This window comes from Carcharodon carcharias, chromosome 1 (genome assembly GCF_017639515.1).
Source record: "Carcharodon carcharias isolate sCarCar2 chromosome 1, sCarCar2.pri, whole genome shotgun sequence".
Taxonomy (NCBI): Eukaryota; Metazoa; Chordata; class Chondrichthyes; order Lamniformes; family Lamnidae; genus Carcharodon; species Carcharodon carcharias.
The window spans coordinates 124,058,697-124,123,364 of record NC_054467.1 but is presented as its reverse complement, the minus strand read 5'-3'; the positions used below and the strand labels follow the sequence as shown (position 1 = coordinate 124,123,364).

At 43.1% G+C, this 64,668-nt stretch overlaps 1 long non-coding RNA gene across 2 annotated transcripts; it reads right to left on the bottom strand.

Moving 5' to 3' along the window:
- Positions 1 to 28,471: 28,471 nt before the first annotated feature.
- Positions 28,472 to 41,676, bottom strand: LOC121278041. Of its 2 annotated transcripts, XR_005943048.1 has the most exons (4): positions 41,613 to 41,676; positions 34,036 to 34,087; positions 32,456 to 32,559; positions 28,472 to 28,538 (listed from the first exon to the last, which is right to left on the bottom strand). It is a non-coding gene; the product is annotated as an uncharacterized LOC121278041 (long non-coding RNA). The 2 variants fall into 2 exon arrangements; XR_005943044.1 differs by lacking the exons at positions 28,472 to 28,538; positions 32,456 to 32,559 and adding an exon at positions 32,585 to 32,600.
- Between the last annotated feature and the right edge of the window lie 22,992 nt (positions 41,677 to 64,668).

The following is a 64,668-nucleotide window of genomic DNA, read 5'->3' as shown; positions in this document are numbered from 1 at the left end:
GCAGCAGGGTATGCAGGAGGATCTGGCGGAGATACATGAGGCTATGTGTAGCATGGTATGCGTGCTTGAGGAGTCCACTGATGCATTGAGCCTCATAGCTGATGCCATGCTTCCTCCATGGGGAGAGTGGCAACTCTCGTGGAGAGGCTCCTCCAGGAGAACAATCAGGGCTTCCTAGGGTTGCTCTCAGACCTGCAGGCCCTCACAGTGCCATTGGCCTCAGCTGGTTATTGCCCGTATGGGAGACGGTTTGGGCACCAAGTATCCCAGCTCGGTGCCCATCCATCTACGGTGAGCAGGGAGGTGTGAAGCAACCTCACGTCAGCGCAGCAGCTGCCTGTCATCTCTGCGGGCTCCTCGTAGGGTGCTCCGGATGAGGGCAGCAGCTCCTCCGCCCTCTGCCAGTGACTGTGGCATCCAATGAGGCTGCAGTGACTCGGGAGGTGCCAACTATGGAACTGGCTGCTCCCTCCCACTCCACGGGCCAGAGGATGACCGCCAGCAGGACAGCAGAGTGAGCAGGCTGTCTCAGATGCCAGTGCCAGCGAGGGGGGAGCACTTAGGCGTAGCACCCATAAGCGTAAATTTAAGGCATGTTAGGCACACCATGGGTTTCTCACAGATGCTTTTATGTTGGCTCATTGTAGTTTATTGAAGACTTGGTGTGATGTCCAACACCTTTTTTTTGATTTATGAAGTTACATTTGTCCTCTCAATAAGTTTTGACATGTTGCCATGCCTCAGGGTGATTCCTTACTTCTGCAAGTGGATGGGAACCCATGATGTTATGAGTGAGTTGTTTGACTTTGAGCTTTATTGACAAGGGTCTCAGTTAATGTTGGTATCCAGGCAGATTTAAGTATCGAGTATGGAGCCTGTAGCCCAGGCGTGTATTGAAGGTCCATCTGTGGTGTGCTAGCTGAAGATTCTTTGTATTAAAGCCTCCTGGGTGTCCCTGTCTCCCTGGAGTCTGCCTGGGTCAGTGTCTATCCCCTCAGCATTTCCCTGTGCGTGCTCATCCTCGGACTCACTACAGGACTCGTACAGCCGAAGCAACTGTGTCTACATAGTTGATTTATCCCCTTCCTAGAATCCTTCTTCCTCACTGGGATATATTTTATTTAATTTATTTATTAATTACTCTAGTATCCTTACTCTTTACACTTGAATAAACTCCTGCTCTTTACACGTTATTGTAATTAGTTTACTTACACCAGTGTCGATCTTATACTTAAGAAGCTATTTTTAAGAAAAAGAGAGAAAAAAAGACTAGAGACCTAAACACAAACTAAAGACCTTACTCTTACTTTTAAAACTAGAAATACTCAGAAATCCTACTCACCCATCAGCTGCTTTCCCTTCACTCGTGTTACATTGTGGTTCGTGACATCACTCCGCCGCTGGTCTCACTGCCTTTTATCCTCTCCCACTAATCTCTCGCTCAAAATATACTATTCTGAGCCTTAGGAATAGAATAAACCTTAATCACATACCAGATACTTACCAATTAACCAACTTCTTCTCCCCTAGCAGAGCAAGAATCAATTCCTGGAGGCTGAAAAAGTTCAGACAAAAGCAACCAAACACCCCTTTCCCTTCCTCCACTTAACTCCCTGAAGCACTCAACTTGCAGATGCTGCTGATTCCATGCCTCTGCTGCCCTTTCCTTTTAGCTGCTGGAGCTCATGGGCCTCAGGGTGCTGCTGAAGCAGCAGCAGTGCATCTTTCACAGAGCACATACAGCTGCCAAGGGGCCGGTGGTGGAGGAACTCAATGTTGAGGGTCCTGAATGGGGTGTCAATCAAGTGGCCGATGTAGTCCTGGATGGCATCCAACTTCCTGAGTGCTATTGGAGCTACCTTTATCCAGGCAAGTGGACAGTATTCCCTCAAACTCCTCACAAGTGCCTTGTACATGCTGGACATGCTTTGGGGAGTCACAATGTCACATGTCAGCCACAATATTAGCAGCATGTGACCTGCTCCTGCATCAGAAGTGCTCACAATCCATCAAAATATCTTCATGCAGAAGACAGGGTACAGCAGGTGGAGAGGGAGAAGATGGGAAGGGACATGCCCGAGATCTGACCCCTCACATTATTTAAGCAGCAGGCTGCCAAGCTGGCATGGGAGGACCTGTGCCAACGGCGAGGTCAGCCTCCCCCAAGCGTTCAGTTAGGAAGCTTAATCTCTGCAAATCGGAACCCCAGGGTGAGTCTCTGTGCAATGCAGAAGGAGTCGAGGTTGTCACTCATTCTCTATTCTCTCCACTCCAGGTGCCAGCAGGACGAGGGTGAGGTCAGCATCCACACCTGAACTCAGCCCCAGCCCGCAGGAGGCCTTGGCAGGAGACAAGGATGACTTCTCACCTATAGAGCCATCACAATAGTCACCTGCACCCTCCACCAGGCCAGAGACACATACCTCTGCACCCTCCACCAGCCCAGAAACACACACCTCTACACCCTCCACCAACCCAGAGACACACACCTCTACATCCTCCACCAGCCCAGAGACACACACCTCTACACCCTCCACCAGCCCAGAAACACACACCTCTACACCCTCCACCAGCCCAGAGAAACACACCTCTACACCCTCCACCAGTCCAGAAACACACACCTCTACACCCTCCACCAGCCCAGAGACTCACACCTCTGCACCCTCCACCAGCCCAGAGACACATACCTCAACACCCTCCATCAGCCCAGAAACACACACCTCTGCACCCTCCACCAGCCCAGAGATACACACCTCAGTGGCTCATAGACCTAGTTTAGGCTCGGGCTCGCACTCTGGTGGCCACCTTACAAATATGTGTCCACAACAGGAGGAAGCAGTGAGAGCCAAGGTCCCCGGCACTCAAATATCAGTGAGATGCAGGGAAACATCAGGCAGAGTTGTCAGAGGCTCTCAAGAAAGCGGCACGATAGGTGAAGGATTCCATCTGTATCCTCTCTGATGTAATGGCTCTGACATGTGAGCGCATTGAAGTCTCCATGAGGCAGAGCATGGACACTGGTTCGGCTGAACACCCAGTCTCTGCCAGATAAAAACAAAATACTGAGGATGCTGGAAATCTGAAATAAAAACAGAAAATGGTGGAAAAACTCAGCAGATCTGGCATCATCTGTGAAGAGAGAAACAGAGTTAACATTTCGAGACCATGTGACTCTTCTTCAGAAGAGTCATATGGACTCGAAACTCCCACTACTGGTACTCTCAGTTTGCAGCCCAAAATCCCAGCACAGATCCTTCCCCTGAATATACCCCAACCCCCCCACTCCCAAGTCTCCCAGGTTTCCCACACCACCTCCCCCAAGTCTCTCTAGTTTCCCACCCGCTTTTTGTCTTCCAGCAACCCACCCCCACCCCCAGTCATTGCGCACCATACCTCCCTGTGGTCCTTTGGTGATCCAGACCAGGGCTTTTCAGGCCTGGGCGTGAATCAGACTGGCGTGAATTCCTGCTGGCGGGGTAGAGGATTAGCCGGTGGGAGGAACATTTTGGTCTGATGCTGATTTGAATACCATTAATGATATGCTAATCTGCTTCCTGACAACTTTCAGTGGGAATGGCTGCTCACCACTATGCCGCCATGACAGTGGGGACCGCAAGCTGCAGCTGTCATTTCTCGCCATTGGGAAATTGATTTTTTTCCTCCCCTCAAATTCTCCATCCCCGCCTGCCACAAACCCCACCGCTGGAGGGAAGGGAAAATTCTGGCAGACGTTTCAGGTCAGCGACCCTCTGTCAGAACGAGGAGTGCTTAGAGGTGTTAGTTTTTGAACAAGGCAGGGAGAGGTGAGAGGGGAGGAAAGAAGAAAAGGGAAGATCTATGATGGGGTGGAAAACGGAGCAGATAGATAACACGAGGGGCAATAATGCAAATCCAAAATAGATGGTAATGGGACAAATAAAGAAACAAACGATGCGTCTAGAGGAGATGTAAATGGGAAAAGCACAATCATCAGCAACAGCTACCATCCCCCTCCAAAAAGGGACACAGGTTATGATCTGAATGTTAATTCCAGAAGACTCTGAAGAGCCTGATCAAAAGGTGAGTTGCTGTTCCTCCAGCTTATGTTGAGCTTCATTGGAACAGCATAGGAGGTCTTCGAATACTCTTTTCCTCAGTCGGTCAAAGGCGGAGTTGGCACGTTGACTCCAATGTCTGCCTTCGTCAAGAGGAGGCTTCCAAAATATAAAAAATGATCCACATTTTCCAGGATTTCCCTGTTGATTGATCAACAGGGCAGAGGTGTTTCCAGATGCTCAGTGAAAGGCCAGTTTCTCATGTGTTTTGGAGAAGGAGTCACCAATAACCTGGAGCTGAGTTTCTGAGTCAGCGCACAAGCATCATCTGCATTCTGAAGCTCTATAAGTGAAGTTGGAGTGGTTATGGATTAAAGGTGGCATAAATTGAACAGTTTCCAATCTCTTCTGTAGATTATCTCCATGCCTTTTGGTAATTTGCTGGAGCTGAAGCGCAGAATTGCAGTGAGGAGAATGGAATATAGGGTTGGTGCAATGACACAGACTTGTTTGTCCCAGTTTTCACTGAGATGGGGTTTGCGGTGGTTCCATTGGTGAAGATCTCGACTGACATGTCATCAAGGGATCGGTGGAGGATGCTAATAAATTTATGAAGGCAGATAAATTTAAGGAGAATACTCCAAAAGTCTTTGCATTTGACAGGGTCAAAGGTTTTTGTGAGGTTGAAAAGGCCATGTACAGCAATTGGTACTGCTCCTTTCATTTGTCTTGGATTTGTATGTGCAGTGAAGATTGTGTCTGTGGTGCCTCTCAGTGGACAAAAGCTGCACTGCAACTCTGAGAGGTAGTTGAGAAGGATCCTTGCAATGATCTTCCCTATGGCGGACAGCAGGGAGACTCCTCTATAGTTACCATAATCAGACCTGACTCCCTTCTTAAATATTGTCACGATTACAGTGTCCCTGAGATACTCCGGCATGCAATCCTCTTCCCAGATGAGGGATATGAGGTTGTGCAGCCATTCCAGGAGTGTATCTCCATCTTGTTTTAGAATTTCAACAGGGCTTCCATCTGCAGAAAAGGCCTTGCTGTCAAATGGCTTTTTCAGCCTTGCTCTTGACTGGGATAGCACTGAGACTGAGCTAGATGGTATTAAGGAATGGAGTTGAGGACGTTTGAGTCAAAGACAGAGTCTCGGCTGAGTTCTTCAAAATGGTATCTCCAGCAAGCACTGACTGCTCTGTCCTTGATGCTTGACTCTCAGTGGGTTGGGCCCTTGAGTATTTGGGCCATAGATCATCATGACAGCGCTGAAGGAACCATGCATGTTGTTGGTGCCCATGAGTTGTTTGATCTCCTGTGCTCTTTCTACGCACCATTTGTTCTTTACAACTTGGGTTTTATGGATCTCAAACCCAAGACTAAGGTTATGGTTTACCGGGCAACAGTGATCCCTGAGCTCCTATATCTTTGGAGATTTGGATAACCTACACCAGGTACCACAAAGTGCTGGAGAATTACTACCAGCAGTGTCTTTACAAGATCCTCCAAATCCGGTAGCAAGAAACATGGCCCAACAGCATCCTCTCCCAAGCCAATCTTCTCATGTTATGACCACAGCTGACATTAATTGCTGCGCAAACCAAATCCCAGAAGGAAACTTGGCTTATGGGCCATACCCTTTTTCTTGTATTCTGAAAATGAGAAGGGGACGTACTGATCTCAGCAGTAAGAAGTCCAGTAACACTTTTGGGAGTTTAAAATTTAAAAGTAAAAGTATCTTTAACAAGTATTACAGAAAAGTTAAGCACACAAGATTACAGATACCTAGTTAAACTTAGCCTTACAAAACATTTCCCCAAAAAGACTCTCCACTTCTCGGACCCACAAGTAAACACCTTCCAGGCAACACTCCCTTATAGACGTTTAACTATAAGAAATCCAGTAATAGTACCCAAGGCAAGCTGCTGTAGCTTCAATAAAGGCATACCACATGACCTGTAACTCTCCTCCACTCTGCTGTGAAAATACAAACTTCAGAATAAAACTGCTTTTTGCAGCCCAAGAACTTTCTGGCTTGACTGGATGATTGATTCAAACTACACCCTCTCTCTGCCACAGCTCCAGCTATAGCTCCAGCTGCTACATCTCACACCCCTAGCTCAATAGCCCAACTGCTCAAACAGCTACAGCCCAACTAAGATCTCCACAGTAACTCTAAAATACATGTTTTCCCTTTTATCTCATTGTTTTCACACCTCTTTGAAGCTCAAATCCTTCCAAATGTAAGATCTTTCATGGTTCTACATTGTCTTTGCTTTCAGGTCAATAAAATATAATATTCCCCCCCAACTTCTATTTACCTGTGGAACTCCTGCAAGATTCAAGGATGTTTCTTTCATCTCTGATATTCCCCTTTGATATTCATATAAACTCTCCACTTATCTAAAAATGCAAATGTTAGATCTAACCTATTCACTTGTCCCTCAAACCAGCACTTCTATCCTCTTCATGTTTTAAAACCCCAGACAACCTGTTTCCTATTCATCTCTGCCCAGCATAATTAAATCATGCATAAACACACACACACACACAAATACAACCTTTTCACAGAACAACACAATATTCCCCAAAAATATATTTTTTTTAAAACATCCAGTATCTCACACCCAGCATTGAGGTGCTAATCACTCAAAACCAGCTCCGCTGGATGGGACATGTCATTCATATGCCTGACACCAGACTCCCAAAACAATTGCTGTATTCAGAGCTTGGTCACAGCAGGGGATTCCCAGAAGGACAGAAGAAACACTTTAGGAATATCCTCAAAGCATACCCGCCAACTCATGGGTGACCCCTGCTTGTGACCTACCAAAATGGAGAAGGTTTATTTGAGAAGGCAACAAACACATTGAGAGAATCCATTGGGAACAAACAGAGGCGAAGTCGAGGTGTCGGACAGAGTGCACAAATCTCCAAACAACCCATATACCAGACCCTTAAAATACCACCTGCCCCGCATGTTGCAGAGCCTGAAAATCACACTTTGGACTTATCAGCCATCTCAGAACCCATCAAACTGGAGCAGAAGTAAGTCATCCTAGATCCTGAGGGACTGCCTAAAAAGAAGAAGATAGGAGGCCAAGGACAAAGATCAGAGTTCTGATGAAATGCCATCTCAACCAGAAACGTTAACTCCGTTTCTCTCCACAGATGCTGCTGGATCTGCTGAGCATTTCCAACCCATTTTGTTTTTATTTAAGGTCAGAGTGGGAGCAAGGTGAAGAAATAAAATGACAGGTGGCCAGAAACTCAGGATCATGCGTGTGGACTGAAAAGAGAGTTTCAGCAAAATAATCAACCAATTTGCATTTGGTCTCCACAATGTTGAGGAGATCTCGTCATGGGCAGTGAATGCAGCATATTAAATTAAAAGAAGTACGCGTAAATTGCTGTTTAACCTGGTTTGGGGCTTTGGATGGTAAGAAGGAAGGAGTTAAAAGGGCAGATGTTGCATCTCTTGTGCTGACTTGGAAAGTGCAGTGGGAAGGGCAAGGTGTGGGCGATTGAAGGGTGGACCAGGGTGTCACGCAGGGAACAGTCCCCTCAGAATGCTGGATGGGGAAGAAGTGTTTGGTGGTGGTGTCACATTGAAAGTGGCAGCTGTTGAACGCAGAGGCTGGCGGGGTGATTGAGAACGAGTGGAACCTAACTGTGGTTCTGGAAAGAAGGGGAAATAAAATGGACATGGTAAGGAGGCCTGTCACCCACAGTAGGGGAAGGCAGGGGTTGGTGGTGGAATCTTCAGTTGAGGAGAAAGAGTAACACAGTTGTAGTGCTGATATGGCTGATATGGCTGGTTGCATCATCAGAACAGTTGCAAAATTAACAGGTTAGAATAAAGGGCTTGGAAGGAGTACAGTTCAGAACCACAGGAGGGATACCAGGGCTTAAAGAGTTAGATTAAGAGGACAGGTTGCATAAACCTGGCTTGAGATATGATCTAACTGAAGTGTTTAAAATTACTTTGGGATTCAATAGAATAAAAAGAGACAACTTATTTCCACTGGTGTGGGAAATCTAGAACAAGAGGGCACAATCTTACAAACGGAGTTAAGTTATTAGGATTGAAATTGGGGAGAATTTTTTCACTTTAGAGGGTAGTGAGAATTTGGAAATTGTTTCCCAAGAAGTTCAGAATGCTGGATTGGGTAGTTGAAATTCTCAAGACTGGATTTTTGTTGGGTTTTTGTATCGGGGATATGGAACGAAGACAGGAAATTGAGGTTGAAGTACAGAACTTCTAATTGAAGGCTGGAGTAGGTTTGTGGAGTTCAATGATCTACTCTGGTTCATATGCCCCATGTTTCCTGAACATTCTGTGTCTAACTAGCTTTATTCATTTACATCTACTGAGATAACCATGGTTTCTTATTCTTATCACATTACCTGTTGTTCTTTTAGGCAATTAATTATCTGCTAACATTTACATTTATGTAAATGTGTCTTAATAAAGGTTTTCCTACTTGTTTGAAAAACCCATTTCTAAACTACTTTTTTGAATATTTCTCTGTTTGGACTATTTGGACTCAAGAAGCAACAAGGTGTCTCTCTGGAGTCAAGGGAATCAGTGTGAAATCAGTCAGAAGAGGATGGGCTTCCTTGTATTAAAACATTCTTATGTTATTGTGGATCTGCAGCTGACAGCAGAAAATTCTAGAAAATTATTTGACATTAGCATAATGTTCCGCTATAAGGTGAGAATGGAGTCAATGCAGATCTAATTATCCAAACCAAGTCAAACCTTCCTTAACATTTGAATGACCTCCACACAGTACACAATAAGATGGGATGAAACTTTAATCTCCTAATGTTGCACAGCAGGATGAAATTCAACTTTCATTTACCCAAACCTGCGTTGATCCAATTCAGCAAGTTAAACCTATTGGTAAAGGATGAGCTCTGTCCTTCACTACTATGGGGGGTGAGGGAATATTTGTACCATACACAAAACTTTATGACTTTCTTAATCATTACCTCACTAAATCAAAAGGGTTTATGCAAGTGAAATATTGATTTTTTAAACCCCTTGCCTGCCAGAGTTATTTAATCTTTTTCTAAACAAAAGATCTCAAGGCTGCTAAGCACTTTTCTGACAAAAAGGTCAGAATACCTCACCTTGCCTGGACCCAATTTGAGTCAGTATTGGGTCTGAGCCAGTTCATTGGAAATGAGGAACCCAGGAACTTTTAAGTGCAGAAATAGATCTGGGCTAATAAACTATCAGAACAGAATGATGTTCAGGCATGAAAACAGCAGTAGCCCTTCAACACTGAAAAGAGCAACTGTTTCTGCAGGGTCCAAAGGCAGGGGTTTGGCGGGGGTGGAGGGGGGTGTGGTATGGTGTATTATTCACACATGATTAATATCCAGGTGTCAGAAGTGAAAGTGTCACTTGTAATGTCGGCATTCTTTCCAGCGGAGGCACTGGTCTACTTCACTACTCCAAACAAACCCACGGTTTGCCATTAATTTGGCTCACACCCCAAGCATTTGGCAATGCTAGTCCAAATAAATCATTTCTGTTGCGCAGGTCAGAATGACTGCAAACATTCCATTCAAACTCTGATAAAAGTCTAGTTTGTACCGGTACAGTTTTCCGAGATCTCTGGACCTTTACATTTATGATCAGCGCAACAAGTAAGAAAGTGCTATAAATATCTGACAAATCAGATGTGCTAAAGTCAGTCAATTTATTACTCAGCAGCCAAGAAACAAACACAGATGCCATCCTGAAACATTTACAGACAAGTATGCAGAAAGGCAATGAGACCAATCCTCTGGAATTTCCTCTGAGTAGCTGGTAAACATTTGGGGCAGAATAGTGGTGACTACCTCCATGCATATAGTGCATGAAAAGATACTGACTAAAGTTAAATTATTTCCTTCAGGTGCTGATTCTCAGAGGACTCAACCTCACATTTGTTCCAGTCATTAATCAAATGCAGTTGCTTCAGGACCTGGACTTATCCAGTAATAAGATTGATAGAATATTATCACAATACTCTTATAAACTGACCAAACTACAGACACTATGATTGTCAGGTAACAGCGTACACTAACTATTGTTTATATTGAATGTAAAATGTTTATTTCTCCTAAAGTTATTCAGGAGTTGTTTTAGTACTTCTAATTTACCTGCAAATCATTGAAATTATTTAATTGCAATTTTTTCCAACAGGGAGATAATTATTTTATTCCACAGTCAGTGTATAGTTTGACAAGTATATAGGGAAATTAGAAATAAAATCAGATGTTGGAAATAAACGGCAGACATATTATGTGAAAAGTCAGGTTAAGGTTTTGATTAGATTTAAGGGCTGAAAACTATAAGAAATGTATTTTGACAGCATCATTCTTCCACAGCTGATGTTTCCCCTCAACAGTCAATGCGACATTTGACTGTGTCTGTTCTATTTCCTACACCTCTGCTCTCAATCTTCTCTAACCCTCGTTCACACCTTCTGTCCCACCAGCCTTTGGATTAATCAGATCATCAGGTGCCACCTGCAACACAATCCCACCTTACCTTTTCCCCTTACCCCTCTATACTCAGAGAGACTGTTCCCTCTCTCAATTACCATTCTTCAGTCTCCTACCATCTCTACTTTGAGCTGCTCTTCCCCTTAGACTTGTCAATAGAGCTGCAAAAGGAGTAACATATCCACTTACCTCTTGCCACGGCACTGTCCACTTAGACAGCAATTTGCATGTAGGGATGGATTTTAACTGTTACCACCTATTTAACCACCTATTTAACTTCCTACCCAATTTCTCATTCTATTGATTCTTCCTACAATTCCCACTGAACTCTCCCTTTGGCCTTCCACACTGGTTCAGCTATTCTCAACCTTACCATCAAAAAGAGCAGAGATTAAAATTAGAAATCCATGGGCTTGGGGCACAGTTGCACAACTTAGAATAATGAAGTGGAAAATCTCTCCAAATGTCTTATATTTCACAAAACACTGCAACCCCCTGGTTAAACATTGGAATTAGAGACATTAGTCTTCAACTTTATGCCTAATTTTGGTTCTGTTTTAAATCTGCATTGCAGGCGTTTGGTTTCTTTCCAAATGTCCCCTGATTTTCCTTGGCTGAACCTTGCACCAACTTATCTGTTTGCACATTCCTTTGTTTTTCTGAAAATGTTTTCCATTCGTTTAGTTCCATTGTCCTAATTTCGTTCTTTCCTTTAAATAGCCACCAGCTTATTTAATCCATTAGCTTCCTCTCTGATTCAGTATTCAATGTCAATTTGTTCTTCTCTCCCCTTTTCCTGCTTTACTAAAATGCTTGTTTATCTTTTAATTTTTAATTTTGAAAAGATCTGCTCAGAACATTAATTTTTCCTCTCAACAGATCCTGAAATACTACGTGACAAAAGGCAGAATCTTTCCCTTGTCGGGCAGGCGCGGGAGTAAAATAGTGCGTGATAATATCAGGCGAGCGTCCTGATGTCATCGTGCACTCACACAATATTTCGGTTGGCAACGCGCCCACCAACAATTAAGAGGGCTGTTAAGCCCATTAATTAATTAATTGATTATAATTTTTCCCTGCCCAACCAACCTTACGGTTGGCAGGCGGGTGAATAGGCCAAGTGGCCTTTGCATTTTTTGTGAAAACTCATCCACGGGCGGCGTGAAGTTTCAACCAGCGATTAAAAAAAAACTTTTAAAACTCATTGTTGACGTGTCCCTGCTCATGTGACAGTCACATGAGGGGACATGTTTTCCTTATTTTTCAATTCCTTATTTGCAATGTTAAAAATCTTCAGCTCCCTGAGGCATGTCCACGCCTTCAGGGGGCTTTCACTGACCACACCCTGCGCATGAACACACGTCAGCACTCATGTTCCTCCCATCCCCATCCCGGCAGCAGTGAGACTCTGAGTGCGCCTTCAACACTGGCTGCAATTAGCCAGCCAGCATGAAATCACGGTCAGGGCCCACCCGCTGTGCCCGCCCGACGAGGTAAGAATCCTGCCCATAGTGTTTATTTCCAGCATTTGTCATTGTTTTTTTTATTTCTAATGTATTACATTTATGACCACTTTCAATTCACATTTTCATAAAATACATTTCCTTATGGTTCATTTTAATTAATATTTACTTTCACGCTTGGGGCTACTTTCGTAAACAGACTTGGTGTCAGATTGTGTTTGATAACAGTCCTGTTTGGAACATTTTACTCTGGTAAATATGCTATATAAATAGAAACTGTTGTGTAACACAAGATTTACAAATAAGAACAAATCTATGGCAGAGACAGGTACTGACCAGGCTGTCATGTGCTTCTCTCAATTTATTTTCTTTTAGCACAACCGCTTTGGTTTTTTTATTAAATGAACAGGTGAGAAAGTTCAGACAACTCATCTGACGCCAGATTAAATACATGATATTTAATAACACCGTCCAGTAAAACGTAGGGACACGAAACTGAGCCCTTGCATAGGGTCCCACATGACAATCACGACTATGAGAATCATTTAGAAATTTCCATTTCTTTCTGTCTGATGAGCCTTCGTGTTCATTGACTGATGACCCCAGTTTCAAAATCACTTCTACTTTGTTTGCTAATATATTAATCAATTGATTACGCAAACTGTTTACTTAATTATCTTACTCCATTCATTTATGATCGTCTTTTTGCAAACAAGATATGACAATACTCACAGTTAACTCTAACAAAATAAACTTGCCTCAAATGTTTCTGTTTGCCCCAGTTTAACACTTGGACCCTTATGTCTATATTTTCCATTTATCAGCTGTTTGATTAATACTTAATGTTTGCTCACTTCAAAATTGTGAATTGTTTTTACAGGGTCAGAAATTACATTTATAAGCAAATCAGCTTTCAGTTCTCAGAAGAATCTGAGGCTGTTGGACTTGTCCAGGAATGTGCTGGTCACCCTTTCCAAAGAAACACTCAATCCCATTGTTCGGTCAGTAGGTGGTGCTGTGGGCATCAGACTGGCCCAAAACCCATTTCACTGTGATGCCAGCATGTGCTCTATGAAGAAATGGTTGGACACTGTAAAGGTACAAGTCTACTGTCTATTTTTTTAAATTAATAGCAGAACATTCGCATTTCATTTATAAAGGAACTGTTGAAATTTAAGTTAGCTTTTCAGAAAGCTTGGGCAAAATTAAAGACAATAGGAATCAGGGGAATAACTCTCCACTGATTGGAGTCATACCTAGCACAAAAGAAGATGGTTGTGGTTGTTGGTGGTCAAACATCTCAGTTCCAGGACATCACTGCAGGAGTTCCTCAGGGTAGTGCAATAGGCCTAACAATCTTCCTACCATCATAAAGTCAAAAGTGGGGATGTTTACTGATGATTGCCCAATGTTCAGCACCATTTGCCACTGCTCAGATGAAGCAAACGGTGTCTATATACAGGAAGACATGGACATAATTTAGGTTTGGGCTGATAAGGGGCCACTAACATTCATACTACACAAGTGCCAGGCAATGACCATCTCCAACAGGTAGAATCTAACCACCACCCCTTGCCGTTCAATGGCATTATCACCACTGAATCGCCCACTATCAACATCCTGGGGGTTACCATTGACTGGAAAATGAACGGGACTAGCCATATAAATACTGTAGCTACAAGAGCAGGTCAGAGGCTAGGAATCCTGCAGTAAGTAACTCACCCCCTGACTCCCCCAAAGCCTGTTCACCATCTACAAGGCGCAAGACAGGAGTGTGATAGAATACTCCATTTGCCTGGATAAGTGTGACACCAACACTTGAGAAGCTCAACACCATCCAGGCAAAGCAGCCCAAGTGATTGGCACCCTAGCCACCACCTTAAAATTTCACTCCACCACGACCAATGCTCGCTCGGTGGCAGCACAAGATGCACTGCAGGAATTCACCAAGGCTCCTTTGACAGCACCTTCCAAACCTGTGACTGCTACCATCTAGAAGGACAAGCACAGCAGGCACATGGGAACACTGCCACCTGGAAGTTCCCCTCCACGCCACACACCACCCCAATTTTGAACTATATCGCTGCCCCATTACTGTCGCTGGGTCAAAAGCCTAGAACTCCCTTCCTAACAGCACTGTGGGTGTACCTACAGCAGTTCAAGAAGGTGGCTCAAGGGCAATTAGGGATGAGCAACCAATGTTGATTTTGCCAGCGACACTCGCATCCTGTGAAAGAATGAAATAAAATGTACAATGTTCGGTTCCTCCCCTTGTTATCAATCGCACTCTCTTCTCTCTAACGTACAAACATTCCATCCCTCACCTACAACCACACCCCCATTCTGTCCCCCCGATAATTCATTCAGACCTCAAATACAACTTTGCTGTCTGACATGACCTCTCCCTGGCAATGCCTTATTGACCCTGACCATGCTGCATTTGGAACTTGGTCCCACAGCTCCAAATCCAAATCTCCCACTTATGCTCTCTATGTTAAAAACATAGAAACTAGGAGCAGGATTAGGCCATTTGGCCCTTCCAGCCTGCTCCACCATTCAAAATGATCATGGCTGATCCTCTATCTCAACGCCATATTCCCACTTTCTCTCCATACCCCTTGATGCCCCTAATATCCAAAAAATGATCAACTTCTTTCTTGAACATACTCAGTGGCCCGGCCTCCACAGCCTTCTGTGGGAGAGAATTCCACAGGTTGACCACCCTCTGAGTGAAGAAATCTTTCCTTATTTCAGCCCTAAATGGCCAGCCCCATATCCTGAGATTGTGGCCCCTGATTCTCGACACCCCAATCAGGGGAAACATCCTCTCTACATCCAGTCTGTCTAGCCCTGTTAGAATTTTATACATTTCAATCAGATGATCTCTCATTCTTCTAAACTCTGGTGAATACAGGCCCAGCTGAACCAATCTCTCCTCATACAACAATTCTGCCATCTCCGGTATCAGCTTAGTGAACCTTCACTGCACTCCCTCTATCGCAAGTATATCCTTTCTTAGGTAGGGAGACCAAAACTGCAAGCAATACTCCAGTTGTGGTCTCACCAAGGTCCTGTATAACTGCAGTAAGACATCCCTACTTCTGAACTCAAATCCTCTTGCAATGAAGGCCAACATACCATTTGCCTTCCAAATTGCTTGTTTCACCTGCCTGTTTACATTCATTGACTGGTGTACAAGGACACCCAGATCCCTTTGTACATCCACATTTCCCAATATATCACCATTTAAATAATACTCTGCCTTTCTGTTCTTCACACCGAAGTGTATAACTTCACATTTATCCACATTATACTGCATTTGCCATGTGTTTGCCCACACACACAACTTGTCTAAATCGCCCTGAAGCCTCCTTGCATCCTCCTTACAACCACACCCAGTTTTGTGTCGTCAGCAAACTTGGAAATATTGCATTTGGTTTCCTCATCCAAGTCATTTATATATATCGTGAATAGCTGGGGCTGAAGCATTGATCCCTGCGGTGCACCACTGGTCACCACCTGCCACCTGGAAAAAGACCCATTTATTCCCACTCTCTGTTTCTGGTCTGTCAACCAATTCTCAATCCATGCCAGTATTTTACCCCAATCCCACGTGTTTTAATTTTTCCCACCAACCTCTTATGTGGGACCTTATCAAAAGCCTTCTTGAAATCCAAATACACCATATCCACTGGTTGTCCCTTATCAATTCTTACATCTTCAAAAACTCCAGTTAATTAGTTAAGCATGATTTCCCTTTCATAAACCCATGCTAACTTTGTCTAATTCCGTTAATGCTTTCCAATTGTTCTGTTGCCACATCTTTCATAATAGACTCTAGCATTTTCCCCACTACTGATGTTAAGCTAATTGGTCTGTAATTCTCTGTTTTTTCTCTCCCTCCTTTTTTAAACAGTGGGATTACATTTGCCACCCTCCAATCTGTAGGAACTGCTCCAGAGGCTATAGGATTTTGGAACTTGACCACCAATGCATGCAATATTTCCAGGGTCACTTCCTTTAGTACTCTAGGATGCAGATTATCAGGCCCTGGAGATTTTTCAGCCTTTAACCCCACTAATTTCCCTAGCACCATTTTTTTTTTACCAATACTGATTTTCTTCAATTCCTCCCTTTCACGAGACCCTTGGTTCCCTAACGTTTCTGGAAAATTATTTGTGTCCTTTTTTGTGAAGACAAAACCAAAATATGTGTTCAATTCTTCTGTCATTTCTTTGTTCCCCATTATAATTTCCCCCGTTTCTGACTGTAAGTGATCTATGTTTGTCTTTGCTAATCCTTTTCTCTTCACATATTTATAGAAGCTTTTACAGTCAGTTTTTATGTTCCTTCCAAGTTTACTCTCATACTCCATTTTCCCCTTCTTGGTCAATCTTTTTGTCCACTTTTGCTGAATTCTAAACTGCTCCCAATCCTCAGGCTCGCTGCTTTTTCTGGCAATTTAATATGTCTCCTTTTTGGATCTAATACTATACCTAATTTCTTTTGTAAGCCATGGTTGAGCCACCTTTCCTGTGTTATTTTTGCGTCAGACAGGAATGAATAATTGTTGTAATTCATGCATACGTTCCTTAAATATTAGCCATTGCCAATCCACTGTCAACCTTTTTAGTAAGGTTCCCCAAACCATCATTGCCAACTCGTGCCTCATACTCTTGTAGTTCCCTTTATTTAGATTCAGGACCCTAGTTTCGGATTCAACTTTTTCCCTCTCCATCCTAATGAACAATTATATCATTTTACAGTCACTGTTTCACAAAGGACCCCGCACAACAAGATTGTTAATTAGTTCTTTCTCATTGGACAATACCCAGTCTGGGATAGCCTGCTCTCTAGTTGGTTCCTCAATGTATTGGTTTAAAAAGCCATCACGTAAACACTCCAGGAAACCCTTCTCCTCAGTATTATTGCTAGGTTGGTTTGTCCAATCCATATGTAGATTAAAGTCACCCATGATTACAGTTGTGCCCTTATTGCATGCATCTCTAATTTCCTGCTTAATGCAGTCTGTTACATCTCCATTACTGTTTGGGGGCCTATAGACAACCCCTACCAACGTTTTCTGCCCCTTGGTGTTTCTTATCTCCGCCCAAACAGATTCCACGTCATGATTTTCCGAGCCAATATCCTCCCTCGCTATTGCACTGATATCCTCCTTTACCAACAATGCTACCCCATCTCTGTTCCCTATTTGTCTGTCCTTCTTAAATACTGAATACCCCTGGATGTTCAGTTCCCATCCTTGATCGCCCTGCAGCCATGTCTCCGTAATTGCAACGATATCATAATCGTTTATATCTATTTGCACTGTTAATTCATCTACCTTATTGCAACTGTTCCGTGCATTCAGATACAGTGCCTTTTGACTTGTCTTTTTAACCTTGTTAGTCATCTTAGCTTTATTTTGCTCTATGACCCCATTTGTTTCTCACCCTTGTTTTTTCTGCCTTCCACTTTGGCTTCTTACTTTTCTGTCTTTTGTTTTTATCCTTGTTTCCCCCTCCTCTGTCTCCCTGCTCAGGTTCCCATCCCCCTGCCATTCTAGGTTAAACCTTCCCCGACTGCACTAGCAAACACCCTCACTGAGGACATTGGTCCCGGTCCTGCCCAGATGCAACCTGTCCTGTTTGTACTGGTCCCACCTTCCCCAGAACCGGTCCCAATGTCCCAGGAATCTGAATCCCTCCCCCTACACCATTTCTTCAGCCACATATTTTTTTTTATTCATTCAAGGGATGTGGGCATCGCTGGCTAGGCCAGTCATTTATTGCCCATTCCAAAGTACCCTTGTTCAGAGGGCATTTAAGAGTCAACCACATTGCTGTGGGTCTGGAGTCACATGTAGGCCAGACCAGGTAAGAACAGCAGATTTCCTTCCGTAAAGGGCATTAATGAACCAGATGGGTTTTTACAGCAATCAGCAATGGTTTCATGTTCTTCATCAGACTTTTAATTCCAGATTTTTATTGATTCAAATTTCACCATCTGGCATGGTGAGATTTGAACCTGTGTCCCAAGAGCATTACGCTGGGTCTCTGGAATATTAGTCCAGTGACAATACCACTACACTACCGCCTTCCCATCATCTGATTTATCCTGTTATTTCTACTCTCGCTAGCACGCGGCACTGGTAGTAATTCTGAGATCACCACCTTTGAGGTCCTACTTTTTAATTTATGTCCTAACTCCTTATATTCAACTTGTAACACCTCATCCCTTGGTACCAATAGGCTGTTCACCCTCCCCTTTCAAAATGCTGTGCAGCCTCTCCAAAACATTCTTGACATGGCACCAGGGAGGCAACATACCATCCTGGAGTCTCTTTTGCGGCCACAGAAATGCCTGCCTGTTCCCCTTACTATTGAATTCCCCAATCACTTTAGCCCTGCTACTCTTCTTCCTCCCCTCCTGTGCAGCAGAGCCACCCGTGGTGCTAGGGACTTGGCTCCTGCTGCTTTCCCCTGAGCAGTCGTCTCCCCCAACAGTATTCAAAAATACATCTGTTAGAGATGGGGGGACAGCCACAGGAGACTCCTGTACTACCTGCCTGCCTCCATTCTGCCTGGTTGTCACCCATCCCCTTTCTGCCTGTTCAGTCTTTACCTGCAGTGTGACCACTGTGTTACTGAATGTGCTGTCTACAATAATCTCAGCATCGCGGATGCTCCACAGTGAATCCACCCGCAGTTCCAGCTCTGAAATTCAGTTAGCCAGTAGCTGCAGTTGGATACACTTACTGCACACATGGTTGCCAGGGACACAGGAAGTGTCCATGATTTCCCACATAGCGCAAGAGGAGCATATCACGGGTACGAGTTCTGCTGCCATGAATTCCCTTTAGATTAAGCTCGTTAGTTATTCCCTTTAAAGAATACTAATTATGCTAGGGGCTTTATTCCATTCCAAACAGTCCTACTACAGTCCAAAGTCCTCACCTTATTTTGTTTAAACTAATGGACTGCAGCAGTTTAAATTAGTAGAAAAAGTAGAAGCAGAAGTAGAAGTACTCACCTGACCCTACTTACCAATCAGCTGCCTCCCCTGTGTCATCACTATTTGAATTGTGGCTTCCTTGCACCATACTATTTTTCAGCCCCGAGTCCAGCTTCCACTCTTTTTAAGTGTCCGCCCTGAGTCTCGGCTCCTGCTGTTTTGAAACTTCTGCTTGGGCTCTCGGCTCCTGCTCTTTTTAAATCTCTGCTCTGACTCTCGGTTCCTGCTCTTTTTAAACTTCTGCTCTGACCCTTGGCTCCTGCTCTTTTTAAATCTCCACCAGTCTCTGCTCTAGGTGCTGCTGACTGGCTGTCTCAGGGTCCTCCTCTCACACTCTCCCCTGAATGCTTATTGAAAATAGAGTACACACACTTAGACAGCCTGCTACAATACTTTTACAAAAGCTACTTCATTCTGGCATATACTCTTTGTGGTACATCTAAGAGCCCCATTTCAAGGCAGTAACCTATCTCAGAGTGCACATGATGGTCCCAACTTCATGGCTCTTGCTGCTCATATCAGCCATAAGATTAATACTTTGACTCAATCCTGGAATTCAAGGCATTGTTTATAGTCATCTATGTAATAAAATATATAATATAATCTCATGTCTGAGCTAGTGTAACATCTGATATCAGTTCTCTCCCTCCTCGCCAATTTAATATATTCCCTTTTCTATTTTCTAAATTGATTATTTTCTGCTTTTATTAATCCCTAGTCATATTGCATAAAACTGCTGGACTCCCAAAATTGGTTTCCCATTGGATCACACCTTGTCATAAAACATTTATTAGTGATCAAACCTTCTGACGATGAAAAGTGGCCTTAGTATGAAGATGGACTTCATCTCCACAAGGACTGTGCAATGATCACTCTTACTTTCTTCATACACTATTGGATATGAGAAGCATGGAGAATCATTCTCCTGATTTTAATTAAATAGCAAACTGTTGTATTTTTGTTTGCAACTGGCTAAGGAATAATTGCTGAGCCATAGGTATATTTGAACTATAACTGGTTTACAAATAGTTGTTTGGTAGAACTTGAGTATCAATGAAAAAAGAGACACTCTTTATCTTTCATTCATCAGGACATTCACATGAATACGAAATGTAAAGGGGGTAACAATTCATACTTCATGAGAAGAGGTTGCTGATTGGTTGGCAAGTGGACCCTGATTGATAGAGGCGTTGCCGTGGAGAATGCACTAGTTAAGTGATAACTGACAGTTAATGCCAAGCTTTGTTTAAATTCAAACCAGACTGGTTGACTCTGATTGGGCAAGGCATTGCCCTGGGGAATGAACCAGAGAATGGCTGTTGCTTATGAATGAAAAGCTTTGACATGCCCATGTCTCTTTCTTCAGTGATATCACTGGTTTATTGGATAATCATAACTACAGACAGATATACATGACTAAATATTACTCATTCTAAGTCATGAGCATTTTCCCTCTTGGTCATGTGTTTCATACATCGTCATGTGGGTGGTACTATTTCTCCAGTCCCAAACATTAACCCATTCAAACCTGATCACCCTAATACTACATAATCTACAGCATTCCTTTGGTAGGTGTAATGAAAAGTATGCCAAGAACAAATGTACACCAGGTATATTCCAGAACTCATACAGGCAATAATATTGAGCTCTTGTTCTTCATGGTTACAGGAACAGCTGGATATGCAGTGTAACCGTCCCAACAGCCTCAGAGGACTCTGGATGAGCCAACTGTCACTCTCTCATTTTAACTGCTCAAAAGAGCCTAATTTTGCATTTTTACCAAAAGCATCTCATGCAAACAAAACTGGCATCACACATTCATTTCTGGGAACAGGTAACATTCAAATGTTATGGCTTTATTCTAGTTGTTAAGTTGTAGATTTTTACTTTATTTTCATGGAAGCTTTTTCCACTTCAGTTTGTGATTTTTTTTGCATTTTATCAGGGACCGTTGGCATCATAATTGTTGCTGCAGCTGCATTTTTCACTCTCATCCTCTCTGTAATATACTTATCATCAGTGAAGTCAATTCACCAGTCATCTCTCACAAGACACTGCGGCTGCAACAGTGTAGAATCTGCTCAGCAAGAGAATGAAGAGCAAGACATGAGCAGTTCTCTTATATAAGCAAAATTCATGCTTCATTTTCAAAATTAGCTTCAACAACACTTAAATGAACATGAAGAGATTCAATTCTGACTTACTACTGCAAAAAAGAGACATATGATGCCAGCGCCCATTAATTTTTGACTCTTGGTCTATACTAATATACTCTTCCTCCGGTATGGTGAGTGAGGATTTGGAAAGAAGAGGCTTGTATTGCCATTTTTCCCAATTGTAGGATGTCCCAAGCACATTATAGTCAACAAAGTACTATTTTTGCAGGCAATGGTTTATTGAGTTGCATTTGAACAAATGAAACAATATGGGCCCATCAATTTTAATTGATAGAGATTATAATATTTTTAGCAGCTGAGTACTGTACCTACTCAGAATCAACAGTTTGTTTGGAGCACAGCTCTTTTAGCTTTGTTTTCTGCTGATTGCTACATTATTAGAACATTATTCCCATTTAGTTCCATTACATAAAACAAGATATTATTTAAACATATGCTTCATAAATTGTAGAAATTAAATTGTGATGCAATAATTTTATACTTGTTTACAAATACCTTATTTTAAAATCTTAATATCTTCAGGTGTGTTCAGGTCTGAATAGGCCATGTTATCTTTCCAGGAGACATGTTTATTGAGATTGAGAAGTACTCTTACTAAAGGCAGTGTGATTAATTATCACCATTTTTGGGGCCCCTCCAAATTTGCACAAAGTGTCTCTTTCTTATTCCACAATACAATTTCTACTGCTAAAGCTTGATGGCTGCCTGTACAAGTTATGTTATTTAAGATTCATTAAAAAGGAGTGGATGGGGGAAAGAAAGCAACAAACAAACTAGGTAACCAGTAATTCAGGCAGTGATTACACACCGGAGAAAACAATCCAAAACTAATTAACTTCAAACACCTCAAATTAGGCTGGTATGGAGGGTGGTAGAGAGATTGTGTGGAAAATAAATGACATGCAAAATCCATACCAGATGTCAATAACCTTACTTTCTGCTTCAATAATGAACCAACGCTTTAAAATAATAGATTAACTGGTCATTTCCAGACATGCCAAGCCTTGCAAATATATCACGAGACACAAGATTTCAAAGTAAAATTGAGCCACATTTTTGAATTTTGCCAAAGGACTCAAAAATCTCAGGATTCTTGAATGGCAACTTAAATCTGTCCCCTCAGCAGAAGGGATGGGGCCTGCAGTGGTAGACCAGTGATCCACATGCACAGTGACTCCGTCAAGAGGGGTGCAAGGCCTTTAGTGGCACTATCTGCAGCTGTGTGGTACCGTCTGCAACTGTGTGGCACTCTTTGGTTGGCCTCCAGACCATGATGAAGTGAATGATGGTAGCATCATGAAGCCTGATCTTAGTCCAGGTCTCGACTGAGCTCCTTTTCCTTTAAATCACTCTCTTTAAACCAACCACCTGTATTTTTCTCTCTGTCGGCATGCTGTCAGCATGTTTTTTTTATGCATTCATGGGATGTGGGCTTCGCTGGCTGGGCCAGCATTTATTGCCCCTCCCTAGTTGCCCTTGAGAAGGTGGTGGTGAGCTGCCTTCTTGAACCGCTGCAGGTCATGTGGTGTAGGTACACCTACAGTGCTGTTAGGGAGGGAGTTCCAGGATTTTGACCCAACGACAGTGAAGGAACAGCGATATATTTCCAAGTCAGGATGGTGAGTGACTTGGAGGGGAACTTCAAGGTGGCTGTGTTCCCATCTATCTGCTGCCCTTGTCCTTCTAGGTGGTAGTGGTTATAGGTTTGGAATGTGCTGTCTAAGGAGTAATGGTGAATTCCTGCAGTGCACCTTGTAGATGGTACACACTGCTGCTACTGTGCATCAGTGGTGGAGGGAGTGAATGTTTGTGGATGTGGTGCCAATCAAGCGGACTGCTTTGTCCTGGATGGTGTCAAGCTTCTTGAGTGTTGTAGGAGCTGCACTCATCCAGGCAAGTGGGGAGTATTCCATCACACTCCTGACTTGTGCCTTGTAGATGGTGGATAGGCTTTGAGGAGTCAGGAAGCGAGTTACTCACCCCAGGATTCCTAGCTTCTGACCTTCTCTTGTAGCCACAGTATTTATATGGCTAGTCCAGTTCAGTTTCTGGTCAGTGGTAACCCCCAGGATTTGATAGTGGAGGATTCAGTGATGGTAATGCCATTGAACATCAAGGGTCAATGGTTGGATTCTTTCTTGTTGGAGATGGTCATTACCTGACACTTGTATGGCATGTTACTTGCCACTTGTCAGTCCAAGCCTGGATATTGTCTCGGTCTTGCTGCATTTGGACATGGATTGCTTCAGCATCTGAGGTGTGAAGGATGCTGAACATTGTGCAATCATCAGCAAATATCCCCACTTCTGACCTTATGATGGAAGGAGGGTCATTGATGAAGCAACTGAAGATGGTTGGGCCTAGGACACTCCCCTGAGGAACTCTTGCGGTGATGTCCTGGAGCTGAGATGACTGACCTCCAACAACCACAACCATCTTCCTTAGTGCTAGATATGACTCCAACCAAGAGAGTTTTCCCTGATTCCCATTGACTCCAGCTTTGCTAGGGCTCCTTGATGCCACACTCGGTTAAATGCTGCCTTGATATCAAGGGCAGTCACTCTCACCTCACTTGGGAGTTCAGCTCTTTTGTCCATGTTTGAATCAAGGCTGTAAGGAGGTCAGGAGCTGAGTGGCACTGGCAGAACCCAAACTGGGCATTAGTGAGCAGGTTATTGCTAAGCAAGTGCAGCTTGATAGCACTATTGATGACTCCTTCCATTACTTTACAGATGATGGAGAGTAAACTGATGGGGCGGTAACTGGCTGGTTGGATTTGTCCTGCTTTTTGTGTACAGGACATACCTGGGCAATTTTCCACATAGCCGGGTAGATGCCAGTCTTGTAGCTATACTGGAACAGCTTGGCTAGGGGCTTGGCAAGTTTTGGAGCACAAGTTTTCAGTACTATTGTCAGAATATTGTAAGGACCCATAGCCTTTGCAACATTCAATGCCTTCAGCCGTTTGTTGATATCAGGTGGAGTGAATCGAATTTGCTGAAGACTGGGAGGAGGCCGAGATGGATCATCCACTCAGCTCTTCTGGCTTCGGATTGTTGTGAATACTTCAGCCTTATCTTTTGCACTGCTGTGCTGGGCTCCTCCATCATTAAGGGTGGGGATATTTGTGGAGCCACCTCCTCCAGTTAGTTGTTTAATTGTCCACCACCAGTTTACACTGGACCCAAGGAGGGGCTCGTGGCTGTAGGCTTTAATGTCATCACCGGGCACTCTGCAGGAACACCAAATGGGACAATATATTTTTTCTATATAAATGCATAAGAGAATGTGAAAGGAACCTGAGTTGATGCCTTGTTACCTGGCTGTATCTAATCTGAGGCAGCACCTGCAAGATACAAATTCATGTTTCCTCCCCACTACCTCCTTGTTGCATTTTGATTAGATCAACATTAAAAATAAATTAAAGCTTAAAAATGGTTCAGGTCCAAAAAAAACCACCTGCTAAAAACCAGTGCCTCATTTCAGTCTCTGAGCAGGAGGGAATATTTTCTAAAAACATCTTGAACCTAAAGGTTAAACTGGACACCAGCTCTGGAAATAAATCTGGAATTATAAAGCTAGTCTCAGTAATGGTGACCATGAAACTATCATCGATTGTTATAAAACCCATCTGGATCACGAACATTCTTTTAGGAAGGAAATCTGCCATCATTACCGGGTCTGGCCTACACGTAACTCAAGACCCAGATCAATGTGGTTGGTGCTCAACTGCCCTTGTAATGGCCCAGCAAGTCACTCAGTTCAAGGGCAATTAGGAATGGGCAACAAATGCTGGCCTCATCAGTGATGCTCACATCCCATCAAAGAGTAAAGAGAAAATAACTCGCAAAAAACTATTCAGCCTTTTATGAGAATGGAAAATCTTTTTTTGATTCCATGCACAGTAAAGTTTGTTGCGGATTTTTTTTTTGCCTGTTTCATATTCTATGTGCCCTTTTTCTCAAAGGTAAACAGCTTTAAAATACTTGCTTTTATTATTTGGGTGTATTTTCTAAACTTAGATTTGCTAGCCTCTCCTCTATCTGGTTACTGTGGGCTGTTTCTGTAACCTCCAACGTTACACCGCTCCTAGATTCCAGCTTTCCTCCAATTCTGACTTCTCAATTCCACAATTGGTGGCTGCAATTTCAGCCGTCAGGCCCTAAAGCTCTGCAACTCCCTCCCTAAACCTCTGCACCTCTCTACTTCTTCTTTCCTCTGATAAGACATTCCTTAAAACAAGCTGTTGGTCACCTGGTCAAACATCTTGGGTGGTTTGGGGTCAAAGCTTTGCCTGATAATGCTCCTGTGAAGCATCTTGGGACATTTTACTAAGTTAAAGGCTCTATGTCAATGCAAGTTGTCTGAGATCCATTTTCAGATCTCGGTCAAGGTGATGTTGAGGATGCAGAATTGGTGTCAGGGTGCCTGGATTTGGAAGATTAAAAGTCATCAAAAAATTGCTGTGCAAGTTTGTTGAATATCGAAGCAGCCAAGATCCAAAACAGAAACTAAAGAGTTAATAAATATACAATATCAACCTTCAGCTATTACTCTCCTAATGCCATAAAAATGGCTTCAATCACTGCACGTACTTATCAGTCAAGCGTTTTTCCTTTTGATTTAAATGCCATCATTTTATGGAAACAAAACAATAAACTTCACATTTGACTGTTGAAGGCAATTACTGGTAAACTATGAGAAGAATGCATGGCAATTAAACACTATATCATTACTCTGGTAACTAATTCAAAGACTTCCTGATTCACATCCAAAATAATTAAAAATATTGTAAATCTCAAATCCCTACAAGTCACAGCCAGAACTTTCAGATGCAATACAACCAGCTCTTACAGCTTGTATGTTCAGCAAGACTCTTGATGGAGCGACCAATTTTCCATTATTGTTCTTTTAAATTGCAATGATAAATAATTTATAGCTCGAAAGAAGACAAAAGAACAAAGCAGTGCATTCAAATCCACAAGATATATGATTTGTTCGACGGGAGAATTTTACAATTTAAGCCATCTCTTATAGCTGTGCAAGCTACTTAGATTCCATTTACCTTAAAAGAAGTGAGGTCTTTGATGTGGTCCCTTTGATATTTATCAAATGAGTTATTTTGTTAAACTTGAAACAGCACTAGCCAGGGTCAAATATCTGAATGCAACATTAATCCAAAGAAAAACATGAAAGCAACTTGTGTGCTCCTCCTCCAAACTCAAATGCAATCTTGCCAAACTGAAATTAATTAAACAGACCAAATATAAACAAAATCCATGAATATTTAGTCTCCATAAGCTATTATGATGGTGAATTAGAGTACTGCAAGTTCCCACTCGAAATTGACTCAGTTGACATTATTTCACTTTAATGTCGTTAATAAAGTACTGTCAATATGTCCATTTAATGTTGTGAGTTCCACTTTAATGTCGTTTGGCAGACTTCCTGTTCTGTTGCTTAAGTGCCCAGTGCTTCTGCCCTTTCCCCCAGTCCTGAAGTGCCTCTTTCCCCTCCATCTCCCATCCTCCATTCTTACTTTTAAAGTTTCTGGTGTCTGTTGTCACCACAGGAACTCCACCATCCCACTCCCCCACTTTGCGCTTGGTCCTGCCCTCGCCCTCAAGTCTCTCTTCCCTCCCCCACCCCCAGCTCCCATTCCCATTTGGTGTCTGTTGCCACCACCACAGACTTCCTCAGCTGCTCCCCTTCTGGCCTCACACCGAAAGCCTGGGTTCCATCTAGTGGCAGAGGTTAGTCAGCACAGGTGGCAGCTGAAGCCCCAGGTCTTCAGCAGTTACCTACACCAACCAAACTCTGCCAATAGATGGAACCTGGTCAATCTTAAAACTCAGTGACTAGTTTTTCTAACATTTATTTACATTTACTGTGCATTGTATTTATTTTATATTTTTTAAGTTATTTCATTTTAAATGTTATTCATTTATGGATATAGGCATTTAGGAATGTACAGCCCTTCAACGTATAGTGTTTAAATGTTTTGTTTGCTGAAAAAAGTCCTAAAGTGCTTAATTATACAGTATTTTTTTCATATTTAGTGATTTATTTTATTTTGCAAGTTATTTCAGCTAGGAATACACAGTGCTGCATGTGTACGATACAGTATTTCAACTTGTACATTGCTTTTCCTGGGCAAGAAATGTCCAAGGGAACCTAATTGTGGTTTTAATTCCTATGTGAACCTATGGATTCACTTAAAGTTGTTTCATTTGGACGTGATTTTTGGGAACGAAATCAACCACAACTTTAAGTGAGGAATGGCTGTCAATGTCAAATATTACTCAACTTACATTATTGATAGGAAAGCCAAAATTTAAAAAGTTTTATTGACACACTTCATTTTTTTCCCTTCTATTCTTTCATAGGATGTGGGCATCACTGGCAAGGCCAGAATCTGTTGCCCATCCCTGACAATTCAGACAGCAGTAAGAGTCAACCACATTGCTGTGTGTCTGATGTCACATGTAGGCTGGACTGGGTAAGGACAGCAGATTTCCAGCCCTGAAGGACATTAGTGAACCATGACAAATCAATGATAGTATCTATCACTGGATCCAACTCTTGATTCCAGATTTTTTTAATTGAATTGCTGTGGTCGGATTTGAACCCCATTCCCAGAACATTACTGAATTACTAGTCCAGTGAAATACCACTATACCACCATCTCCACAGATATGGGAAGAATAGTTGAAAAGATTACACAGAACTTTCCATTCATATCAAATGAGAACACATGTAGAAAAATGCATTTTAATCTAAAAGTGCCATTTCAGAACTGCTGTACGAACAGGGTGAGAACATAGGAGAGACAGATTTTCACACCAACGAACAAACAGAATAAATGATGGTGGTTTTATTTCTGTGATAGCATTTCCAATGTTTTAAAAATTATTTCTATACAAGTGTTCTCCGGTATGTTCATGGAACTTTGCTTCCAGGTTCACAGAGGTTGAATATTGCGTCAAACATATTGCGCAAACAAGGCACTAACATTGGGAAAGAGGTGATGGAGAAGCTGTGCAAAGATGCACCCCACTGGTAATCTCAAACACCTCAAGATTCTGCATGAAGAGATTTTATTTTGCTTGTGAAGGTGGAAATTAGCAGTGCTCATCCAGGAAAGCCTCATCATCTAGCACTGCATAGTCTGTCTCCTCCTCTACTGTTTCTTCTTTCTCTCCGGTTTCCTTTTTGATTTCCCAGTTATCCATTTCAGAGTTTTCTTCTTTCTGGCACGCATTTTTTGGGCTTGTTTTTTAGAGTTCTTTACAGCGGTCTCTCTCTCGATTTCCAAAATTTTTCTTTTACGTGGTTCTGCCTCCCACCTGTATACAAGAGAAAAGAAATAATGAAACATTTAATAGCTTTATGAATTCTAAATTGTATTACATGGTCTGGTGCTGTAGGAACTCCAACAGACTGTGCCAGCAGGTGGTAGGGTGCATGTCTGCAGTTGTTAGTGCACACAAGGTGAATTACTGACCTCAGGCAAACACCAATCAAGTACGTCCCATAAGGAAGGAGGGAAGTGACCCACCTTGCACCATATGTGCAAGGGCAACACTAACAAAGGCTTAGGAGGAGGTCATCTGCCCGCCTTCTCAGTCACACCCGTGAAAAGATCAAAGACGTTCAACCTTCACACATGTACCATCCTACTGCAGAAAAATCACAAGTCTATAGTCTGTGAAGTCAAGCTCGAATCATATGATTTTGCTCAATCCCATACTAACAAGAGAACAGATTATTGTTGAAATGGAAATATCTCAGGGGAACAGGAGACCTGTATCACCAATGCCACTGGATCCACCAAATTCAAATTGGTAAACTCCATGGCATAAACAAGAACAATAACTGATGACAAAAACAAAAACAGAAATATAAAGCATTAGAAATAAATTCATAGAACTAAATGGGCTCATCTGAATAGAAAGACTTGCTGTTGGAAAGTGAGACTGACACCTAAATATTCCAGCTACAAAATTTTCAAGGGAAAGGAAGAAAAAAGAGGATGGTTGGGCTATTAATTAAGGACACAACTACAGCTTTGGAAAGGTGATGGTTCATTGACGTTAGTGCTCAGGGAGCCTGTCTGTGTTGAGCTAAGAAATAATATAGGATTTGTTGCTTTATTGATTGTATACAACACATCGCAAAATAGTGGGAAAAATCAAGGTTGAGGTTTATCGGCAAGTTAGCGAGGTTTGCAGCAGTAACAAAGTTGTAATCACGGAGGAATTTAACTATCCAAAGGTAGACAGAAATAAAATTTCAGTAAAGGAGTCTTCCTAATGACAACACTGCATGTCCAAATGTTGGATCTGAATCTGCGTGACAAAGCAAGTAAGCTGAAAGCGGAACACTTGGGAAATAGTGACCATATCCTAATTACATTCACATTGTAAACAGATAAGGAAAAAGACAGGTCCAACATATAGGTATTGAACTGGAAATTTGCTCATTTCAGTGAGATGGAAGACAATCTGGCCCTGAAAATGGCAGACCAATTCACTAACGTAGAGAAGGCCAAAACAGGTCATTTTAAAAGTAGGAGTCTTAATAGAGTAAATAGGGAAAGAGTATTTCTTCTATTTGTGAAATCAGTGGGTCAGCAACTTAAATTGGCCACAGAATGTGACAGGAAATTTAAGGTTTCTTCACACATAAGGTTAATGGGGGAACACTTTGCTACAGGGAGTAGTTGAGGTAGAGACCAATGCTTCTTTTAAGGAAAAATTGGATAATTATCTGAAGCAGAGGAAGGTACAAGGACATAGGAAGAAAACAGAACAATAGGATTAGTTTCAGATTGCTGTAGCAAAGAGTCGACAAAGACATAATGGGCCAAATGGCCTCCCTCTGTCCTTCAAACCTTAATGATTCTTCAAATTATGAGATGATAGATATATATTAGGATCTTTTCATAAGTAATTAGTGAAGTTATAGCAAAAGGGAGGTTTTTTTTTAAGGTGTATGAGAAATATAGGACTGTGCAGGCAAACAGGAAACAAAGAGAGGCAAATAGGAAGTCTAAGTCGTTTGAAAGACGACTGCTGGTCATTCCTAGAAAAATAGTAGCAAGAGTATTTAAAAGCACATACAAAATAAAAGAATAGTTAAAGAAAGGCTAAAATTACTTAGAGATGAACGGGGTCATCTTATACTTGAGCATGATGGGATACTCAAGACGATGTTAAGATTAAGTACCTACATTTTGTGCATACTTATTTTTCCAAAAAGAAACTGAGCTTCTAGGACTACCCAAAGGGGATGCAGAAAAGCCGCTATTAAAGATAAATATTCAAAAGGAAATCTCACAAACAAATTTAATTAATTACCCATGGTTTTACAGAAATATTTGTACATAAGAGCATAAGAAATAGGAACAGAAGTAGACCATTCAGTCCCTTGAGCCTGCTCTGCCATTCAACAAGATCATGGCTGATGATTTTGTGTTTCGATTTCCACATTTCCATCTAACCCCTATAACCTTTGATTCTCTTGCCTAACAAGAATCTATCTACCTCTGCCTTAACATATTCAATGACCCTGCCTCCACCACCCTCTGAGGCAGAGTGTTCCAAAGTCGCACAATCCTCAGAAAAAATTCCTCCTCATCTCTGTCCTAAAAGGGCGACCCCTAATTTTAAAACAGTGCCCCCTAGTTCCGGACTCACCCACAAGAGGAAACATCCTTTCGACATTCACCTTGTCAAAACCGTTCAGGATCAAATCACCCCTCACTCTTCTAAACTCCAGTGGAAACAAGTCCTGTCTGTCCAACCTTTCCTCATAAGACAGTCCACTCATTCCAGGTATCAATCTAATAAACCCCCTTTGAACCGCCTCCAATGCATTTACATCCTTCCTGAAATAAGGCGGCCAAGACTGCACACAGTATTCGAGGTGCGGTCTCCCCAATGCCCTGTATAATTGAAGCATAACATTCTCACTTTTATGTTCAATCCCTCTCGTAATAAAGGATAGCATTTCATTAGCCCTCTTAATTATTTGCTGTACCTGCATACTAACTTTTTGTGACTCGTACTAGAACACCCAAGATCCCTCTGCACCTCAGAATTATGCAGCCATTCTCCATTTAAGTAATACTCTGCTTTTTTGTTCTTCCTGCCAAAATGAACAACTTCACATTTTCCCACATTAAACTCCATTTGCCAGATCTTTGCCCACTCACTCAACCTATCTATATCCATCTGCAGCCTCCTCATGTCACAGACTGGGATAGTGTCAAAAGGTGGCAGAAATTATAGTTAGGTTCAGAATAGCAAAAATATATCAGTATGTCACATCTAATATTCTTGGGTTAATCAACACGTATTAGTAAAAGGCAACTGTATTTGAAATTGATTTTTTTTGAGGCAGAATGCATAGATAAGGATAGGGCATGGATGAATTTTCAGAAAACCTTTGATAAGATGTCACATAAGGAACTTGTTATGAAAGCAAAGTTCTATTGTATTCAAGGAAATGAAGCATATGGATTGAGAAATAGGGGATTAGAAGGCACAAAGTAGGGTAAAATGGATATTCATCAGACTGATGGGATGTGGATAATTGTGCACATGGGGGCGTGATGGGTCCTCTTTTGTTCACTACATAAATTATCTAGAATTAGGCATGCAAAGAATGGTGTAGAATTTTTCTGACAAAAATAAATTACAAGGCATGACAAACTGAGGAAAAGTGAAGAACATTTAAGGACAGAGGCAAAGACATGAATTAGTCTATATTAGAGTGGGTCTAATGGGCAGCAAAGCTATCGGGAATTGTAAAACATATGTTCACTTTGTTGCTGTGAGCTTCCAAACTCTGTCAAACAAGAGATAAAACTAAAACAAAAACAGAATTACCTGGAAAAACTCAGCAGGTCTGGCAGCATCGGCGGAGAAGAAAAGAGTTGACGTTTCGAGTCCTCATGACCCTTCAGCAGAGGGTCATGAGGACTCGAAACATCAACTCTTTTTCTTCTCCGCCGATGCTGCCAGACCTGCTGAGTTTTTCCAGGTAATTCTGGTTTTGTTTTGGATTTCCAGCATCCGCAGTTTTTTGTTTTTATATCTTTAAGAGATAAAACTAGTTGGTTTACTATGTCTCAAATCAGTCATTCGATTGTGAACATTGGGGCAAGGAAGTAAGAACTTACATCATCAGATCAAAAAGGTGATTAACATTATATTCAAAAAAATTTAAGCTGTTATGTCAAATAATACATTAAACTCACATGGTGGTCCTGTTTGCGAATGCTGTGTGAGGACACTCTCTGCGTTTGTGCTCAGTACATCCACATATAAAGCATCCATCTCCGGCTGTCCCACATGTGTGTTCCTGAAGGACACAACGACAGCAGGTGTCACAGTGAACCCAGGCTGGAAAACACAAAAATATTTCTTAGATCTGTACTTTTACTTTAAAAACTGGTGTTTTTTTGACAGCCACATCTTAATGCTAAAACAGCAAATAGATAGAGACTGATTTAGCAAGTTCTTGCTTTTCCACAACAGAAATTGTTTTCATGCAGAAAGCCAGGCCAAGTACTTGTAACTTCAATCGTGGTAACAGCATTAAAATAAAAACCTGAAAGCTCCATTTTCTTTGCATAATTTCAAAATTGAATACACTTGCTACTAAAGCATTTGAACTGTAAAATAAAACTTAAATATAAGATTGAAAAATAAAGCGTGACCTGCACTCCAAAGTCTCTTTCTAAATTAATTCCAGGTAGCAAACCATTGTCTTGGCTTTAACTGAAATACAACATTTACAGGAAAATTTTTCCTCAAACCAGAATGTTTTCATTTGTGATTTTGAGCAAAGATTTTGATAGATTTTGATAGACTACATTCCCATCAGGGTATGCATTTCCTGCTAAATGGAATGATTAGAGAAATGCATAAAAAACAAAATACACTAAAATAAAGTAAAATTTATTAACTTCTGTCATTTATTTCAATTTAGTGCAAACATTTTACTCGGTTCTCATCTATCGAGATCTCATCGTGCCAGTGTTTTAACCAGCCCGTAAAGTAGCATTAAAAATATCCTACTAGCTCACTGTTGAGGTTTTCCCCTTAAGGCCAGATGATTGCCTTGAGCATCATACATTCAAGGAAATCTGATACGCTATATTGTCAATGTTGTTGACCCCGTCCTGTGCTATCTTGCATCTACTTTCCATAACAAAATGAAACAAATAAATTAAGTTCCCCTAGCACTGGTCTCAACATTCGCACCCACATTCAGCAGAACACTGTTGCGGTAATATGTAGGATATGCACAATGCATTGCAGTAACTCATCAGGGTGACTTGAACAACACTGCCCAACACGCTGCATTCAAGAAGGACAGGAACAATAATCTCACATCCAAATCACACACTATCCTCAACTGCCATGATTTTGACCCAGTGACAGTGAAATAAAGGGACTCCCTACCTAAGAGACTCCCTACCTTTATCACATGGACTGCAGCAGTGCAATGAAAAGACCGATTACCATCTTCTCAGCAACATAAATGTGGCTTTGCCATTGTCACCCACAGCCCAAGGACAAACAAAAAGATAAACCTGCAAGGATTAAAATCAATTTTATTTGAAAACACAACAAGTTACTTCATAAAAGGAAACAAACTGAGTGGAATTATTCTTAACAGAATTCAATCATTCCTTTCTAGGCCAGACAATAACCAATGTGTCAGTAGTGTAATTTTTGTGGATTAAATATTCTTGTACTTTGACTATCTGCACATCTAGCAAACAGACCCAGTAAACATTAATACACTAACTGGCTAATGAGTCCTACTCACATGGTTTTACGCATCTGTTGCAGGTCTGACAGTGTTTCCATTGCCTGCCATCCTAATAGGAATATAAAACAGCTTTAGTCAAAACCAGAAACTTCAGAAAAATACATTTTAGAACATAACATTGACAGCCATCATTTATGTTCCCCTTCATAAGATTAAAAGTGGTGAGAAAATGACAACACTGAGGAAGGTTCTTCAAGTGCACCAGTTCCATGATCAATCTCTGATTATAATTGCATTGCTGCAAATACAGCCATCTAAAGACCCTGTGTGAGACGTAATATTTTGTAGAAGATTCCTTGTCACATACACAGACCCCAATTAATGTGACTGCCAACTATTCCAAACTAGTGCCATTCTGAAGACAGAGGAAAGAGATATGCAAACTTGGCTTAAGGGTGTATTTTCTAATTTTCGCTCCCTTTTTGTGGCAAGTGACAACAATGCATCCAAGATTGGGAAAGGACTGCATGGAAGGTGGCAGGCACAGAGCCACAAATCATGGCCTGTTTGTGAAGTCATTGTGAAGCACTCTCTACAGTGAAGAGTAACACTTCATCAGTAAGTAGAGGTCACAGTCAGCACAGAAAGCAATTTCCCAGGCAATGGCCATGTACTCCAAAGAAGCGAAAATTCAAGCCATTGCTGCTAAAAGCATTACTTTACAATATACAGCAAGAACAACAGCTTGTATTTATATAGCTCCTTTATGGTGACTGAATGCCTCAAGGTGCTTCACAGCAGCTATTAAGCAAAACTTAAAACAAAAACAGAATTACCTGGAAAAACTCAGCAGGTCTGGCAGCATCGGCAGAGAAGAAAAGAGTTGACGTTTCGAGTACTCATGACCCTTCAACAGAACTTGAGTTCGAGTCCAAGAAAGAGTTGAAATATAAGCTGGTTTAAGGTGAGTGGAGGGGGGGGGGGTTGGTGGGCGGAGAGAGAGAGAGAAGTGGAGTGGGTTGGTGTGGTTGTAGGGACAAACAAGCAGTGATAGAAGCAGATCATCAAAAGATGTCAACAACAATAGAACAAAAGAACACATAGGTGTTAAAGTTGGTGATATTATCTAAACAAATGTGCTAATTAAGAATGGATGGTAGGGCACTCAAGGTATAGCTCTAGTGGGGGTGGGGAGAGCATAAAAGATTTTAAAATATTTAAAAATAATAGAAATATGTGGGAAAAGAAAAATCTCTATAATTTATTGGAAAAAAAAGGAAGGGGGAAACAGAAAGGGGGTGGGGATGGGGGAGGGAGGTCACGACCTAAAGTTGTTGAATTCAATATTCAGTCCGGAAGGCTGCAAAGTGTCTAGTAGGAAGATGAGGTGTTGTTCCTCCAGTTTGCGTTGGGCTTCACTGGAACAATGCAGCAAGCCAAGGACAGACATGTGGGCAAGAGAGCAGGGTGGAGTGTTAAAATGGCAAGCGACAGGGAGGTTTGGGTCATTCTTGCGGACAGACCGCAGGTGTTCTGCAAAGCGGTCGCCCAGTTTACCTTTGGTCTCTCCAATGTAGAGGAGACCACATTGGGAGCAACGAATGCAGTAGACTAAGTTGGGGGAAATGCAAGTGAAATGCTGCTTCACTTGAAAGGAGTGTTTGGGCCCTTGGACGGTGAGGAGAGAGGAAGTGAAGGGGCAGGTGTTGCATCTTTTGCGTGGGCATGGAGTGGTGCCATAGGAGGGGGTTGAGGAGTAGGGGGTGATGGAGGAGTGGACCAGGGTGTCCCGGAGGGAGCGATCCCTACGGAATGCCGATAGGGGGGGTGAAGGGAAGATGTGTTTGGTGGTGGCATCATGCTGGAGTTGGCGGAAATGGCGGAGGATGATCCTTTGAATGCGGAGGCTGGTGGGGTGATAAGTGAGGATAAGGGGGACCCTATCATGTTTCTGGGAGGGAGGAGAAGGCGTGAGGGCGGATGCACGGGAGATGGGCCGGACACGGTTGAGGGCCCTGTCAACGACCGTGGGTGGAAAACCTCGGTTAAGGAAGAAGGAGGACATGTCAGAGGAACTGTTTTTGAAGGTAGCATCATCGGAACAGATGCGACGGAGGCGAAGGAACTGAGAGAATGGGATGGAATCCTTACAGGAAGCGGGGTGTGAAGAGCTGTAGTCGAGGTAGCTGTGGGAGTCGGTGGGTTTGTAATGGATATTGGTGGACAGTCTATCACCAGAGATTGAGACAGAGAGGTCAAGGAAGGAAAGGGAAGTGTCAGAGATGGACCACATGAAAATGATGGAGGGGTGGAGATTGGATGCAAAATTAATAAATTTTTCCAAGTCCCGAGGAGAGCATGAAGCGGCACCGAAGTAATCATCGATGTACCGGAGAAAGAGTTGTGGAAGGGGGCCGGAGTAGGACTGCAACAAGGAATGTTCCACATACCCCATAAAGAGACAGGCATAGCTGGGGCCCATGCGGGTACCCATAGCCACACCTTTTATTTGGAGGAAGTGAGAGGAGTTGAAGGAGAAATTGTTCAGCGTGAGAACAAGCTCAGCCAGATGGAGGAGAGTAGTGGTGGATGGGGATTGTTCGGGCCTCTGTTCGAGGAAGAAGCTAAGGGCCCTCAGACCATCCTGGTGGGGGATGGAGGTGTAGAGGGATTGGACGTCCATGGTGAAGAGGAAGCGGTTGGGGCCAGGGAACTGGAAATTGTTGATGTGACGTAAGGTGTCAGAGGAATCACGGATGTAGGTGGGAAGGGACTGGACAAGAGGAGAGAGAAGGGAGTCAAGATAACGAGAAATGAGTTCTGTGGGGCAGGAGCAAGCTGAGACGAAAAACTTAACATCAATCCACATAAGGAGATATTAGAGTAGGTGACCAAAAGCCTGGTCAAACAACTAGGTTTTAATGAGTGTCTTAATGAAGGGAAGTGAAGTCGAGAGAAGCTTAGGGAGGGAATTCCAGGACTTGGGGCCCTGGCAGCCACCAATGGTGAAGTGATTAAATCCAGGGATATTCAAGAAGCTAGAATTAGGTGAGCACAGTTATCTTGAAGGGTTATGCAGGAGATTACAGAGATATGGAGGGGTCAGGCCATGGGGAGAATTGAAAACAGGAGGAGTTTGAAAACAAGGATGCGAATTTTAAGATCGAAGTGTCGCTTAACCATCAGCCAATATAGTTAGCGAGCACAGCTGTGATGGGTGAATGACACTTGGTGCCAGTTAGGACATGGACAGCAGAGTTTTGTATAACCTTAAACTTACAGAGGGTAGAACATGACAGCCAGACAGGAATGCAATGGAATGAGGGTTCCAACACCATATCAGCTGAGGCAGGGGCAAATTTGAGTGATGTTATGGTGGTGGTCTTAGTGAATATGCGGTCAGAAGCACGTGCTAGGGTCAAACAGGACACCAAGATTGCGAACAGTCTAGTTCAATCTCAGACAGTATTTACTTGGAGGAAATTTCTGCTCATCCAGTACTGGATGTCAGGTATGCTGGATATGGTCAGAGTAGAAACTGAAGCTAAGTTTACCGATGATGTCACTGAGGGGCAACATGTAAATGAGAAGCAGGATAGACATTTGACCCTTAGTGGGGAGGCGATGGCTTAATAGTGTCGCTGGGCTAGTAATCCAGAGACCCAGGGTAATCCTCTGGGGACCCAGGTTCGAAACCCGCCATGGCAGATGGCGGAATTTGAATTCAATAAAAAAAAATGGAATTAAAAGTCGATTGTTGTAAAATCCCATCTGATTCACTAATGTCCTTTGGGGAAAGAAATCTGTCGTCCTTACTAGGTCTGGCCTATATGTGATTCCAGACCCACAGCAATGTAGGTGGCTCTTAAATGCCCTCTGAAATGGCCCAGCAAGCCACTCAGTTGTAACAAACCACGACAAAGACACAAAAAAAGGAATGAAACCGGACAGACCACCCTAGGCACAGGAAACGACAACGGCAATCGCAGCTCTGTCGACTCTGCAAAGTCCTCCTTACTAACATCTGGGGGCTATTGCCAAAATTGGGAGAGCTGTCTCACAAATGAGTCAAGCAACAGCCTGATGTGGTCATCTTCATGGAATCATATCTTACAGATAATTTCCCAGACACCACAATCACCATCGCTGGGTATGTTCTGTCCCACCGACAGGACAGACCCAGCAGAGGTGATGCCACAGTGATATACAGTGGGAAGGGAGTTGCCCTGGGAATCCTCAACATCGACTCCGGATGCCATGAAGTCTCATGGCATTAGGTCAAACATGGGCAAGGAAATCTCCTGCTGATTACCACGTACCACCCTCCCTCAGCTGATGAATCAGTGCTCCCCCATGTTGAACACAACTTGGAGGAAGCACTGAGGGTGGCAAGGGGACAATGTTCTCTGGATGGGGGACTTCAATGTCCATTACCAAGAGTGGCTCGGTAGCACCACTACTGACCAGACTGGCCGAGTCCTGAAGGGCATAGCTGCTAGACTGGGTCTGTGGCCGGTGGTGAGGGAACCAACAAGAGGGAAAAACATACTTGACCTCATCCTCTCCAACCTGCCTGCCGCAGATGCGTCTGTCCATGACAATATCGGTAGGAGTGACCACTGCACAGTCATTGTGGAGACGACGTCTCGCCTACACACTGAGGATACCTCCATCGTGTTGTGTGGTACCACCAGTGCGCTAAATGGGATAGATTTTGAACAGATCTAGCAACTCAAGACGGGGCAACTATGAGGCGCTGTAGGTCATCAGCAGCAGAATTGTACTCGAACACAATCTGTAACCTCATGCCCTGGCATATCTCCCACTGTACCATCAAGCCAAGGGATCAACCCTGGTTCAATGATGAGTGCAGGAGGGAATGCCAGGAGCAGCACCAGGCACACCTAAAAATGAAGTGTCAACCTGGTGAAGCTATAAAACAGGGCTTCTTGCATGTCAAACAGCATAAGCAGCAAGTGATAGAGAGCTAAGTGATCCCACAACCAACAGATCAGATCGAAGCTCTGCAGTCCAGTCACATCCAGTCGTGAATGGTGGTGGACAATTAAACAACTCACTGGAGGAGGCTTCACAAATATCCCCATCCTCAATGGTGGAGGAGCCCAGCACATCGGTGCAAAAGATAAGTCTGAAGCATTCGCATCAATCTTCAGCCAGAAGTGCCAAGTGGATGATCCATCTTTGCCTTCTCCAGAGGTCCCCAGCATCACAGATACCAGTCTTCAGCCAATTTGATTCACTCCATGTGATGACAAGAAATGACTGGATGCTGCAAAGGCTATGAACACTGACAACATTCCGGCAATAGTACTGAAGACTTGTGCTCCAGAATTTGCCGTGCCCCTAGCCAAATTGTTTCAGTACAGCTACAACAATGGCATCTATCCGGCTATGTGGAAAATTGCCAAGGTATCTCCTGTACACAAAAAGCAGGACAAATCCAACCCAGCCAATTACTGCCCCATCAGTCTGCTCTTGATCATCAGTAAAGCAATGGAAGGGTTCATCAACAGTGCTATGAAGCGGCACTTACTTAGAAATAACATGCTCACTGATGAGTTTGGTTTTGGGTTCCGCCAAGGCCACTGAGCTCCAGACCTCGTTACAGCCTTGGTTCAAACATGGACAAAAGAGCTGAACTCCTGAAGTGAGGTGAGAGTGACTGCTCTTGACATCAAGGCAGCATTTGACAGAGTGTGGCATCCAGGAGCCCTAGCAAAACTGGAGCCAATGGGAATCAGGGGGAAAACTCTCTGCTGGCTGCAGTCATCATATCTAGTACAAAGGAAGATGACTGTGGTTATTGGAGGTCAGTCATCTCAGCTCCAGGACATCACTGCAGGAGTTACTCAGGATAGTGTCCTAGGCTCAAACATCTACAGCTGCTTCATCAATGACCTTCCTTCCATCATAAGGTCAGAAGTGGGGATATTCGCCGATGATTGCACAATGTTCAGCACCATTCGCGACTCCTCAGATACTGAAGCAGGCCATGTCCAAAGACCCGGACAATATCCAGGCTTCGGCTGACAAGTGGCAAGTAACATTTGTGCCACACATATATCAGGCAATGACCATCTCCAACAAGAGAGAATCCAACCATCACCACTTGATGTTCAATGGCATCATCATCACTGAATCCCCCATTATCAACATCCTGGGGGTTACCATTGACCAGAAACTGAACTTGACTAGCCATATAAATGCTGTGGTGACAAGAGCAGATCAGAGACTAGGAATCGTGCGATGAGTAACTCGTCTCCTGACTCCCCAAAGCCTGTCCACCATCTACAAGGCACAAGTCAGGAATGTGATGGAATACTCCCCACTTGCCTGGCTGAGTGCAGCTCCTACAACACTCAGAAGCTTGACACCATTCAGGACAGAGCAGCCCACTTGACTGCCACCACATCCATAAACATTCACTCCCTCTACCACCGACACACAGTAGCAGCAGTGTGTACCATCTACAAGATGCAGTGCAGGGATTCACCAAGGCTCCTTAGACAGCACCTTCCAAACCCACAACCGCTGCCACCTAGAAGGACAAGAGCAGCAGATAGATGGGAACACTACCACCTGGAAATTCCCCTCCAAGTCACTCACCATTGACTTGGAAATATATTGCCATTCCTTCACTGTCACTGGATCAAAATCCTGGAATTCCCTTCCTAACAGCACTGTGGGTGTACCTACACCACATGGACTGCATCGGTTCAAGAAGGCAGCTCACCTTCTCAAGGGCAAGTAGGGATGGACAATAAATGCTGGCCTAGCCAGCAAACCCCACATCCTGTGAATAAATTAAAAAAAACCAGAGCCAACTGTATGGGAACCATTTCAGATTATTATCTGGCTACAATTAGATTGATAAGAATGAAACAAGATGAGAACAGTTCCTCTCAATTGAGTGACAGGGGAGAGGTGTTGGGGGAGGATGGTATGGTCAACTGTGTCAAAGGCTGGAGGCAGGTTGAGAAGGATGAGAGGGAAAAGTTTACGTTCATAACAGTCACATCGGATGTTACTTGTGACTTTAATAAGAGCCATTTCAGAACTGTGGTAGGGACTCAAACATGGAATTCTGGGAAAGATAGACAGAGATTTGGGCACCAACACCTTGAAGGAATTTGGAAAGGGAGGATGGAGATGGGGCAGTAGCATACAGCTACAGTAGGATGAAGATTTGTTTTTGAGGAGGGGGGGAGATGACAGCAGATTTAAACGTGAGAGAGACAACACCCAAAGAGAGGCAACTTAACAATATCTGCTAAATGGAAGCCAGGAGGGAAAGTTGGTAGTCAGCAGTTTAGTGGGAATAGGATCAAGGGAGTAGGAAGTGGGTCGCATGGACAAGGTGAGCTTGGAGAGGACATGAGGGCAGAGGAGAGATAGTAGAGAAAAGTATAACAATTTCCAAAGTAATGAAGTGTCTAAAAATGATGCAAGTCAGTCCTGTAAGTTGTACCATATAGAATTTCCAAAGCACTTTGGGCACTTGTCAAAGCATTTTGCTTCATTCACCGGGATAATTAACCAAAATTGTGTAATGTGTTAAATCATAACATAAAACTAAGATTAAATCCAAGTGGCACAAGTAAAAATCTACTTACTTTAGACGTACAGGCCTGGCATATCTCACAGTGTCTGTTTGCCGAGGATATATATCAATGACAAAGTGAACAGAACCTAGGGGAAAGAGGCAGGAATTTGTAAAAGTGCAACTCAAAGCCAGGGAATACGCATCTGTGTTTTTAAACATGAAACTATTTTGCCAACTTGAGCAAAAATATAAATATTGACTCGCTTGATTAAAGTTAATTAGCAACCTTTAAAGTAAGTGAGTCACTTAAGGATAGAGGACATAGTGATTGAAGTAGATACAACTTGCATTGGAGGCAGTACAGCAAAGTTTCACTAAATTGGACCCCGAGATGGGGGAGGTTGCCCTTTGATGAGAAGGCAAATAAATTGGACTTACATTGTCTGGTGTTTGGAAGAATTAGAGGTTATCTCATTGAAACAGACAAGATTCTGAAGAGGCTTGAAAGGGTAGACATGGAGAGATTGTTCCTACTGATCAAGGAATCTAAAACACAGGGACACGGTTTCAAGATAAGGGGCCAATTATTTAGGACTGAGATGAGGGGAAATTACTTCACTCAAAGGGTTGTGAATCTTTGGAATTCTCTACCCCAGAGGATTGTGAATGCTCCATCATTGAATACATTTAAGGCTGGGATAGACGGATTTTTGGTCTCCCAGGGAATTAAGGCGTATAAGGAGTTGAAGCCCAAGATCAGCCATGATCATATTGAATGGTGGAGCAGGCTTGATAGGCTGTGTGATCTTCTCCTGCTCCTATTTCTTGTGTTCTTGAGGAATAAGTCTTCCCATCTGCTTCTTGGTTTGTTTCCTAATGACATCAGTTCCGACCAAACCACCGTCATGAGCTATGAGGACACGATGAGAACCTTGCTCTGGGAGGTTGGGAAGCTGCAGTCCTGACATTCGTTACATTGCAGGGAACTTTAAAAATTTCAATTGCATTCCCTTGTAACTTATTCTTAAAACATTTATGATAAGAATCTTTTCACTCAGGTTGTCACTCTGATACAGGATATTTTGAGTTAAGGGCATTTAATTAGAACACAAAAACATTTTCACCAGGTGACAGTCTTTGAGCCTAGAACTTACCTGTACCCTTCTTCAGCAGGCAAGGTTGGGAGGAAGGTTGGTAAATATCCGCACTGGAGATTGTTTTCGACCAGTGTTCCCATGCTTGTATAATGCATGGTTATCATAATCCAACTAAAATTAAAATCATAATTATTGACTTTCAAGTACCATCTATTCTTTCAGTTTATCTGAAGAGATCCTCCACCTCTAATTCACATGTGCATTAGTTCCAAACTATAAATACAACATTATCAAATCTATTAATATATTACTTACACATGACTCATTCCTTGAAAAAAATATTTCATGACACTTAATGCAATCTTTCACAGAATCACAGAGTGCAGAAGAGGCCCATCAAGTCTGCACCGACACATGAGAAACACCTGACCTACTTACCTAATCCCATTTACCAGCACTTGGCCCATAGCCTTGAATGTTATGACGTGCCAAGTGCTCATCCAGGTACTTTTTAAAGGATGTGAGGCAACCCACCTCCATCTCCCTCCCAGGCAGTAAAAAAGTTTTTCCTCACATCCCCCTAAACCTCCTGCCCCTCACCTTGAACTTATGTTCCTTCATGACTGATCCTTCAACTAAGGGGAACAGCTGCTCTCTATCCACCCTGCCCATGCCCCTCATAATCTTGTACACCTCGATCAGGTCACCCCTCAGTCTTCTCTGTTCCAATGAAAACAACCCGAGTCTATCCAACCTCTCTTCATAACTTAAATGTTTCATCCCAGGCAACATCCTGGTGAACCTCCTCTGCACCCCCTCCAGTGTAATCACATCCTTCCTATAATGTGGTGACCAGAACTGCACACAGTACTCCAGCTGTGGCCTCATCACGGTTCTATACAACTCCAACATAATCTCCCTACTTTTGTAATCTATGCCTTGATTGATAAAGGCAAGTGTCCCATATGCCTTTTTCACCACCCCACTAACATGCCCCTCCGCCTTCAGAGATCTATGGACACACACGCCAAGGTCCCTTTGTTCCTCAGAACTTCCTAGTGTCATGCCATTGAATACTTCCTTGTCAAATTACTCGTTCCAAAATGTATCACCACACACTTTTCAGGATTAAATTCTATCTGCCACTTATCTGCCCATTTGACCATCCCATCTATATCTTCCTGTAACCCAAGACACTCAACCTCACTGTTAACCACCCGGCCAATCTTTGTGTCATCTGCAAACTTACTAATCCTACCCCCCACATAGTCATCTATGTCGTTTGTATAAATGACAAATAATAGGGGACCCAGTTCAGATCCCTGTGGTACACCACTGGACACAGGCTTCTAGTCACTAAGTCTTCCTTCTGTCATCACCCTCTAGCTCCTACAACTAAGCCAATTTTGAATCCACCTTATCAAATTACCCTGTATCCCATGTGCATTTGCCTTCTTTATAAGTCTCCCATGTGGGACCTTGTCAAAGGCTTTGCTGAAATCCATATAAACTATATCAACTGCACTACCCTCATCTACACAGCTGGTCACCTCCTCAAAAAATTCAAAAAGATTTGTTAGGCATGACCTCCCTCTGACAAAGCCATGCTGACTATCCCTGATCAAACCTTGCCTCTCCAAGTGGAGATAGAAACTCTCCTTCAGAACGTTCTCCAATAGTTTCCCTACCACTGATGTGAAACTCACTGGCCTGTAGTTCCCTGGCTTATCTCTACAACCCTTCTTAAATAGTGGAACCACATTAGCTGTTCTTCAGTCCTCTGGCATCTCTCCCGTGACCAGAGAGGAATTAAAAATTTGGGTCAGAGCCCTTGCAATCTCCTCCCTTGCCTCCCTCAGCATGTCTGGGACACAAATCATCCTGACCTGGAGATTTGTCCACTTTTAAGCCTCTCAACACCTCCAATACCTTGTCACTCCCTATATCAATTTGCTCAAGAACCTTGCAGTCTCTCTCCCCGAGTTTGGTACCTTCATCCTCATTCTCTTGGGTGAAGACGGATGTGATGTATTCGTTCAACACTCTACCGATGTCCTCTGGCTCCACCCATAGATTTCCCCCTTGGTCCCTAATGAGCCCTACTCTTTCCCTGGTTATCCTCTTCCCATTGATATACTTACAGAATATCTTGGGATTTTCCCTACTTTTGTCAGCCAGAGCTTTCTAATATCCCCTCTTTGCTCTCCTAATTGCTTTATTAAGCTCTACCCTGCACTTTCTGTACTCCACTAATGCCTCCACTGATTTGCTTCCCTTGGACTTGCTAAAAGCCTCTCTTTTACTTCTCATCGTATCTTGAATATCTCTGGTCGTGCATGGTTCTCTGGGCTTGTTACTCCTTCCTATCACCCTAGAGGGAACATGTTGAGCCTATACCGTCCCCATTTCCTTTTTGAATGTCCCCCACTGCTCCTCTGTAGATTTCCCCACAAGTAGCTGTTCCTAGTCTACCTTGGCCAGATCCTGCCTTATTTTACTAAAATCCACTCTGCCCCAATCCAAAATATCTTTTTACAACTTGTCGATTTCTTTGTCCATAACAAATTTAAACTGCACCATGTTGTGGTCGCTATCACTAAAATGCTCCCCCACCACCACCTCGGCCACCGGTCTGGCTTCATTCCCCAGAATTAGGTCCAGCACTGCGCCATCCCTTGTTGGACCCTCTACATATTGACCTCAAAAGTTCTCCTCTACACATTTCAAGAAATCCACTCCATCCAAGCCCTTAACACTATGTCTATCCCAATTAATGTTGGGAAAGTTGAAATCACCTAATATAATTACCCTGTTGTTATTGATTTTACACACCTTCGCAAATTGTGCACAAATTTGGTCCCCAATTTCCCGCTGACTATCTGGGGGTCTATAATAAACACCTAACAATGTGGCTGCCCCTTTTTTATTCCTAAGCTCTACCCATAAAGCTTCATTTGATGCCCCCTCCAAGATATCATCTCTCCTTACTGGAGCAACTGACTCCTTAACTAATAATGCAATGCCTCCTCTTCTCTTACCCCCTCCCCTGTCTCACCTGAAGATTCTATATCCCGGAATGTTGCGCTGCCAATCCTGCCCCTCCCTTAACCACGTCTCAGTGATGGCTACTATATCACAATTCCATGTGTCAATCCTTACCCTTAACTCAACCGTTTTACCTAATATTTCAAATATTTCAGCTGTGGTTAAGTTTAAACTTTGCTTTGTTGTTGTAATGCCCAGAAAAAGAACTCGATTCAAAAATCTACACAAAGTAGATGCTAAGAATACAGCAGATTGCCCACAATGCCAAACACAGAATTCTACTTGCTGGGATTTTTAAACCAGCAAGCTGGCTCCTGTAAAAGAATGTTGAAGGGCAACAGTCCACAGTTTCCATCAAATTTCTTCCTTATTTACACGTACATTATTAAAGCAGATTGCCCACATTGCCAAACACAGAATTCTACTTGCTGGGATTTTTAAACCAGCAAGCTGGCTCCTGTAAAAGAATGTTGAAGGGCACAGTCCACAGTTTCCATCAACTTTCTTCCTTATTTACAGACGGGTACAAATGAATGCATTGACTTGGTCACCAGCCACCAGCCATGAAGCTGTTCCCTCGGTTTTTACCAGAGGAAGACCTTCAGCCCCAAAAAGAGACACATTCCTTTGGTATACCATCTGCAATATGTCTCAATCCTGAAACATCCAAAGCTGCAGTGCTGCACCATGTACCATTCTACGGTTTCAAACAATTAGACAACTTTTCTGACTCATACTACAGCTTTCCCTGTTAAAAGTACACTGCAGTCATTTAAAAGCTGCTCATACATATGTCTTGCAATCCCCAGCCAAGCCTGCCCCAGGCCAAACTCTCTAAATAATCTCTTATATTGGTGAGGGTCGGGAAGAAATTCCAGTTCTTCCACACACTAAAAGCAACATGTTAAATTTCCTAATCTGAGCTACGAGGGTTAGAGCAATAACTTAGCCTCAAACTCCACACATGAAGAATAGTCAAAAGCAATGGAGTGTAAAGTCCCCAACAGAGAGTCAATATTTTCAAGGGAGAGGAAGAGAACAGACAATTAACATGAAAAATCTATTTCTACTACATTAAAATGCCTGAGAGGCCCCCAGCACAAAACTGTTCTTAATTCAGCAACAACTGGGAATTTCACTTGAAAATGCCAAAAAGACAGTTGATACAGAAACATTAACACCTCAGCCCCATTTCTTTAAGCTTAATAAAAACAGGGGCGTTCATAGCACAGGTACCATTAAACACAGGCGTGCTATCCAATTCTGAAATATTTTTGGAATTGGCTACAGGAAAAATAAAAACTTGATCACAAAGCGATCAACTGCTAACATCATACCAGCCAGAGGCAAAAGCTACTTTAACCTCATTGTAACATTACCTGATTTGATTACATTTTTTCCAATGGCAGAATTTTCTGCCTGTCGGGAAGGTGGGCCTGACCCAACCTCCGGCGGGTGGGGAGCTGATCCCCTCCAGCGAAGTGGGTCCCATTGCCATTTTACATGGGTGGGCCAATTAAGGCCTGCCCAGCGTGATGTCTATGCGCTTCCTGTGTGGGTGGGGGGATTCCCTAAAAGCAAGAGTGTGCTCTTTCACAGCCTCAGGGAGATCGCTTCCACTTTGAACAATATTAAAATTGGAAAAAAAAATCCCTAACATGTCCCCCTCATGTGACAATGTCAGATGATTTGGGACATGTTCATAATTTACAGATTAACTTTATTAAAATTTTTAACACCCTGCATGAAACCTCATCCCACCGGTGGATGAAGTTTCATGTTTTCTCTATTTGCCTCTGGGGCTCCTGGCCTGCCAGCCAACCTTAAGGTTGGATGGGCAGGTACTTTAATTGTTTAAATGGTCCTGTCAATGGCCTCAATTGGCCATTGACAGGTCGGCGGGCCCACAGCTGATCTCGCTGTGCCCCTGCCTTCCTGACAATTTAAATGGGGCGGGTTCTGCCCAACATCATCCTGCGTCATGTTACGTGTTGGCGAGCGAGCCCTGCCCCCTGCTCGCCGACAGCAAAATTCTGCCCCAAGAGTGCTACCCCCAATCCCAATGAGAGCAGCAGGTGGCAGTGGGAATTGAAGTGGCAGAAGGCCAACCAGGGAAAGGTCCCCAGGCCCGAAGGTTAAGTTCTAATGGTGGAAGGTAAACAGTCATCACTTGGGAAAGGGAGAAAAATGCTGAGATTGGGAGCAGCAAGGTTTCCTTGCGAGGCCCCAAAGCAGTATAACTGGTCCTCAAGGCCCACACAGAACCCATTAAAGATCTACAAAACTTTCCTTGTCTGGCCCCTTCTGGCAACAGATCATTCTGATATCAGTAAACCGAGGTGCCAATATTACCGTGTGTCACTTCAGGCTAGGGATTGGAGTGACAAAGTAAGAACGCAAGGTGAACAAATTCAGCACTGTGCTGCTCAAAAAAACCCTGGTGCACCCAACATTTTTGTGAGAAACTCTGTACAGAGCCTCATTTAAACTTGCAAAATTGGACAAGAACTGGTCACACTTTTATTAACATATTATAAACATTGCATGACTGGACTCCCCCAATACCATCCTTGTAAAATTATTTCGAGAGGACTAGAATATAAAAGCAGGGATGTGCTGCTGAAGCTTTATAAGGCTCTGGTCAGATACATTTAAAATATTGTGAGCAATTTTGGGCCCTGTATCTCAGGCAGGATGTGTTGGCCCTGGAGAGGGTCCAGAGGAGGTTCACAAGAACAATCTCAGGAATGAAAGGCTTAACATATGAAGAATGGTTGAGGACTCTGGGTCTATACTCGATGGAGTTTAGAAGGACGAGGGAGGATCTGATTAAAACTTACAGAATACTGAAAGGCCTGGATAGAGTGGACGTGGGGAAGATGTTTCCATTAGTAGGAGAGACAAGGACCCAAGGGCACAGCCTCAGAGTAAAGGGAAGACCTTTTAGAACAGAGATGAGGAGAAACTTCTTTAGCCAGAGAGTGGTGAATCTATGGAATTCATTTCCACAGAAGGCTGTGGAGGCCAGGTCATTGAGTGTATTTAAGACCGAGATAGATAGGTTCTTGATTGGTCAGGGGATCAAAGGTTACGGGGAGAAGGCGGGAGAATGGGGTTGAGAAAGTTATCAGCCACGATTGAATGGCGGAGCAGACTCGATGGGCCGAATGGCCTAATTTCTGATCCTATGTCTTATGGTCTTATGGTCTAAGTTCCTGCACTCCTGAGAATTTCTGTTACGGGATACAGTAATGTCTAGCATCCCTACCATGTAACTAGCTAGTTCACTGTACCAGTTCATTACCTCTCCACATATCGCTTGTGAGTAAACGGTGGTTGTCGACTTCGATTAAATTCTTCTCTTGCTGATTGCCGGGCCTCTAATATCTGAAAATGACAGTGCAATACAAGCAATGGTTAAAGTCACACCTGAAGCAATAGATGAACCATTCTTAGTCAAGCTAAATGCCAAATTAAACAAGTCAACAGTTCATCACTGTCAGCAGTGGAAATTGGAGCAGAAAGATCAAAGGTCAGTCAATCATGGCACTCAAACTTACAACGTGTCAATCTAACAATCTGCTCAAAACATTGGTAGCAAAACAGACACAAAAAAGAGGGAAGCACTTTACTTTCCTATCTTAAAATGTAAATCTATGACATTGTTAGAGACAATTGTAACAAAGGCAGATGTCACAATAAATCGATCCTGGTAAATGATGGCAACAAAGTCTCGAGAGAAATTCTGCAGCTCCCAGAGGTATAAAGTGCATTTGTCCTAGCTTATTCCAACTCCTGGCAAACCTTTCTCAGCTCATAGTTAATTGTAAATAATGTTTCTGTTAAAGAGTCATGCGGACTCGAAACGTTAACTGTGCTCCCTTCCACAGATGCTGCCAGACCTGCTGAGTTTTTCCAGGTATTTTTGTTTTTGTTTACTATCTGCATCACTGCTGGCTTTCCAATGTACTGAAACAAAAGGCTACAAAATTTAGTGATGATGGAAGGTGTCATTGACAGTGCTATCAAGTGGCACATACTCACAAATAACCTGCTCACTGATGCTCCGTTTTGCTTTCACTAGGACCACTCAGCTCCTGACCTTATTTGGTTTTGGTTTCATTAGGACCACTCAGCTCCCGACCTTATTACAGCCTAGATCCAAATATGGACAAAATTTCTGAATTCGAGGGGTGAGGCAAGAATCACAGTGGGCGGTAACATCCTCGAAGTGGCAATCAGCTTCGGTTTGCAACTCCGTGCCCAAATACTTGCAGGAATTTCCTCCCAATCTTATTTTGCCCAACCTTCCGACTCAGGCTGGGCGACATCCAGGCAGTGCAGCTCGTCCATAAGGTCCAGAGTCGAAGTCCAGCTCCGTCGAATTGAAGGAGGACATGGCCCCTTTTGTTATGGCACTAGCTGCCGTGAACCAGGTAAGTTAAAGGTCCCAACAAAGTTTAAAGATCCTTGACAGGCCTCAGGGGTGTGAACGTCGGAACTTGGGCAGGTGTGGAATTGAGAGGTGGGTCTGCTGGAGGGGAGAAGAGGAGTCTTGTTGGGGTGGTTGGGGGTGGGGGTGGGGGGGCATTGAGGATCAGGAATATCATTGGGTGTGGTTAGTCAAGGCTCGGGGGAGGAGGAAAAAGAGTGGGGGGTGGGTCAATCTGGGTCTTTACCAGAGCTACTTTGAAGTTAGAAAGATTTTAATTCTTCTAACCCATTCTGGGTAATTACTTGTGTAGCCCCATTGGAACCATCCGATGTTTGAGATTTTAAATCACATTTTCAGATGATTCCCAGAGCAGGGCAATTGTCCAGAGGAGGTTTGTCCCTTTGGGCAATTGCCATGCAAACCCTTATCCCCCAAATCTGACACTGGGGAGCTCGGAAGTTACGGCCCATAATTTGAGCGTGGCATCAATGAACCCTAGCAAAACTGGCATCAATGGGGATCAGGGGGAAAACTCTCCCCTGGTTGGAGTCATACCTAGCACAGAGGAAGATGGTTGTGGTTGTTGGACGTCAATCATCTCAGCTCCAGGACATCACTGCAGGAGTTCCTCAGAGTGGTGTCCTGGGCCCAACCATCTTCAGCTGCCTCATCAATAAATTTCCCTCTGTTATACAAACAGAAATGGGGATATTTACTGCTGTGCATAATATTCAGTTATATTTGCATCTTTTCAGATATTGAAGCAGTCCATGTACACATGCAATAGGGCCTGGGCAACACTCATGGGAATTCTGCAGCAAGTTACTCACTTTCTGACTCTGTAAAACCTGTCCAAGACACTAGTCAGGAGTGGGATGGAATACTCTCCACTTGCCTGGACAAGTGCAACTCCAACACTCAAGAAGTTCGACACAATCCAGGAGAAAGCAGCCCACTTGACTGATACCCCATCTAGCATCTTAAACATTCATTCTGTCCACTGCCGATGCACAGTGGCTGCAGTGTGTGTAGTATATGAGATACGCAGCAGCAGCTTACTAAGCATCCTTCAATGCACATTCCAAAACTGCAAGCTCTACCATCTAAAAAATGTGCAGGAACACTACCATCTTCAAGTTCTCTTCCAAGTCACACACTACTGCCCTTCACTGTCACTGGGTCAAAATCCTGGAACTCCCTTCCTAACAGCACTGTAGGTATACTACACCACACAGAGTGCAGCAGTTCAAGAAGATGGCTCACTACCACGTCCAAGGGCAGTTAGGAATGGGCAATAAATGCTGGCCTTTCCAGTGACACATACAGCCCAAGAACAAATTTAAAAAATCAACCTTCATCCCACTGAATTCCCATTTTCATCAAATTCCTGTCGTCAATTTATTTAGCAAGCCACTGCATTTGCAGGATTCGCCCAGTATGGATTAAAGGTGGGTAAATAGAGTTGAGGTGTACATCAGCTATGATCTAATAATTGAATAAATGGAACATGCTTGTGCGACTGAATGGCCAATTCCTTGCCCTATTTAGAAAAAAAGACCATCCTTAAGCCTGAAAGGAGTTCTTTCAATAAGTAGACAGAAGATGGAAAAAAACATAGTACAAACCTCAAAAATCCTCTCTCATAGTACCCAAAGAGATGACTGAAGATGATTAAGGAGCTTGCAATTAGTGGAAGGTGGAAAGTTGGATTAAAAATTGGCTAGAAGGGAGAAAGAGGGAGTAGAATAGGAATTAAAGGCAGTTTCTCAGGATAGTTTAAAGTGGGTAGTGGGTTCCAAAAGTGTCTCCTTCTGGAGTGGCTTCTGCTCAATGTGTACTTCAATTGCTTGGATGTGGGGCTAAAGAGAAAGTCTCCAAGTTTGTATATGAAACTAAAAGTAGGAAGCATCAAATAATTCTGAGAATCACAGGAATGTAAATTGACAGTTTAAAAAATTAAATGGGAGTCTTCCCCGGTGTATTACTTCTTTTTATTCATTCATGGGATGTGGGTTTTGCTGGCTGGGCCAGCATTTATTACCCATCCCTAGGTGCCCTTGAGAAGGTGGTGGTGAGCTGTCTTCTTGAACCGCTGCAGTCCATGTGGTGTGGGTACATCCACAGTGCTGTTAGGAAGGGAGTTTCAGGATTTTGATCCAGCAATGGTGAAGGAATGGCGATATATTCCCAAGTCAGGATGGTGAGTGACTTGGAGGGAACTTGCAGGTGGTGGTGTTCCCATCTATCTGCTGCCCTTGTCCTTCTAGATGGTGGAGATTGTGGAATTGGAAGGTGCTGTCTAAGGAGCCTTGGTGAATTCCTGTAGTGCATCTTGTAGATGGTACTGACATGACTGACATTACACGCCAGTAAACTTAAAGAAGTTCAGTCTATGTGAAGTGCTTTGAGATATTTGAAAAAGGCAATTAATATGTAATTATACGTGTTAGAAAAAATCACATGCAATTCCTTTTAAAGATATTAAACAACTTGCTGCATATAATTTCACTATCTTAAGGTAAAGGGATGGGCAAGAAAGAACATGGCTAATCTGACAAGAAAATGAATTCCTTTTATCCACCTACCAATTTGGGAAGGTACACTTACTGTAAGATAAGCATGTTTCAATGGATGAACAACAGGAAATAACACTCAGTCACACCCTGGAAACTACAGCATTCTGACGGCTTGACATTACATTCCAAAAAAACAATTCAGCATACCTTTCTCTGTCATATTATGGGACAGATCCTGCAAAGCAGCAACTATTCAGTGTTTGGCAAGAGAGTAAGATTAAGAAAATAAACTGTGAATGTTGGAAATCTATATCTGAATGTCTGAAAATGCTAGGCAACGACAATAAGTCCAGCAGCACCAGAAAATTGTCAAGCGCTCAACGGGTGTTCATGCATTTCAAGTTTACAAAGTGTTCTGCTCATCTCCTATGCATTAAAAAAAGGGAACAAGTAAACCAATAACTGACTGAATCCAATCCAGTGACATAATAAAGATAAAATACTGCGGATGCTGGAAATCTGAAACAAAAGCAAAAAATGCTGGAAAAACTCAGCAGGTCTGACAGCATCTGTGGAGAGAAAGAGTTTATGTTTAGAGTCCGCTCTGAAAAAGAGTCATAAGGACTTGTCTTTTTCTCCACAGATGCTGTCAGGCCTGCTGAGTTTTTCCAACATTTTTTGTTTTTGGTCCAATGACATAATCATAGGTTTGTAAAATTTCATTATTCACAAGGTGGTTTCAAATAAATCTTTTGAATCCCAAAATTATGTTAATTTCACGTAATACCAAATTCAGGCCAATTTGGGGAGGTGGGGGGGGGCAATAAGTTCAATTCTGAAGAAAGGTCATTGAGCTGAAACTTCAGCCGTTTCTTGCTCCACAGATACTCTCAGGCTTTGAGTATTTCCAGCATCTTCTATTTTTATTTCAGATTTCTGTAGTACTTTGCTCATGAAAAAGAATATTGTCTTTGAAAAATTAAATTTGAGCCTTTTTCCGGTGATGTAATTGTACAGTGTTTGCCACCAATTATTATTTTAACCATTTAATACCATTGACCAACAAAACACAGTTTTTCTTTGGTATCAAAGTGAAAAATGTTCAACTCCCCTGCTCTGTTAAATTGCTAACCTTATTGGCAGTGGAGTGACTGCAGGCAAGTGCAGAGGGTCAAATAATTTCAAATGACCCTAAAAGGAGATTATGTCAGGAAAGAAATAGAAAGATATGCCCTGATAAACAGGGAAAAAATACTGGACTAATAATCTAAAGAATACAAATTCAAATTTCACTGTGGTTGACTCTTGACTGTTCTCTGAAATGGTTCAGCAAGCCACTCCATTAGAGACAAATAGGGATGGATAATAAGTTCTGGCCTTGGCAGTGACATCCACAACACGTGAATAATTTAAAAAAAAGGATATTTGAAAATTTGGACATTATTCTTAAAATCTGGAAATAAAATGCTGCAAACATTAAAAGTGACAATGAAGATGTTGGATTATTGGAAAAAAAATTTTTAAGGAAGGATACTTGCTGTTTTTAGGCAGCCTGATTGATATTTGGTTTCACATGTGATTGACTCATAACTGCGCTCTGGAGTAGCCATGCAAGCCACTCAGATTGGAAGATATGAACAGAAGTAGGCCATTCAGCCCTTCGAGCCAGGTCTGCCATTCAACTAGATCATGGCTGATCTGTACATTAAACTCCATTTACCTGTTTTGGTTCCATATGCCTTAATTTAGCCTGTTTAGCCCTGGTACCATTCTGGTGAAATTGGCACTCCAACCCCCTTCAGGGTCAATATATTCTTCCTGAGGAGCAGTGCCCTGAACTGAACAGTACTCCAGATGCAGTCTAAGCAGAGGTTTATCCAATTATTGCCTAAATTCCACCCTTTCGTATTCTAGCTCCCTTGAAGAAGGCATAGAAATTAGAAGGAGTAGGCCATTCAGCCCTTCGAGCCTGCTCCACCATCCAATATGACATGGCTGATCCTCTATCTCAACGTCATATTCCCACTTTCTCTCCATACCCCTTGATGCCCCTAATATCCAAAAAATTATCAATTTCTTTCTTGAACATACTCAGTGACCTGGCCTCCATAGCCTTCTGTGGGAGAGAATTCCACAGGTTGACCACCCTCTGCGTGAAGAAATTTTCCCTCATCTCAGTTCTAAATGGCCTGCCCAGTATCCTAAGACTGTGGCCCTGGTTCTAGACTCCCCCAACCAGCAGAAACATCCTCCCTGCATCTAGTCTGTTTAGCCCTGTTAGAATTTTATATGTTTCAATCAGGTCCCTTCTCATTCTTTAAAACTCTAGTGAATACAGGCCCAGTCAAACCAATCTCTCCTCATACGACAGTCCTTTCATCCCCAGTATCAGCCTAGTGAACCTTTGCTGCACTCCCTCTATGGCAAGTATATCCTTTCTTTAGGTAGGGAGACCAAAGCTGCACAGGATACTCCAGGTGTGGTCTCACCAAGGCCCTGTATAACTGCAATAAGACATCCCTACTTCTGAACTCAAAGACAAGCATTTCACTGGTGTTTAAATTTTCTTGTACATTACCACTACCAGTTTGTTATTGTTTTTGTATATGGACCCCTAATTCTCTGCTCCACCACAGTTCATAGCTTCTCATCCTTCAGAGAATACTCTGTCCTATCTTTCTTAGTCCAAATTGGATGACCTCATACTTTCCCACATTGAATTCCATCTACCAGTTTTGTCCAAGTTATATCAGACTGTTTTAATCTGGCCCCATGTCATTGCTAATCACAAGATATGTTGTTTTATAGCAATAACACACAATAGGTTCTGCAATTTATTTATTTATAGGTTAAATCGGACCGAGTACTTGTAACCTATAGACACTAATCTGGTACCGAATTATCTACATTCTGAAGGGAGAGAACATAGTGGGCACCCCATGCATTCTCCAGTAAGCAGCATTTTACATTTAGGGGTTAACTATTAAATCTTTGCAAACTAATCCATACGAGTGCAGGTTTTAGCTTATAAAAGACTTAGGCCAGGATTTTCAATGCCCACTGGCGTTGGGTGTGTTCGGTGACGTGAGCGGACAATATGGCACTATCTGTTTTACCATTTCGCAATTGTCTGCTCAACCCATCGATAGCAGGCCACGTTTCCCGTGGTCATCGGGATCGTCATTATAATACATCTGCATATTATTATTAAGCCAGCCTGCTGGAATCGTCCCCCACACTGGATTGTCCACCCATGTCGGCGGGAAGCACACCAATGTGTTTCACAACAGCACAAAGTGTGCGCTTAGTGGGCTGTACTTAGAGGGGAACTCGGAGGTGAGTGCACAGTAACATTGTGCAGCCCTCGCCAGGGCCTGTCGGACTTCAAGCTTGAGGGGTGTTGGGAGGGGGGGTGGCAGGGTTAAGGGCAGCCCTGTCGTTGAGGCGACTTGTTGAGGAGGTGGGGGGGCGGGGTTAAGGGCTGCTCTGCCATTTCTTGTGCGCCATATTCATTTGGGATGGCGGAGGAGGGTGGGTGAGGGAGGCGACCACGCATTAGGGAAACCTGTATAAAGTGACCATTCCTCTGCAACTCAGACAGTTCAGACACCACCACATTAATATGATCGGAGTTGGGCCTCTAGCTTTTCTGCAGAGACATCAAAGTGCCACCAAGAGCTTTTCATCTCTTTTCACCCCTTGGGCACAGATTGCAAACTAATGAGCATTCTGGTGGACTGCAGAACAGTTGGACGACTGCACATATCGTACAATCTCCTTGCTCCGGGCCATGGAGCAGTCACTAGTGGAGGCCCTCAGAGCCCTTTGCAATGTCATCATTCCAGTTCAAGCTAACAGTGCTACCTAGCAGTGCGGGTTAGGAGAATGCCTGTGCCTGAGCTGAGAGTACAGCGTGCAGTCCAAAGCTGCCACCAATCAATCGGGTGGGTGGGGTTTCAGGCAGCCACTAGCGCATTAACTTCTGGCCATTCAAATGGTGGCCAGCACTGTCTGGGAAACGTTAAGGGTCTTTCACACTTAACCAGGACAGGTTCTTAGTACACCCATGCTAACCACGTGTCTATCTCTCTTTCAGCCTGCAGGAGAAGTACATCAGTGTCATGGAGCCTGGTGAACTAGCTGTATGCCTGATGCCACTATGTCTTGGTGCTTCCCAGGCATCCATGGTGGAGTTGGAGGCAGCCTGCTGACTGCAACATCCTGTCTGTGATAACTTTGGCAGCCGTCCTGTGGAGGTTCAAAACTGGGACAGTCCCAGCCTGCTTTCGGGGTCCTGCTGTGTGGCAGTGGCACCCTCCTCAGCCTGTGGAGCTGGAGCTGCTGAGGTCACAGAAAGAGGGGGTTCAGATGGGCCAGATACTCCCAGAGTCCCCTGGATGAATGGCCACCGAGTGTGCACCTGCTGATCCTCCTCTCTATGGGTGCCCAAGGGCCCCTGGCTGATTCCTTGAAGAGAAGGGGTATCTGGAATGAGATCAACTTGCCCGGCATCTCTCTCACGTACACGCTATTGGAGGCCAATTCTGGCGTCAGCGATGGAGTTTAGCCCACGCAGCAGTAAAGTCTCCATGGTGGCTGCCATCCTACCAGTGTTGACCTCAGTGTGTTGGTATGCTGGTGCTATCACCTCAGCCTGAAGACAGAAGGTTTCCTCCATCGTGTCTTGCGATCTGAGGAGTGCAGTGGACATCCCTTTCTGATGTTCCCGAGTTTGCCTTTGCAGCTCCAGCAACTGTGACATGATGGAATCCAGAGGCTGGTTATTTGACTCAGACTCAGCAACGCTCTGGTCTCCAACAATGAGTAGTCCTGAGAAGTCCCTGCTGCCACCTGCTGTGGATCAGACAGTGCAATGTGCTCACCAGATTGTGATCCTGAGGCTATTCTAAAGATAGGCCCCACCGAGGTGTGTGTTTCTGCGCCGATGGTGGTTGTGGGTGAGCGCTGTGATGGGACTTCAAGGATCGTGCCTCCAGATTCCTCTTCAGAGGTTTCTTCAGGACTTGTCTGGAGGCCCCGGGTCATGGACTCCCTCAGTTGTTTCCCAGATGTACCTGCGAAAGCAAGGGGAGATAATTAGTGCATGGCAGAGGCCCGTGAAACAGGACACATCACTCACAGCATAGTTGTCTGATGGATGTTGCACTGCTGGGTCCTTGCTTGGTAGAGCAGTGCCGACTTCACCGTCAGCACAGGGCCAGTCCCGGTCATCGCCGACCAGCTGGATGGCACTGGTTTCAAAGTCTGTGAGGACCTTGATTTCAGGCATTCCTCCACTCGTCTGCGACCTCTCCCTCTTGTTCTGCACCAGTTTGTCCTGCATGAATAGAGATAGAGAGGGTGGAAGCAGGATGCCTACCAGGCCAGATGATAAGTATGCCTGGCATGTGTGGGTGGTGAGTGGTCCCATGGATGGTTGAGGACAATGAAGGTATGTGTGAGAGAGTGAATGGTGATGTGTACCTTGAAATGGCACTCAGTGAAGGCTCTGTGGATGTGTGATGGGTTTGAGAGTGTGTATGAGTTGAGAATGATGAGAAGAGTGACTTACCCCGGCGGAACAGAGATCATCATTCATCCTCTTGCGACAATGTTCTCTTCTGAAGGGCATTGGCGCTGACCACCACTGCCACCACCACCCAAGCCCATCCTGTGGCCAGAGTGGGTGGGGGTAGAGGACATCCCGGCAGGACTCCGCGGCATCCAAAAGGCATTCCAGTGATGCGGTTGATGAATCTGGGGGATGCAGTCTTTGTGCCTTGTAGGGCCTTGTCTTCCCTGCAGCAGATGTAGTCTGGAAGCACTGAGATGTGTCTATGCACGGCTGGAATTTAAATATGGCGCCCGCTGTGATGAAATGGGAGGTGATGCCGGGTGGGCAAATGAGAGCCTGTCCGCCATGGAAACAGCATGTTTCCCGGGAATGCTTAAATAAAACAGTGCAAATCTGGGATAATTCCATCCTTAGCCTGCTTACAGGAACTTCCACAGAGAAATAAACACAAGGTGAAACTAACGAAGGGTCACAGACCTAAAACATTAACTCAATTTCTCACTCCACAGAAGCTGCCAGTCCTGCTGAACATTTCTAGCATTTTCTGTTTTTATAAACAGAATAAAACTGTTGGAATGAAAGCCTGCACCATGCACCAACTCTATTCCGATGAGTTTTGTGAGATGGTCAGGACAATTAATTCAGCACGGATGTTTCATACACAATGTAATTCATCAACGTAATTCAAGTCGTATGGTCTTGCGGTTAAAATTGCCCCTTTTGTTCAGGGTCACAAACAGACATAGCTATTGTCCAGTTTTTGAAATTTTAGAAATTAGCTATGAGGATATATAATATATGTATAATTTAGAAAAATATATAGGGTGAGCTCTTAGCCCCCTGACACATTTATCCATTATGGTTTTTTGGTTATGGTACATATGGAATACAATCTTAACCAATACCCTTAAGGGTATGTCAACTAAGTCCTAACGGTATAATAATAAAATAAACAATCCTACAGCATGAAGGTCTGATACAGAATCATGATCAAAAAGACATAAGTCAAGTACCAAATTACTTCTAGTTTTCTAGTTTGTCAGCTGTGGGTCAGTTGCTAGCACTGCCACCTCTGAAGTCAGAAGATTGTGGATTCAAGTCCCACTCCAGAGATGTACACACAAAAATTTAGGCTGACACTCCAGTGCAGTACTGAAGGGGTGGTGTGCTGTCAGACATGCCACCTTTCAGGTGAGGTGTAAAATTAAGGGCCCTTCCCTCACAGGAGGATGCAAAATATCCCATGACATAATGTCAGAGAAGAGCAGGGGTTAAGCCCTGGTGTCTGGGTCAATATTTATCTCTCAATGAACATCAGTAAAAAAGTAAATTGCCATGTTGCTACTTCTGGGGCATTCTGTGTGCAAATTTTTTGCCACGTTTATTACATTACAAAAATGACTTCATTGCACAATGGGATGTCATGAGGTTGTGAAAAGCATTGTATTAATTCCAGTCTTTCTTTTCTTCAGTAAAATGTTCTCTTAGTAAACAATCATTTACAATACCTACAAATTATTTAGCTGCCCTACAAAAAATTCCACCTAGATGAGAAAGTAGTCAACCTGTCAGCATGAAAACAATTAAAATCAATCAGAGATACATCGAGATTGAAAGACGATAGACGACTCACTATTAGACCATTGAACTTTAGGAAATTAAAATGCCACATTACATAAACATAACGAATTAAGGTGTTTTTGTAATTTGTGCCTAAAGTGCCCCATGTGTGATGCCCTCCATAGTTGCATAGTCAGCCAATACTCACTGTCTATGCTCACACAAAAGATAGCAACTTAGATGTGGTTCTGAAGAGCCACAAGGATCCACTGAATCATACCCCAACAGGCAAGAGCCCAGAGGAGAAAAACATTCAAACTGCAGCATGCCAATGCTGAGTCATTCAATAGTCCTATGATTTATATATGTCTTAATGCTCAAGACTCATGTAGAAAACTAAATATAGTTTTCTATCATTTTAAATTTCCTGCAATGAATTGTGATTAGAATCACAGAATTGTTACAGTACAGAAGGAGAAAATTCCACCTATCAAATCCACACCAGCTCTCTGCAAGAGAAATTTAGCTAGTCCCAGTCCTCTGCCCTTTTCCTGTAGTCCTGTAACTTTTTTCTCTACAGGTGCTTATCCAATTCCCTTTTCAAAGCCTTAATTGAATCTCCCTTCACCACCCTCTCAAGCTGTGCATTCCAGATCCCATCTACTTGCTGGGTATAAAACATTTTCCTCATGTCACTTTTGGTTCTCTTGCCAATCACATTAAATCTATGAACTTTTGGTTCTTGACCCCTCAACTAACGAGAACAATTTTTCTCTTTCTCTCTGTCGAGACTCCCCATGATTTTGAATACCTTTATCAAATCTCCTTAACACACTTCAGAAACTCTTTTCCCTGTCCGTCTGGGGAATTAGCTTTGTCTCCAAGTGATCGTTGTTGCCTTGGAGGAGGGGGAGCTCACGACCCCAATTACTTGTCAAATAACCCACGGTTTGGGAACCCCCTGCTTTACACCATTATTATCCCAGCTACATCCGGATAAGTAGTTTCCCGGTATCACTGCTCTATAGTTCTTGCACAAATTTAAAATGCTACAAATCACATGACTCACAAATGAGGACAAAGCTGAATGAACACAGTCCTTCTAAAAACATGGGTTAGCAGAACTGCAGAAGTAGATTACTGGAAGGTTGAATCTGGAGCCTTTGTTGTCTCTATGGCTCAGTACCACTTTAGATACTATATTTATCTAATGAGATATCTGTCAGAATTTTTAAAGTGGTCTGTTGATTAAGATAGCTCAAAATAAATGCCTTTTTTAAATCTCCACTTTACTTTCTGATCATGACTGAAGTATAAGGATGAAAGTCAGTGGACATGAAGATATTGTCCCAAAATACCAGGCAATAATTATCCACTGTGCATAGGGACTTAGGAACAGGTGTAGGCTGAGCTTGTTCAACTATTCAAGAGATTATGGTGGTTCCATACTTCAACTCCATTTACTCACCTTTGTTCTGTATCTCTAGATACCTAACAAAAATCTATCGATCTCAATCCTGGAAATTTTAATTGACCCAGCATCCAATTTCATCTTCCCTCTCTGACTTCTATCTCTCCTGGTCTCCTAAAGATCACATTGGAGAAATTGGGGCAGGTGGTGGTATAGTGGTATTGTCGCTGGGCTAGTAATCCAGAGACCCAGGTTAATGCTCTAGGGACCTGGGTTTGGATCCCACTACAGCAGATGGTGGAATTTGAATTCAATAAAAAAAATCTGTAATTAAAAGCCTAGTGATGACCATGAAACCATTGTCATAAAACTTGTCTAGTTCACTAATGCCCTTCAGGAAATGAAATCTACCTTTCTTACCTGGTCTGGCCTACATGTGACTCCAGACCCACAGCAAAGTGGTTGACTCTTAAGTGACTGGATCCTACACCACATGGACTGTAGTGGTTCAAGAAGGTGCCTTACCACCACCTTCTCAAGAGCAATAAATGCTGGGCCAGCCAGCAATGACCACATCCTAGGAATGAATTTTTAAGAAGTTCACTTTGGAACAAAGGAGATTGGGATGAGGTTTGATGGATGTGTACAAGATCATGTCAGGTTTAGGTAAGCTAGACAATGAAAAGCTGTTCCCATTAGTTGATTGTACAAGGACTAGAGGAATGTAAGGTTTGTAATGCAAATGTAAGGTTTTGGATAAGAGGTGCAGCGGGGATGTGAGGCTGCATTTTTTTAATGCAGTGTGCTAATGACCTGGAAACCACTGCTTACGAGGGTGGTAGAAGTGGAGATGATCAATGATTTCAAAAAGAACTTGGACAGGCACTTGGGAAATAAACTTGCAGGGCAATGGGCATAGAACAACGTAATGGGACTGGCTGGATTGCTCTAAGGAGAGCTGGCATGGACTCAATGGGCCAAATAGCCTCCTTCTGTGCTATTGTGACTCTATGACTCTAGAGTATTTTTTGCCTCTCTGCTACCCATCATTATATTTGGGTCATGATCACTCAGCAGATCTGGTTGTGGACAGTGTCATGCTTGTGCATCTAGTGGTATTGTAGTTGTGAGGTACTCTCCAGAAAATTCAGCAGCAGCCACACAGAAGATACTGCAGTTAAAATGAAGATCATGCAGGCTCAGTGGCTTTTGCAGGGAATAATTGCTGATGTGTGAGGTTATAAATGGTTCTTCTACCAAATGCCATAACTTCCATTTACAGTATTTGCTCCTGTGCTATTCCAAACACATCACTAGTACAGGACACCTCCTCGTGATGTCCACTGATTTTTATGAGCATAACAAGTCAACGGGCATCTATGAGTTTTTGAAAGCCTCACCTTGGTTACCTGAACCATCCTCAAATTGAACTAAAGCCAGCAATGATGATAGTCTGGAAGTTGGGCACCAAAGTCTTCATAACAATAGAAGCATTCATGAGAAATGCTCGTATGGGGAGATGATGTTTCAACTGCAGATGCCACTGATTTTGCTATGTACTCGCTAGAAAACTGCACAGCAGACAATTGTTGGTCAAATCAAATCATACCATCCTCTAATGGAGGTGACTCTCAACACAGGCCCTCTAGTCTATGTTACAGAATCATAGAATGGTTAGCTACTAAAGCCAGTGTTTCCAAGCAAATCATTAGGAGTAGTGAGCATCCTAGTTCTCATCTTTGGATCAACTGCTTCCTCATTGTAATGGTTTGTAGTCTATTTTAAACAGTCAGAAGATTATTGACGGAGGGCAATGTAAATTATTGTAGGTGTTAGGGAATTCCAAAGCATAAGGCCAGGATTGTTGAAGGTTATGCTAATAACGATGCTGAAGCAGAAGGATGGGGAGGTGACAGTAGGCCAGTATTAGAAGAACAAGGGGTTTGAATTGTGTTGCAGAGCTAGAAGAGTTTGCAGAGGGCTAGAAGAGTTCAAGGTAGTTGCAGGGAAACGTAAATGAGGATATTGAAGTTAAGTGTGCTCAGAAATGGGGGAAAGCATTGGGGGTTAATGAGGACAGGTGTGACAGCAGTACTTAATTTAGGCAAAGATCCAGATATTGTTTTGATATAGTACAAGTTTATTTAGGTAGATTTTGGGAAACAGGTAAGGTCTGAAGAAACTTTTGCTTTAAGAGCCTGGATGAGTAATTGAATCTGACCTGGGTGTATCTGATTGTAAATATTGTGTCTTTCTTCCTATATTTAACTTAACCTTACTTGGCATTAACCTTGGGTTAGAATAATATTTGGCAAACATATCATTAACTATAATTTCATGCTTTGGGTTCAGTATCTGCATATGTGTGAGTATGATGAAACATCTCCAACAATTTCTTTTTTCACTGAGTGATCGGGACTGTGCACTACGTGGAAGCAGAGAAGGAAACCCAGAAATCTTGGGAACGCAGAGATGCTGCTGCATTTAATGGCAGGACCTCCATATCTTTTTTGCCTGTCTGGCAACTGGCCAGATTGACAGGTTGGTCAGCTGTCAGGTGGAAAAACCACCTGAAAAATTAGGATGAAAGTCTTATTTAAGCATTCCCACAGCCTGAGGTGGGTGCGCAAGGAGCAAGGAGAGGAAGTGGATACCAGACAGAAGAGAAAAGAAAGAGCAGCTGATAGTTGAAAATTTTCAATGAGTAAAGGTTGACTCACCAAATAAAATCACTTCGTATCTGTTCTCACCCAGTCCCCTACCCGTCACAAAATCCTCCTTGCAATGGTGAGGTGTGCTGAGCTCATGACTGAAACTCTTTCCTGGAGGAGACACTAAGAAAGATAACCAATTCTACATAGACAGTGATATCAGCATCACTGTCTGCAACTCACTAGTGCTGGGAGCAGCTTCTCAGATGTTACTGGTCAGTATCATCACAGCCTGACTAGTCCCAACAATGTCTTGGGAACCTTGTGAAAATGTCCTATTCAAAGCATTCAGTACAGTGCTGTTAGCTGCCATTCTGGAAGTTATCAATGACAATAGGAACTCTTCCTGATTTCTTGATGCCATAACCATCGCCCAGGTTGTCACAGTGTCCAGGGTGTTCTGCAGGTCATGAAAAGCTTTCTACATTGTGTTGTATAAGTGACTTTGGTTCATCCCACCATCTTGACTATGTGGGTAGAAGGGAGGCAGTGGTGTATTGGTAATGTCACTAGACTGGTAATCTAGAGGCCCAGACTAGTGCTCTGGGGGCACAGGTTCAAATCCCACCATGACAGCTGGTGGAATTTGAATTCAATTAATAAAGTCTGATCACAAAACTATCATCAAGTAAAAACCAGATGATAGAAAAAACCATCTCGTTTGCTAATGTCTTTAGGGAGAGAAACCTGCCATCCTTACCTGATTCTAGGTTGACTCTTAACTACCCTCTGAAAAGACCTAACAAGCCACTCAGTCAAGGAAAGGCCAATAAATG